This window comes from Bactrocera dorsalis, chromosome 2, assembly GCF_023373825.1.
Source record: "Bactrocera dorsalis isolate Fly_Bdor chromosome 2, ASM2337382v1, whole genome shotgun sequence".
NCBI classification, from domain to species: domain Eukaryota; kingdom Metazoa; phylum Arthropoda; class Insecta; order Diptera; family Tephritidae; genus Bactrocera; species Bactrocera dorsalis.
Genome location: NC_064304.1, coordinates 50192514 through 50264429, shown reverse-complemented (window position 1 = coordinate 50264429; position 71916 = coordinate 50192514). Strand labels below are relative to the sequence as shown.

General features: G+C 37.2%; 5 protein-coding genes across 9 annotated transcripts; 2 read left to right on the top strand and 3 right to left on the bottom strand.

The window, feature by feature from the left end:
• Positions 1-2907: 2907 nt before the first annotated feature.
• LOC105233769 (ubiquitin-conjugating enzyme E2 J2) lies at positions 2908-4879 on the bottom strand. Of its 3 annotated transcripts, none has more exons than XM_011215927.4 (4): positions 4727-4879; positions 3799-4112; positions 3675-3745; positions 2908-3490 (listed from the first exon to the last, which is right to left on the bottom strand). In XM_011215927.4, the coding sequence occupies exons 2-4, from the start codon at positions 4088-4090 to the stop codon at positions 3092-3094; spliced, it is 762 nt and encodes a 253-aa protein (XP_011214229.1). In that variant the 5' UTR covers positions 4091-4112; positions 4727-4879; the 3' UTR covers positions 2908-3091. The 3 variants fall into 3 exon arrangements, with proteins under 3 accessions (XP_011214229.1, XP_011214228.1, XP_019848564.1); XM_011215926.4 differs by having other exon boundaries at positions 4582-4872; XM_019993005.3 differs by lacking the exon at positions 4727-4879 and adding an exon at positions 4385-4553.
• Positions 4880-15285: 10406 nt separating this feature from the next.
• LOC105233770 (pyrroline-5-carboxylate reductase 1, mitochondrial) lies at positions 15286-18423 on the top strand. Of its 2 annotated transcripts, XM_011215928.4 has the most exons (5): positions 17058-17284; positions 17348-17418; positions 17540-17716; positions 17774-18191; positions 18251-18423. In XM_011215928.4, the coding sequence occupies exons 1-5, from the start codon at positions 17206-17208 to the stop codon at positions 18319-18321; spliced, it is 816 nt and encodes a 271-aa protein (XP_011214230.2). In that variant the 5' UTR covers positions 17058-17205; the 3' UTR covers positions 18322-18423. The 2 variants fall into 2 exon arrangements, with proteins under 2 accessions (XP_049304910.1, XP_011214230.2); XM_049448953.1 differs by lacking the exons at positions 17058-17284; positions 17348-17418 and adding an exon at positions 15286-15300.
• Positions 18424-24568: 6145 nt separating this feature from the next.
• LOC105233771 (nucleolar protein 14 homolog) lies at positions 24569-27793 on the bottom strand. Its single transcript, XM_011215929.4, has 4 exons — positions 27019-27793; positions 26448-26945; positions 24878-26390; positions 24569-24816 (listed from the first exon to the last, which is right to left on the bottom strand). The coding sequence occupies exons 1-4, from the start codon at positions 27527-27529 to the stop codon at positions 24711-24713; spliced, it is 2628 nt and encodes an 875-aa protein (XP_011214231.1). The 5' UTR covers positions 27530-27793; the 3' UTR covers positions 24569-24710.
• A 446-nt stretch (positions 27794-28239) lies between these two features.
• On the top strand, positions 28240-34093 carry LOC105233773 (splicing factor 1). 2 transcript variants are annotated; one of them, XM_011215932.4, is made up of 6 exons: positions 28240-28593; positions 28654-29297; positions 30366-30497; positions 31384-31459; positions 32459-32611; positions 32673-34093. In XM_011215932.4, the coding sequence occupies exons 1-6, from the start codon at positions 28406-28408 to the stop codon at positions 33841-33843; spliced, it is 2364 nt and encodes a 787-aa protein (XP_011214234.2). In that variant the 5' UTR covers positions 28240-28405; the 3' UTR covers positions 33844-34093. The 2 variants fall into 2 exon arrangements, with proteins under 2 accessions (XP_011214234.2, XP_029404200.2); XM_029548340.2 differs by having other exon boundaries at positions 28648-29297.
• Positions 34003-35268, bottom strand: LOC105233772 (peroxiredoxin-2). The gene is made up of 4 exons (XM_011215930.4): positions 35067-35268; positions 34920-34983; positions 34682-34823; positions 34003-34621 (listed from the first exon to the last, which is right to left on the bottom strand). Exons 1-4 carry the CDS (start codon positions 35097-35099, stop codon positions 34159-34161), a joined length of 702 nt encoding a protein of 233 aa, XP_011214232.1. The 5' UTR covers positions 35100-35268; the 3' UTR covers positions 34003-34158.
• Between the last annotated feature and the right edge of the window lie 36648 nt (positions 35269-71916).

The following is a 71916-nucleotide window of genomic DNA, read 5'->3' as shown; positions in this document are numbered from 1 at the left end:
AATTGTTCAATGTCGTCGACGTAAATGAGGAAAGACCTCTTAATGTTCCTAGGAGACGATTCCGCTCCAAGCGGGTGGCTTCAGGGGTGATATCTGCGAGGAGTTCATTATGCTCTTTAACTGGGAGCATAAGCGTTTCACTATGTAGGTGTTCAATGGGAGACATGAGGAGGCATCCTGTCGTAATCCGAGGTGCAGTGTTCTGACAAGTATCAAACTTCATCTGCCGTCCACTGCATCAAGGCGACTATATTGATGCGGCGTAGTTAGGGACCGGCTGGCCGATTACCTTGTAAGTTGCCAACAACAATTCTTTGTCCTTTCCCCATGTCCTGGCTAGCAAGATGAGGATTTTGTTACGGCTCTGTACCTTGGCGATAATCATGGTCGTATGAAGAGTGAAAGTGCATAGACTATCAAAAGTTACACCTAAAATCTAAGGGTTATTGTCATTCGGAATCTTGACGCCATCGACTGCTGTACTCCTTCGTCCTGTTTGTAAATATGGTCGCTGTAGATTTGGTGGGGGAGAGTGTTAAGTTCCGTACAGAGAAGAAGCGACAAAGGTCGGAGAGATAACCGTTTACCTTTGAACGCATGCCATGGATTGCATTGCTCGAAGTCAATATCGTACAATCATCAGTACACGAGGTTATGGAAACACCCCCTTGTGGCTGTGTGAGTTTCGAGATGTAGAAGTTAAACAAGAGAGGACACCACCCTGCGGAACACCCTATTTAATTATTCTCAGTTTGGAATTTTCTCCTCAAACCAATACAGATGATTGACGTCCGCTCAGGTTGTTCATGGTGCACCTCTTCAGAGTCGTTGGTGGTCGAGGCGATGAACTATCTGAGCGCTTATGACGCTATGAGCTATCTCGCGATAAGATTTCCCTTTCTTGGTTGTTGTTGTTTAGTTTCTCAGGTTTTAGTTGTGGAATCACTCTTCCGATTTTCTACAAATCGGTTATTTGAGGAGTGTTCATCGAAAGGTTGGGGACATTGATTAGGTAACTTTTTCTCGTCGAGCTTAGATACTTTAGCATCAGCATGTTTATTCCATCTGGGGCAATTGATTTAGATGATTTTTCTTTGTTGATGGCAACCTCCTCATCGGTGAAAGTAAAGATTGCACAGTCTTTTCTTATGCAGCCATCGTTTGGCTTTGTCTACCGAAGTGTGCCCTGTGAATTGCCGGGTAAAATAACACGCGCACTTCTTCGGGTCTGAAGACGCATGGCTATTGAATTGAATTTCAACTCGATCATCATATCTCTTCGGTCTAGACATAGCCTTAACAGTAGTCCAAGGCTTACTCACGACGATGGAGAGATTGAAAGACTTCAGATGCTCTATTCATATTGTCCGCTTTTGTTGATTTACCATTTGCGGAATCTCCAAATTTAGATCCTTTATTTGGGGATTCCCTATGTGATGACGGTAAGGTTTCGCGCTCATTAGGTAAAGCAGTTGCTTTCGCTGGAAAATTTGAGCGGGGTAGCGCGATTCTTGAAGCAAACGGTTTTAGCTGCGAACAATTCCCACGACAGCCGGTTCTACGAACCGGAGTTGACTCGGGTTTCATCCGACCAAGGGCGATAAAAGTGCTCTCAGTAAATTCTGTGAAGACGACCCAGATAGCTTTGCTAAAAATAACAAAGATACAGTTTTCCACAGAAAAAAAGGTTTCTCGATTGAAATAATTATTAGCAGATGAATGATGCGAGAATTAGCATAGGTCGCTCGCTATCTCTGCTCCGCCAGCTCTATAGTATCCGCTGCGACCGATTTTTCCAGCTAATTAAATCGTTTAGGTTTGTGAAAATGAATTTAATGAAATTAAGTTGAAAAATTTACTTTAAAATTATAAAATTATATTTATAGAGACGCCATAAACATATATAGAGTTGGTCTAGACCTTGACCTAACCCTCATATTTATTTATTATGATTTTCTCCATTAACTCAATATATTAAATTTAGTCTCTTCGGTTATGTTTAAATAATATTTACCTTACCTTATTTCAGAATGCAAAAAAAAAAAAACAACTTTAAAATACCAAATTTGAATGCAATTCATTCGCGATTTCGTCGAATAAGGAATATTGATTTCTTTCGCAATTTTCATACTCTTTTAACATGACTTTATGTCAAATGATGGCCTTGATGAAACCTTCGGAGCTTAGCTTAGCTAATAAAATAGCCTGTGGCCTTCTAATTAAATGTAGTATTGGAAAAAATAGATACAATCGAGTCAATACTATCTTCTATATACCTAAAATAAGATTTTCAAACTTTGGTCAAAATTAACCGACGAATAATATTGGATATAATATAGTATAGTAATATTGGATATACTATAGTGTAGCATATAATTATTTTCGTTACTCTAACAATCCTTTTATCAAATAGGACAGTCGCGTTTTTAAGTTTATTCATGGGTGATTAGTAGCCGAATACCTCCGGCAGTCTTTTTGGCGTATTTGCCTCTTTACAAATAGTGTACTTGTTTTTTTCCCTCAATTATTCTCTTCGGTGAATTTTCAAAATTCTCGATGCAGCAATTATATCTGCAACTCTTTAGTTTACCGAGCTGGTGAAAAATATTGGCAGTTTCAGTGCAGTTTATATATTATTGCATATGTATAAAAATGTAAGCCAACAAGGTAGCAGTCGTGTGGAATATGAATGCAAACTTCTAGGCCTAATTTTCACTCAATGCTCATCTTTGGTTATGTCCTACTGATAATATTTCTTTTGGTAGGACACTGTTTTTAACTTATAATTAATTTAAATTTTTTAATGCACTTGTTTGCAAGGTAATGCTATAAAGAGCAATACTTTTGCTGTTAATTTAGTAAAAGCTTCCAAATAAAAAAGAAATGAAGTTTCTTAAATAATTTGAATTTAGAAAATTTGTATTATCGTACAAATGAAATTTATGTATGTATTTTCTATGCGTGGTTTATATTACAATTTTAAACATATACATATATACATTAATAACATAAATATTTACCAATAAAAATTATTTTCAAAGTATATAACTGGTGTTTGCTGCTGAAAACTTTAACACGGCTTTTCTAAACTTTATTCCTGGTTCAGATTCTTGATTACATAATTTACTACCAAAGCAAAAATCGAAAAACTGATTCCAATCACCAAATTTGAATATAGTCCTGGCCAATTAATAATAGATTTTCGTTTGTTCTCGCATTCGTCTGATTTTACATGTTGTGCTCCGTTAGAGCTATTTTCATTATTTGTGGCTGGTATTACATTGTTAACTGATTTTCTATTAAGTTCTCCATTTAAAAGAGCGAGCTTTTGTTTTTCATCTTCTAATAACTTGTTTATTTCTTCGCATACTTCAGGAAACAATTCTCGAAAAATGGGGTCCTTTAAATTGTACTCTAAAGATTTTCTGGCATAGCTCTGTTTTTCATAAGTCGTTGTCTCAATTGAACCTAAAGTTGGTGTTGATTCCAGCTATATAAGAAGAAACGTTAGATTAGTATTTACTTATTTTCTGCGTACAATAGGCTATTTCCAATAATGATACAAATATTGTACATGATAAAATATTTTTTATAACATAACATTCAGCGACAATGTGTAGTATAATTATTTCTTGAGTAATTCGTATATATTAAAATATATAATTCAAACCTACCATAAAACTTAGTAACCCCGTCAATATAGTGCCGACACACCACGTTGGATTCCATGTATCGGGATGGAAATCTTTAAATTAAAAAAATTAAGTGTATTACAAGTAAGCAATACAGAATAAGTACCTGATATGCTAAGGCAGAGGCGGGTGTTAGTCTTAAATCGTCCGTTCGGTGTCAACATATAAATTGAAGGTGGTTTAAATGGAAATTCTCTTGGAAAAAGTAATGTTCCATGGTAGTATCCGCCGTAGTAAGGGGTGTTAGCTGGACCTTTTACAACGTAATGCCATTCTAGGATATTGTTTGGTAACGGTTCGGCAGTTATATAAGGTAAAGGATCGCGCTTTAATCGCATGTAATCCTGTCTCATCCGTGATATTGCAGTTGGCTGCTTCCGTGGTTTAGTAGAGGCCATAATAACTTACAGAAACACTTCCCTACAAGACAACGAGAATTCAAAAAAGCGTTCACAAATCCGAATGAGGTTAAAATATAAATTATTAATCAACTAAAATCATTATGAACGTTTGAACAATAGACGTCGAGCATTTTCAGCTTTGCATCTTAATATTATATTAAGGGCACATATAAAAATCGCAGCAGCATTTTATCTTAGGAGGTACTTTATTGTATGTTTACTGTTTTTAATAGTAGTCGTTAGGATAGGCATATGTATTCAGGGTCAATGCAACATACCGGTTAAACTCACATTTCGTAATCTCCACAACGAAATTTACATTGTGTAATTTAATAAAAATATATGAATATGCTACATTAAATATCTGCATTGCTACAACTGATCTTTTGATATCCTGATATTGATCTCATCCTTTGCGGTACTAAACGCTCATTTCTGCTCTGATTTACAGAAGGATACTTTTTAACAGTGTTTATTTTTTGTTTTACCTATCAAAATAGTTATCAGAAATTATATTCTTCCGTCTCTTCCCTGATAAATGATTGATGGTACTCCCTCGCAAAATAGCAAAAACGATGATGTGTCTCTTACGAACGAAACGTGTAAACGTGTTCTTGTTGGTCTTTACTTAACTATATTTGGAAACTAATTTAAATTAATTTATTTTTTATAGGAACACAACTTTTATGTCCTTTAAACTTAATTTTTTCCACATTCAAAATCTAACAAATATATCACTTGTTTTTGTTTCCATCTAGAGGTTACAATAAACAATAATCGATAACAAAATTATATCTTATGTCAATATATCAGATGTTTGCGTTTCTAATTGCATATTCACACCCGAAATTAAAAACAACTAATCTTAAATGGCAGGATCAAGTATTTCGTTTCCACAATTCAAATGAGTGTTTTTGTTGTTGTAAAAACGACTATCAACCCATGCGCTGATATTTTCTCTTTCTCTCTAATTTTATATTATAGTAGCACCAACTGCTTTAGTTCTTGACATTGTCTCCACTCTCTTGCCCCAATGACCTTATGTTATATTATAATGCAGCCTAGCAGAACGGGGTGGGCGCATCACGCAACTTTTTATACTCTTGCAACCAGTTGCTCCGGAGTATTATAGTTTTGTTCACCAAACGGGTGTACGTATCACATTAAACTAATCGAGATTTATATAGGGTTATATAATATAAGTATTGTTACGAATTTACTGCTTGCTAGTTTACTTTGTTAGGTTCGTATCTCTGGATTGACAAATAAAATCAACACTGTTTAATTTAATTCAACAACTCTTTATTTCACAACTCGTCTACACTATAGCAGTTTACTCTTAGCACTGATTGATTACGTTGGCGTTGCCACGGCTTATATAGCCACGCACTTCTCGCTGATGCCGACGTGTCCTTCTAGAATATTGCGTCTGGAAATTACCAGAACATAATGCTATACGGCGCCAGACGCAAGCAGACAGCCGCGGCGCCAGACTCAGCAATTGTTTAAGTAGACAAGCAGACAGTGCGGCGCCAGATGTCTATTGTTTCGCGGCGCCAGATGTCTACAACAAGACAAATGCTATTCCATATACCTACAGCTATTGTTCATAATAAGGGATGCATATAGCAATACAAATACAACTTAATACTACTTTTGTAACACTGCCCTCCACTAAAGCCTAATCGTCCCGATTAGGCACAAATCCTCTTGAACCAAATGGGGCGAGCCTCTCCAAATGTACTACTTTCATTTTACATCGTGCTTTTCCATTTCTTTGTATGGGGTATACCACGTCATTAGGTCGTTTCATCACCATATAGGGTCCTTCCCAGGCTGTCTGCAGTTTCGGGGACAAGCCTTTCTTTCGAAGTGGATTGTACAACGGGACCACCTTCTTCAAAACCTTTTGAATTGACGCTTGATCGAACCGGTCCTTCATCTTATTGCTCATCAGATGCGTATGCTGTCTTACCATTAGATGCAATTCATTCATTTCTTCCTTTAAGGCAGAACAATAATCTCCATCATTTCTTACAGCTGTAGGATTCGTTCCAAACTTAAGATCAGCAGGGAGTCGCAGATCAGATCCGAAAATAATCTTTGCTGGCGTGTAACCAGTTGTCTCGTGCTTCGCTGAACGATACGCCAGCAGGAACATCTGGATGCACTTGTCCCAATTCCGTTGATCTTTATCAACGATTTTCCGCAGATGTTCTTCGAGCGTTCGGTTGAATCTCTCCACCATTCCATCTGATTGTGGATGTAACGCTGTTGTCCGTGTCTTGTGGATGCCCAATAATGTACAGACTTCTTGGAAAATGGAAGATTCGAAATTCCTGCCTTGATCTGAGTGTAATTCGACGGGCACTCCGAACCTTGTTATCCAATTTTCTACAAACGCTTCGGCTACTGTCTTCGCTTCTTGGTTTGGTAAGGCATATACTTCTGGCCATTTACTGAAATAGTCCATGACAACCAGTAGATATTTGTTTCCGGCCGTACTGGTTGCGTACCATTGCGACTCGTTCAAATGGTGATCCCACGTTGTACTGTTGTAGCCTACCGCGACTTTTGGCTTTAGGACCTTTAGCTGCCATGCACTCTACGCAATTACTTATCCATTCTGCTATGGAATCTCGACAACCGATCCAGTAGAACCGTTGTTTAATTTTCTCTATAGTTTTTGTAATTCCAAGGTGCCCTCCACTAGGTCCATTGTGATATTCTTTCAATACTTTCGGGATCATGGACTTCGGTACTATGATCAGCAGACGAGACTGTTTGCCATCTTCGCTTTCCCAGGTACGATGAAGGTATCCATTAACGAGGTTTATGCTGTTCCATTGGGCCCAATATGCTTTTGCAGTTGGACTCTCCCTACTTATTTGTTCCTTTGGTGGTCGTACCCCATTTTCTTTGGCCATTACCAGCTTTGACGTGATAATGCATCCGCATTTTTGTGGTGAATCCCCTTTCGGTGTTCTGTTTCGAAGTCGTAATTCTGTAATCTTTCAATCCATCGTGCAATTTGGCCTTCCGGATTCTTAAACTGTAATAACCATTTTAGTGCTGCATGATCAGTCCTCAGCAAGAATCGTTGTCCATACAAATACTTGTGGAAATGTTTTACGCCTTCCACCACAGCTAGTAGTTCTTTTCGCGTCACACAGTAGTTTTTCTCTGGTTTCCCGAGCACTCTGCTGTAATACCCAATTACTCTTTCTTGTCCGTCGATGAGCTGAGACAGGACACCTCCAATTCCATAAGCGCTCGCATCTGTATCCAGGATGAATTTCTTTCCAGGTATTGGATAAGCCAACATCGGCGCCGTACAAAATAGTTCTTTAAGCTGCTCAAACGCTTTTTCTTATTTCAACTGCCATACAAATGGGCGATTCTTCTTTGTTAAATCATGTAAACTTCTAGCCACATTCGCAAATCCAGGTACAAAACGGCGGTAATACGTGCATAAGCCGAGGAAGCTGCGGAGTTCATGTATGTTGGTGGGTTGAGGCCAATCTTTAACTGCTTTTATTTTTCCCTCCTCGGTGTGAATCCCCTCAGTTGACACTTTATGTCCGAGATATGTGACCTGCTTCTTCCATAATGAACACTTTTTGGGATTCAAGCGTAATCCGGCTGATGCTATTCGCTGAAAGACTTCCTCTAGATTTTTCAGATGATCATCAAAACTTTTTCCCATGATGATAATGTCATCAAGATACACCAAACATGTCTTCCAGTTGAGTCCTTTTAACACATGTTCCATCAGTCGCTCGAACGTTGCAGGCGCATTACATAACCCAAATGGCATCACAGAGAATTCCCATAGCCCGTCGCCCATACTGAAAGCGGTGTTTTCACGGTCACGTTCATCAATCTCGACTTGCCAATATCCACTTTGTAGATCTAATGTAGAAAACCATTTTGCTCCAGACAAGGTGTCTAAGGTGAGCTCCATGGACTTATTGAAGGTTCGATTATACCGTTTTTGTGCATGTCTTCAATAATTTTGTTAGCATCCTCACGTTTTGCTAGTGGAACCCTACGCGGAGCTTGTCGGATTGGTTCTCCAGTATTTATGCGATGTTTGACAATGCCGGTTCTTCCTGTGTTTCCTACGTTTGCAAATATGGATGCGTATTTTTCTAATAGTTTTTCTGCTTTTAATTTCTCATTTCCATGCAGTTCGTTCAGCAAATTATTTAGGAGTGTAGGACTTATCTGCTGTGGCTCAATAGTAGGTTTCTGTTCTGACCGTTCGCATCGTGCTATTGCACTTATATTCTGGCACTGTCCAATTACTGCTCCTTTCTTCAGCCTTATAGACGTGTTGAATTCATTCACTACTCTGACCGGAATGGTGGCGTCTTCTCTAATTTTCACAAGCGTTCTTCCTACCAATACGGGTGTATCTATTTTTGTTGGTTCCACAATCCACAATTCTTCAGTCCCACCTCCTCCATTCACTTTAGCCATACAATCGCCTCAGATTTTGGTGGAATACTCTGATTATCATCAACAATCACCCTCTTACTTTCAACGTTGGTCACATATCCGGTGTTATAGGCATCTCCATGTTCTGGCAAAACAGCATTTGCTTGTTTAAATCCAAAGTAAACCCCGTGATCAATCATGAAAATCTACTCCCATTATATATTTCATCCGTGATTTCTGCTACGATGAAGGTGTGATTAACTTCCAGGGTACCAATCATCACTTCGCAAAACACTTTTTCCCGCGACAAGGCTGCTTCCTCTCCCCGGTGGCCGTTCGAAGCTTGCAACCGACTAATGGTTCAACCGTCCCTCTTACCACATCCGGTCGGATAATTGAATGTGTGGCACCAGTATCCAAAGTAAGCGTTGACAGTCGTCATTTACGATACCGTTGATAGTAAGATTGTTTGTCATGGCGACATATTGTGTGATATCGAGATGGCGGGGCAAATAGTTGTGGGAACCAGCTCACGCCCCTTTAAACTGTTCCGTTTTAGTTTAACGACTTGTGAGATGTGGATGCTCCGTCCTCGTTATCTGTTGGTTGTTTCCGTTTTGATGAGTTTACTTTTATATTGCAATTTCGGGCAAAGTGACCCGCTTTTCCACAGTTGAAACATCTGCCTGTTGTATTTACTCGCGGTGCAGCAATTGTCTTCAGAGTCTTCAATATTTCTTCCATCAGCGCCGGTTGTTCCATTTCAACTCTTTGTACTTTGTGTGCTGGTTTACTTAGAAGCGAAGCTGTGTCCTGTGTGAGGGCGTGCGAAACTGTTTCAGCAAACGTTCTTTTTGGCAATGCATATGTGGCGCGTTTGGTGTCCACATCACGAATTCCATTTATGAAACTTTGAATTTTCACCCTCTCAATGTAATCCACAGGTGCATCTGCATTTGCCAAATGAGCCAGTCGTTCTATTTCCGTTGCGAACTCTTGCAATGTTCATCGTTCATCTTCTGACCTCTATTTTGCAGTTCGATACTGGTATATTTGTTTTTCCGGGAGCTCACTACATATCGTCTTTCTATCGCACATCATCAATGCCTCATAGTTGTCCCTTCACAGTCTGGAATAGGTCTGAAGGATTTCTGCCGCAGGTCCTTTCAATGATACAAACAAAGGACGCCACTTTTGTCCGCTGCATTCCAGTTTATTGGCCGTTGCTGTCTTTCAAACTGAAGCTTGAAAAATTTGAAATGGAATACTTTCCATCGAATGTGGGTGCCTTCAATCTTTGATTATTTGTTGATGGTGGCAGGGCCCATGCAGTTGCAGTTCTCGCACACGATTACTTAATTGAAGATCTTCTGCTTTCAAATTTTCTTCGTCATTTTTTAAAGTGCTTAATTCGTCTTCAAATTTTGAAAATTTCTCTTGCACTTGTTTTTGTAGTTGTGTAGTATTTTCCGTGATCTGTTGTACCAAACGATGTTTGTTGTGTAAGGCGAGACTCTAACTGTGATGTATTTTCAGCTATTTGCTGTGCCGGACGATTTTCTGTTTGCAACTGCATTCTCTGCCATTTGCTTAATAGCCACTAACAGCATGTTCATGTCCACACTTGATGATGTTCGTTGTTTCTTCTACTTTTCTTCTACCTTTGTAGAAGTTTCCTGGGCCATCAAATTCGAATTCGTCGACATTATCCATCCGCCTCCATTGCTTCACGTAATCGTGCCTGCAGATCCGCCTTTTGTCCGCTTATCGGCAAAATTACGCTCCTCCAGTTTCCTTTTTTAATTGCTAAATTCTCAATTCTCCGAATTTAACCATCTTGAATTTGGATTATTTGACAATCCACTTCTGACACCAATTGTTACGAATTTACTGCTTGCTAGTTTACTTTGTTAGGTTCGTATCTCTGGATTGACAAATAAAATCAAAACACTGTTTAATTTAATTCAACAACTCTTTATTTCACAACTCGTCTACACTATAGCAGTTTACTCTTACAACTGATTGATTACGTTGGCGTTGCCACGGCTTATATAGCCACGCACTTCTCGCTGATGCCGACGTGTCCTTCTAGAATATTGCGTCTGGAAATTACCAGAACTTAATGCTATACGGCGCCAGACGCAAGCAGACAGCCGCGGCGCCAGACTCAGCAATTGTTTAAGTAGACAAGCAGACAGTGCGGCGCCAGATGTCTATTGTTTCGCGGCGCCAGATGTCTATAACAAGACAAATGCTATTCCATATACCTACAGCTATTGTTCATAATAAGGGATGCATATAGCAATGCAAATACAACTTAATACTACTTTTGTAACAGTATATATAAATGATCAGGCTAACGAGAAAAGTTGAAATCCAATTGACTGTGTGTCTGTCTTTCCTAGCAGCTGTCCGTCCGTGCAATCTGTAACTTGAGTAAAAATTGAGATATCGTGATGAAACTTCGTGAGGAGGTTTCTTAGTACAAAAAAAGTTCAAGCTCGGAGTTGGGCGTAATCGGACTACTGCCACGCAGACAAATCGTCATTAACCGAAAACCTATAGTGACATAACTAAGCACCCAATTAAGATATAAAACCCATATTTGGCACAGGGCAGCACCTGAGGAAAAAAAAATTTTGGAAAAGTGGCTCCGCGCAAATACTACAAAACCTACTACCTATATGTGAAAATGGACGAATCACTCCCCATATAATGGTACTGTCCAAAACTACTAAAAACGCGATAAATTAATAACTAAATACGTCAGAGACGTAATAATTTGCCGCCGGGGTGGTATGAGAAAGCTTTATGGGAGTCGGTGTGAAAATTGGATGCTGGGCGTGCCACTACCTACTTTTTGGTGGAATCCTAGATCTCGGGACCCGACTGGCCGATTTCGGCAAAAATAGTAAGTGGCATTTTTTTCATATTCTTATGTCACGTTGTGAAAATGAGCGAAATCGGACAATAACCACGCCTACTTCCTAGATGGAAGCAATACGCAAATCAAAAAGCAATTACATAATAAAGGGGTATTCTCTTGCTCTTGCAAAACCTTTGCACGGTGCAAGAATTGCAGATTTTTCCACCTAATACTACGGCACAACAACAAACACACGCAGAAAAATATTTGCAAGGGCTGTAAAATATGTCAGACCAAAATGAATGTTTATTTGCGTGCAATGTCATGCAAAAATAAATAAATTTAAAATAGATTTTATAATTTCTATTTAAATTATAAAGATTTGTTAAATTTTTTTTGTTAAAGATGAAAGCAGAACGTGCGTCAATTCACAATAGCCATGCACAATAGTCATTTACAATAAATCGACCGAATCAGCCGTTCATATATCACTAGATTCTGTAATGGGTTGTCTCGTGGCCTTGTATATTTCGGTATATGATTTTTGCAATCTTGCAAGAGCAAGAGAATCCCCCTAATATAAAAAGATTAAACTTTGCACGAATAATGGCCCTAGTGTATGCCACCTTATGACCAAAAATTGTTCAAATCCAATAAAAACTGTTCACGCCCCTAGGTACCGAATATTTAGACCCCGGTCCATAGTTGACTTTTGTTAGAAAATATCGGTCAATGTCTGAGATATATAAATGAAATTCAGGAATAGTACTTCTATGACAATGGTATGTCTATTAGGGTGATTTTTTTTTTAGTTTGGTACTCGGAAAAATAGATTCCTAGACACCTCTCAGAAATCCTCTCCAAAAACCTATGAGTTTCATCATTCATAATGATTTTTTTCATTTAGTTATAAAATTCATAAGATGTAAAAAATTTTCCCAAACATAATCAAACTTTAACTGTTAATATCTTTTAAACGGTTTGGGTTTACGAAAAAGTTATAGGAGACCTTTTTTAGAGCATTCAATTTCCTACAAAATCTAAGGAACAAGATATTTTTCCAAGTAGTTGGAAGCGAGATATAAATTTGTCTATCAGATAATAAGAAAAAATAGAAAACTGTATGTAGGAGGACCTTCCCGTTATAATGAAGAACTCATGCTTGGAGAGGCTTTCTTAGAGCTGTCTAGGAACCTATTTTTCCGAGTACCAAACGAAAATTTTTTTTTTAATCACCCTAATGTTTATATGTCAGAAATGGATAGAATCGGATCAATACTTCCTTTAGTCCCCATATTTCTAATATAAAGATAATCAAAATTCAGGGCGACTTTGTACCGCATATATCGGCCAATTATGAGTTATCTCAATAAAAATGAGTTAGTGTGTTTTACTCATAACAGTGTATTTTTATGCCAAAAATAAATAAATTTGAACGAAAACTTGACTTACCCCTCATATAACCAAAATCAGGACTTTTGAACATCCGACTGACTTTACTGTATATGATTAGATTTTTATTATGTGACATGTTAATAGTTTGTGGTTTTGGGAAAAATAGATAAAATCTGGTCGATACTACCCCAACTTCCATATACTACATTATAACAAACCTTACAGACAGACACAGCATGTGAGTTACATATATGTATGTATATAATAAAATTGCTTGGATTTCGATTCTCAGGTTGACGTTTTACATCTAAAGGTATTTCCCTCAATTCCTGAAAGTTGCAAGAGTATAAAATGTTCGGATACACCCGAACTTAGCCCTTCCTTACTTGTTTCTAATACTTACATATGTACATTTAAATGATATCTTTGGTGTGGAAGGCTCAAATCGAATAATTCAAAAAGTTATATAAAGACATTATAAGCATTAATACAAAATTACAAATATAGGGATTTTGGAAAATCTTTTTTTTAAAAAAAAAAAAAACACTTATTGTGACATAACTAAAATTACCCATCTAAACGGGGCTAGATTGTTGAACTAACAGTTTTTGGCCGATTAAATTCTGGTATTGTTGGAGCATGGGCATTGTAAACACGCACTGACCGGCATTCACAGTGGAGCGTTCAACATCCTCACCGGAGTCTGTGAAGTCGTACTTGCCGTCAAACCTCCACCCATTGTAGACGAAGAGCATGGGAAATTTCCTTTGTAGTATATTGTTCTGTTATATAATCAATAGTATTTGGATGGTGTCGAGCGAACCGTTACGAACTAGTAACATCGTCTTGGGCGATCACGACCACCCTGACGCTAATAATTATTTTTTGTCAAATACCCTCATCCCTTGCGTCCCTCAGTACCTTTGCGAAAATTGGACCGTTTTGACAATAGACACACATGGATATTCTCTATGTACTACGCAACTTTGACATATTTATGTGAAGCGACGGAGCGAAGTTGTTATAATCCCCCTTTATCAATCTTGACCACCACTTAAAGTTGGTTGAATTGGTAGCGCCAGCTATCACATAATAGTATAGTTCTTTAAATGGGGGTTGCATTCAACCAACGAGAATTCTCTTATTGAATACCATAAAAGCTGGCTGAACTTATACATATAAAGCTGATTTCGAGATGTTGCATCAAAATATAATTTAATATAGTAGGGGTATTCTCTTGCTCTTGCAAGATTGCAGATTGCAAAAATACTACACCGAAATATACAAGGGCAGGAGAGCACCCATTGCAGAATCTAGTGATATATGAGCGACTGATTCAATCAATTTATTGTAAATGACTATTGTGCATGGCTATTGTGAATTGGCGCACCTTCTGCATGCATTTTTAACAAAAAAACTGTAACAAAACTTTATAATTTAAATAGAAATTATAAAATCTAATTAAAATTTACCTTTCTCAACAGTTTAACGACGTAATATGTCTTTATGTAAAATGGCAACTACAACAGGGTTGCAATTTTATTTTTGCGTGACATTGCACGCTAATATACATGGGTTTTGGTCTGACATATTTCACAGCCCTTGCAAATATTTTTCTGCGTGTGTTTGTTGTTGTGCCGTTGTAAATCTGCAATGCTTGCACCGTGCACCGGGTTTTGCAAGAGCAAGAGAATACCCCTAGTATAGTACGCCCAACTCTTTTTTTACACGGTAGATACGTTCCTCAGAAATCCGTGTAAAAAAAGAGGCGTTTCCTATAGTAAAATGGGGCATACGTTCCATGTCATTTGAAAACGTGTACGATGAAATAAAGAACTATATTTACTTCGAAAAAACCGTTTAAAAAATGTTGAAAACTATAAAATTTCAGATATGCATACAAATTGTATATTCATATTGCATTTTATTGAGCATTAAAACTTAAAATACATAATTCATACAGGTGAATAATTGGTAGAGCAAGCAAAAAACAAAAGAAATCTGTTAATTCAGAATTAAAAACAGAAAAATTAGAATAGAAATAAAGAAAAAATATTTACATTGCTACAAATTATTCGTCGCTACTTGATAACAAGCGCAATTGTTTGCGACGATCTGGACTAAAGTCGGTATCAACGCTGGAGATATCCATTTCAGCAATCTAAACATCATGCGAAAAAAATGTGTAGGTAAGAGTTATCGAATAAGGGGATTTCCCAGTTACTATTCATTTCAGCAATGGTGCTAAGTGTGGTAAAAAACAAACTTACATAGTTACAAGACAGTGATTTAAAAACCGTAGTAGATTAAAAAAATGTTTACAAAAAAAAAAAAAAATTTCTCAACCGTGTAACTTCAAATCCGTGTAAGAAAAGAATTGGGTGTATTAGTAAATTCAAAATGAAGCAAAAAAGATAATAAGATAACTTTGTGTGCCTTAAGAATGGAAATTAAAAGACATACTAAAATTAGTGCAAAATTGGTTTACTTTTAATTAGATAAAAAGGTATTTTACTGAGAAACTGTTAAAAATGAACAACATCCACCTACATATAATAAAGAAAACAATGTTTTTTGTTCATTTCAAAAATAATTTATTTTGGTCCAAGTGGATTTGTTTCAGCTAATATTTAAAAATTAGATCGCGTAAATGGGCACCTTTAGCTTTGACAGCTAAATGCACTCTTTTTTCGACATTTTCCATGACTTTGGCCAATGTTTCGGATGATATGGCGGCTGTTTCACGTCGAATGTTGGCTTTCAGTTGAGCTAAGGTCTTTGGCTTATTAGCGTATACCTTGGATTTCAAATAACCCCACAAATAAAAGTCTGGTGGCGTCAAATCTCGGTGGCCAGTCAACATCACCATTTTTCGATATCAATCGCCCGGGGAAAAATGGTCGCAATAAATTGATTGATTATCCATGTCATTTTCGCGAATAATGGGTATCACAAAATCCGTTATCATGGCTCGATAACGCTCACCATTGACTGTTGTCGTGGCTCCATCATCGTCTTCGAAAAAATACGGTCCGATGATCATATTCGCGCAAACACCGCACCAAACTGTTACTTTTTGGTCGTAAAGAGGCTGTTCTTCAATTAATTGAGGATTTTCGGTGGCATAAAATCGGCAATTTTGCTTGTTTACGCCTCCATTCAACGAGAAATGTGCCTCGTCTGACATGATGAGTTTTCGCCAAAAGTCAAGTTCGTTTTCAGCCATTTCGATGGCCCATTTGCCAAAATTAAGGCGTCGCGGATAATCAGCTGGGTTTAGTTTTTGTGCCATTTGAATTTTATATGGAAACATCTTCAAATCTTTATGAATTATGCGTCGGAGAGTGGTGCGAGAGATGTCTAATTCCTGAGAGCGGCGATAACTCGATGTCAATGGAGTCTCCTCAATACTGGCTCGTACAGCTTCGATATTTTCATCAGAACGTCTTGTGCGTTGTCTGGATGCATGACTGGCATTACTGAGATTACCGGTGTTCACAAATTTTGCGTATAAAGACTTAATTGTGTTCTTAACTGGAGCACTTTTCACTTTATTTTTTTTTGCGAAACGCACGTTGAGTTAACACAATTGAAAAGTTATTTTGAATATAAAGCTGAACAATTTCAGCGCGTTCTTTTGGAGTGTACTGTTCCATGGTATAAATTGTCTTCGAATGACGCTTCTAACGCGGTATGACATTAGCCGATTTGTCAGCGCTGTTAAAAGTTACAGCGTTGCCAGATGGGTCAACTTTAAATGGTACTTACATACTTAGGTACACACATATGTATGTATGTATGTATGAAATTGGTGAAATTTTTATCATTCCTACTTGTTAAAAACTTCTAACTAAAACCTCTTTAAGTATGAATATACTTAAAAGAATATCTAGAATTAATGTAAAAGTATACAGTTATAACCCGATAACCTAGCATAAACATTTCAGTATATGGTAGTATCAAGGTGTCGGTAAATGGCTATGTTGTTTAAACTAGCACGCAGTTCCAAGAGGGATTGTACAAAGACTATCAATGATTCGTGCTTATCGACGCTCTTACTCAAAACACTCGTTTTCCGTCGTTAAGCTTATCAGATAAAACCTTTTTTCGACTGCAATTTATACATAGTATGTATTCAATCATTTCAATTTTACTTTTCTTTGTTTACAATTGCATTGCTTATTTGAATAGAGGCGTAAAACTGATGTCAATAGCTACCATACTTTTATTTACTGGCCGAGCTGTTAAGCTTATCTTATAGCATTCCTTATCAGGTTTATAATTTATTAACAAAGCATTCGAAACTTCGAGCTGATAAGGGCTTAATTACCGTCTAGCTATTGAGTAGTGAAGGTCTAAAGTTCTATATTAAAATAAATTGGTTTTAAATTAATATTTTCCAAAAGAAAACATGAATCAAGTCGGCAGAATCGGTGTATTGGGGGGCGGAAAAATGGCTCTTGCAATGGTGAAAGGTTTTCTCTCAGCTGGTAAACATTAAATAAAAATGCTTCAAGAAAATATGATTTCAACTTAATATTTGTTTCGTGGAGGTCTTACAAAGCCCGAGCGCATAATTGCCAGCGTACATCCAGATGATAAACAAAGTTTCATGCAATTTGAGGTAGTGATATTTACATACGTATTAAAATGTTTGGTCATAATATTCTTCTACATGTAATACAAATATGGTATAATCAATCAATCGTTAATTTATTATAAACATTTATGTTATACTATACTAGCAAATAGGCATTGAGACGGTGGTAAAAAACGAACCGGTTGTAGAGAAATCGGATATAGTACTCATATCAGTTAAACCACAGGTGGTGCCTGTTATATTACCCGAAATCAGACCATTGAGCAACAACAAGTTATTTATCTCAATAGCTATGGGCATCACTTTACAGATGTTAGAAGAGGTGAGTTTTACTAAGGACTGAGTGTTATTTATATCGCAAATTCACTGCAATTTACAGCAATTATCCTCAAGTGCGCGAATCATACGTGCGATGCCTAATACGCCGGCATTGGTGAAAGCGGGATGTTCGGTATATGCACGTGGTACAAAAGCAAGCCAAAAAGATGGCGAGTTAACAGTTTCACTTTTGGAAGCGATTGGCACATGTGAAGAAGTGCCGGAAATTTGGTTTGATCCCATTACAGCTCTGAGTGGAAGTGGACCAGCTTACGTGTTCGTTATGATTGAGGCACTAGCGGATGGTGGCGTTCGGATGGGTTTGCCGCGTGATTTGGCATATCGACTTGCCGCACAAACCGTTTTGGGCTCAGGAAAATTGGTACGCGATACAAAGGAACATCCGGGTGTTTTGAAGGATAATGTAACTAGCCCAGCGGGTTCAACTGCGGCGGCGCTTAAAGTTTTAGAAACTAAAGGTATTCAAATCTTATTTTAATTCATCCTAACACTAACTCGTCGGCGACTTTCAAAATAGGGTTTCGTGGAACAGTTGCCAATGCAGTAGAAGCTGCAACCTTAAGATGTCGGGAAATATCAGGCAACTAATTATACTCTATTAATTTTAGTAAAAACCAAATTCTTTAAATATTCTTAACTAATGTATAGTAAAAAGGTTGTGTTTTAAATAAAACTACTAACAATATAATGTGGATAAAATTAATTTTTAAGCTTTCGCCACTTTTTATGTACATACATATAATTAATCGAGATAGATATAGTTGAAATCCGGTTGACTGTCTATCCGTCCGTCCTTAGCTTGAGTAAAACTGTGTTTTAAAATTTGTTTATAAAGCTAATAAATGTAACTTACGTATAGTACATGTATCTCATATAACACAACAACTGAATTAACTCATTCGCTTTGAAAATGGGTAAAATCAGATGAGTCGGTCAATCTGTTAGTATTTTTTAATGGGGAGATTTCAAGATAAACTTTTATGATCAAACAATGGGATTGTGTCAAAAATAGGCAGTATTTCAACTAGTTCCCTTATAGTTTACATAAAGATTTTCAAACATTAGCTTAACACTATACCTCATACATATATTAATCAATCTATGTGGTATATTAATGAAATATATTTCCGGAGATTGTATGCCGCCATACCAAAACTGGTTAAAATTGGGTCAATATATCCACTAGTCTCCATATACCTTATTTATGAATTTGAAACTTTCAGTTAGCTTTATACCGTATATACCGGTCAATATTTAATACATCTTCGTAAAATAAACGTGTGAACGTAGGACAATGGACATATGTATGTACTATGGTTTTACACCGAAAATGTGTGAAATCGAACTACGAATTACCCCAAATTTTCCATCATCTGATAGATATTTTCTCATATATACACTATATTAACTTTTACTGCTTTAATGGAGTGTATATCATATACATACTTCATATACATACTTGTATATCTATTTTGAGCTAACTAGGTAGATTTAAATATAAATATTTCGGCTTAAGTGAGTTTATGGCGCAAAACATGAGTTCAAATGCATACACGATTTTGTCGAATACTTAATTTCAACAGTTTCATACTTCCACAACTAAAACTAATCGAGGTAGATATACTATATATTTAAGTATAAATTATAAATTTATTATTTACAATATTGCTTTAATGCATAAAATATTATTTTTCGTCTTTACTGGCATAGACACCGTTTAAGCGGTTATAGTCGAGTTAACTTAACAACATCGCGCTAGTCGTTTCTTATTTTCACTATTTAGCGCTGATTCGAGGTACCAAGTGCCGCCAGGTCCTTCTCCACCTGACCTATCCAACGGAATGGAAGTGTACTGAATCGAAAACCTACAAAGCTGAGTGTTCTCTTCCATCCCGGCAATAAACAATCAATATTGATAAAAATAATGATACTCTTTTTTTTAAAAAAAATAATCATTTTTAGCTCAACTTTGACCTTGAATAAATTTGACAGAAGTGATTTTTTTGAAAAATTTCCCAGAAACTTTTTGTAGAACGTTCAATTTCCTACAAAAATAATTCGGTGCCGCAGCAATGTGTCAATTGGTTTCGCAAAGAAAAAATTAATTGCAAAAAGTACGAAAATCCCATATTATTTAAATGGGAAATAATGGGAAATAAATCGTCGTTGCGGCACGGGTTATTATCAACATTAAGAGCTCATATGGGTTTCATAATTTTTTTTAGGGCATTTACTAAAAATTTTGAGGGCGCTACAGACTCAAAAATGAATTTGGGAAATAACGGACACCCTAATATACATACAACAAGCAAGGAAGGGCTAAGTTCGGGTATAGCCGAAAATTGTATACTCTTGCAACTTGACAGAATTAAAGCCAGGGAAATACTTTAAGGTGTAAAAACAATCATATAGAGGAAAGCCAGCCGGATGTTCGAAAATCCTGTTATTAGTTATAAAGGGGCTAAGCCAAGTTTTCGCTCAAATCTAACTATCTTAGGCATAGAGATTCACTGAGTAAAACATGCTAGCTCATTTTTATTGCTCGCATACTGACGGTACAAAGTCACCTTGAAGTTCGAAAATTTTTATATTAAGTACATACTATTTAGGTAGCATCATATCTAAAACTGTGGATCAGCAGCCGATATACGAAACCGTATATCCAAAGGTGGCGCTGCCTTCGGAATGTTGGATAAAGTCTGGAGATCAACACATATATCCATACGTACGAAGCTAAAAATATTCGATTCAAGCGTGAAATCCGTTGTATTATAGGGCTGGGAGACGTGGAATATTGCAGCGAGTGCTTTACAATCGGCCACACTCTGCGAAAGCCTCACGACGACATTAGCAGAGCAGCGCTAGATTGGAATCCGCAAGGTACCCGAAGACACGAGAGACCAGCCAACACCTGGAAACGGGAAGTCGAAGCAGAAGCGCAGAGAAGTGGTTATTCTTGGAGAGAAATTAAATGTATAGCTGTAAATGAAATGAATTATAATTTGTTTATTGAGGCCCTATGTTCCATCTAGGAACTACGGGAAAATAAATATATATATATATATATATATATATATACATATATATAGGAGCTAAGGGAAGTATTGGTTCGATATAACATATAATAAACAAACATACAAAACATATAATTATAAGAGAAGAATTATCTCTTAATTTCAGTTATATATATGTACATATATATCACACATTGACCGTCATTTTCGACCAAAAGTTAACTATAGGTAGCGGGGTCAAAATATTTGATATCTAGAACTTCTACAGACAGTGTGAAAATGGATGAAATCAGATTATAACTCCGCTCACTCTCCGTATAACGGTACTGTTCTAAACAACTAAAAGCGCAATAAATCCATAACTAAGTATGCCAGAGGTGTTAAATTACATATACATATAACTGAAATGGTATGCGAGGGCTTTATGGGATCCGGTGTGAAAATTGGACGATGGGCGTGGCACAACCCACTTTTAAATGAAATCCCATATCTCGAGACACAAAAGATCAATTTCGACTGAATTTAGTACGTAGCAATATTTTCATATTCCTATGCCACAGTGCGAAAATGGGTGAAATCTGAAGCACGCCTCCTTCTGATTGACGATTTTGTAATTGATTTAAGAAATGTTTAACTTTAAACTATAATTTTTTTTATATGTACATATTTCCACATTTAATTTACAGCATAAAATCAATACGGTGTTTGCTCATTTTACTAAATTTTTCTACTATTCTTCTGGTTCCACAGGAATTTTGTAGTTTATGTTGAGGAGTGCTTAGCCGGTCAATCTTTTCTGGAACATCTTTGTTCTGAGCCAATCTTGATTCGGTGCAAAGAAGAAAAGGATCGTTCAGCGCTAGAATTTGTGGCTGGCAAAGTGCAGAGTACATGAAGAAGAATACGAATCGACGGATATATATGTACACATACTTATCGCAAATACTGAGGCTTTCTAAGGCAAAAAGCACTTGTGTCCTCGTAGTCATTTTCATTTTCCATGGTTGTTAAAAAGCACTACTTCTGCTTTGAGCTTCATTTTTTGCAATCCTTTGTTTCCGGGTAACATTTTCCCAAAACGTCTTTCTATTCTTCCATTCGCTTCTTTTTGGCAGTACTTGAACGATTTCTGGAAGGGTGACTGTGAATTGATGAAGGGCATCATGTTTTTGTACCTACCTTGTCTCACAAAGCTGCACAATTTTTCTGCCCAAGAATTGAGCTAAAACCGTGTCATAGTTTCTGAGGTCTACATATTCAGTAGTGGGAGTTTGAAAATTTATTTTCCGAATTTGTCCATTTTTGGTTGAGAAATGGGATAAATGAGCGCACTATTTGTGTTAGAAAAAAATCTTTTTATAGAATTATTAGAATTACCATAGAGCTCTCAAATAACATCATTCGTTTTTGGAATAGGAATACATTTTTTCAGTATTTCACAGAATATATAATGTATTTATAGCAATAAAACAAAGTGTACATATATAACCCTATATCTTCCTTTTGTAACTTGCAAATATTAGAGACCGGGAAATTCCTTTAGATGCTGGAGAAATTGTGAATTAATTACACACAAATTTGGTATCCTCTTGACTTATATTGGAGGTGCAGTTAATACGCTCCTAGGGTTACATCAAGGTACCGGAACTTCCAAAATCTTTATATTAGGTAGAAAAGTAGCCCGATTCAACTTAATTTTGACGCACAAACTTACTTTTATCAAGAAAGAATAATCTATGAATTTCAATTATACATGTACATACATATGTATCTCACACATTTTTTAGGTCAAAAGTCAACTGTAAGTACTGAGGTCCACATATTCGATAGATAGTTATATTAGTAAAAGAGTATAAAGTTTGATTAGGAGTAAGGAAATAATGCCCGTATGTTCATTTTTACTACATTTTGTTTATCTAAACTTAATTTTTGTCATCCTCGTGCTTTTGCGAGGAGGAATTCAATGTGCCAACCAATTGTGGTTGACCAGGCGCAAAGAAATGCGGGAGGTTCTTATGAATGAATTTGTTTTTGTTGTAATATGAAATATTTAGAATGCTATGGGTCAATGATGGAGTGTTTGGGGTTAAGAAGATTTCGGTTTTGTAGTTTTTTCGAATATTCTATTTTCTATATTGAGAGAAATTCATACATACAAGTACATAAGTATATTGAAATATATTTGTACAGGAAGTCAATTTTAAAAACATTTGCATACATATTGCTTAAGGGATCGTCTCAGTGTGAAATTTTCGAGAAATCAATTTTTTTATGTTATGTTGCATTATCGAATAGTATACACTGTAACACGCATTCTCTCAATTTTTGAAATAGAAATTCAGAAATTCAAATTATTAAGGTTAATACAGCGTTTATTGTAGAAAGGGAACAGGGTGGGAACGCAGCGACTACTCAATACTTCTCATAATTGTGGTTTTCAAAACGGTTTCTACTTTCAATAGAAGAGTTTTGAAGATGACTATTTCCAATTTGGAGAGAACATTTTTAACGTCGTTCGCTATCGCTATTTAGCTTTTTTTTTTGCTACGAAAAATTGTCGAAAAAAGGGCCAAATTCGATCATTTATGTTCAAACCGCCACCATTTTGTCAAATCTCAAAAAAAAAAGCTTCCATATCACAATAGCGCGTTATCGACTTTCCTACAGATTAATAATCTTTCTGAAATTTTTGTTTTAGACCAAACAGTCGTGGACATCGTACAGGACTTTATTTTCTTATATGTCATTTCACACTCTTCTTATCCGAGGTGCGATCTGTGTAGCACAATTTTACATTGCAATATGAAGATTTTATCAGATGAATTTTATTTTAATTTAATCTTCTCTTTAATGAGGGAATGACTCATTTTATAAAAGTTCTTGAATTCATTATATTTGTTTAATTTATTTTGTATTATTTGTATTTTCTTTCAGTACATGCCGAAGGACATCCGGACTAACGGTTGCCAGGTGGTGAAAACTTTCTTGGAACACTTTTAGATTGGTGTTCAAAACTTTTTTTGACAGCACGAAAAGGAGGTGCCTTTATGCCACCTCGTGACTAGAAAAGACTAGAGAAGGCACAAACCTTATAAGAGTGTACAGCTGCGGGCGCAAGCCAATGATATTTATGTATATCATTGGCCTTAACATCCACGTCGTTAGTTAAGCTTTCTCCAGACTGGACAAAGAAGCAAAGCAAATGGGTCTGGCAGTGAACGAGGGCAAGACGAAATATCTCCTGTCATCAAACAAACAGTCTTCGCACTCGCTACTAGGCTCTCACGTCACCGTTGACAATCATAGCTTTGAAGTCGTAGATAATTTTGTTTATCTTTAAACCAGTATAAACACCACCAACAATGTCAGCCTGGAAATCCAACGCGGAATAAGGTTTGCCAGCAGGTGCTACATCGAGTAGACAATTGACGAACAAAAACCAAACTCTATAAGTCACTCATTATTCCCGTTCTGCCATATGGAGCAGAGACATGGACGATGACAACATCTGATGAGTCGACGTTACGAGTTTTCGAGAGAAAGATTCTGCGAAAGATGTATGGTCCTTTGCGCATTGCCAACACAGTTTAGCGAATTAAGAGACAGCGGCTACGCTGGCTAGGCCATGTTGTCCGGATGGACGAAAACACTCCAGCTCTGAAAGTATTCGACGCAGTACCCGCCGGAGGAAGCAAAGGAAGAGGACTCCGTTGGAAGGACCACGTAGCGAAAGACCTTGCTGCACTTGGAATCTCTTATTGGCGTCAAACAGTAGTAAGAACGACTGGCGCGCTGTTGTAAGTAAAAGATATGTATGGATATCTATCTCTTAAAAATTCATTATTAAAAAAATTTAATTTTATTCGCTTAACTGTGACTTGATGTAAACCGTAACTCAATTATAAAATTAAATACATTAAATAACAAATAGTCTATAATTATGTACAATTAATTTTTGAATATCTAGAACTTCTTTTTCTTTTTGATACGATCTAGCTCGTTAAGTTCACCTTGTTGAATCGAAGCTTCTTGATAAATACGTTTCACCTTCTCCTTGCGCTCCATGTCACTGAAAATTTTAAACATTTAAAATCCAACTCAAATATATGAATATTAACTTTAATACATACCTTTGAATTTGTTGTTCTATACGCATCTTTTGTAAGAACTCAGTGTCTCTTCGGATTTCTCTAATAGCACCTTTAGTTTCACGGCGTATTTTATGTACCAACTTGACCCTTTCCTCTTTATCCTTCGTTAAGCGTGGACGACGTTTGTCATCGTAAATTACTTCAATTCGCGGCTCAAGAAGTCGTAGTGCTTTAGGTTTCTTTTCAGGCGGTACAATTTTAGTTAATTTTTTTTTAGAAACCCTTTCTAATACCGATTTGGCTGCTTTGAAATTCGTGTGCACGAATTCGGGATATATATCTAAATGTACACGATCAAATAACTCCAAAATGGGTATTGCCAAATAGTTCGAACCAATATTTTCTTCGAGATTAGAAATAATGTCTTTTATTAGTTTCAGTGCTATATTCAAAGCACGAATTTTGAAGTCAATGGAAAATGTAGTCAAAACTAAGTCGTCTGATTTCAATAACTCCTCATTTAATATCTCTTTCTCTTCAATTTCAGCAATAGCCAAAAGTTTGCTCATCGGTCCTGTACTCTGAAATGGTGGCACAATTCGTAACACTTCGACAGGTCGTTTGGGTATACTCAAATATACAATGCCAAGTAAAAAATTCAATGCTGCTGGTAAAAAACGTTTTGACAAACGAGAAAATTCAAAGCAAATTGTTACCAAAAATAAACCACCTGCTACCTCCTGCCTCGTCCTTATACGAGCCTTCGATAAGACATGTTGTATAAAAATATAACAGGGTGTAACTACTGCGTGACGAAAGTCTGATGTGCTGCAGTAATTTGATACAAGCTTTAGAAATATAAGCGTCTCTAGTGGAGGAAACAATTTAATATTCTTTATATAATTATTGTATTTTTCTTTGATAACGTCCAACAACGTATTTGACAGTTTATCTGGTATCATTTGGACTAGATCGTACATGTGAGGATTGAGAATATCCAATATTTTGAATTGTATTTGTATGTCGTCTTGAGTAGCGTCAGTAAATAATTCATTTACATACTGCAAAAGGAAGTCGAACAATTTGCTAATATTATCCCTGTTGTTTATGCCATCTAGCTTTGGATGATTACATTTTATAAGGCGCTCAATAATGATACCCTGTTCCTCCGGTTTACGCTTATGCAGCAATTTATTGAATCCCTCGTAATTATCGGGAATATCCATCGTATATGGTAAATCATCATTTTCATTAATGTATGAATTCGGCATATTGTCATTTTTACTTTCAGCAGTTTTAATGTGTACATTTTTTTTTGAATGCACGCTTTTTTCAAGATCTTCTGTTTCAGATTCGGAGTCAGTTACTTTCAAGTCACTTAAATTATCGTCGTCATTTTCATCTTTATTGGAGTCATTTTCATATTCTGATTCCTCTTCTGAATTTTCATCATCTTTGTCCTCTTCATTCTCTTCCTCATTTTCGTCAAGTTCGACCGATTCTTCCTCCAATCCTTTGGAAACATTTTCCATCAATTTCGTTCCCAACTCACCTATAAAAGGTGTAACAAATAAACAAGTTGAAATTTTAAATCGAATAACTTACGAACCATCTAGATTATATGCTAACGTTTCATCTTCCTCTTCGACCGAATAACCGAAATAACCATCATCTAGCGCATCGGCTGAACGATGTTCAGTCTGTTTTGTATTAACATCGACGATTTCTCCGTCTCCATGCATTCGTTTTAGCCGCTCTTTTTCCAATTCTTCTAATCTCTTTCTTTCTTGTTTAGCTAAATCTTCTTCGGATAAAAGTTTATCAGAAACTACTCCCCTAGGTTCAAAAATCATTTCCTTCAAAGCCTTATCATAATCATCTGGTTTAGACTTTTCCAGCATCTCTTTTTTAGATAATTTATCCACTAATCCGAGTAACTCTTTGTAATTAGAATCTAATTTTTCTGTTAAGCTATATATTTCGTCTTTTTCTTTAGCTATTTCTATTTTCCTTCGTTTTTGTTCAGCTATCATATCTTCTATCGCCGACTGCCGATCTTTTGACAATTCGGAGTCTCCGCCAAAATGTGCAGCTCCAGTGAACTCAGCTATAAATAATTTAGAATTATGTTACTTAATTTCATATATTATTTTATATAAAGATATATAGATTAAACAAACCATTTAATTTATCATCCTCCAAATCTTCATCGTCAGAACGTTCGTCACGGAAATGTTCGATCTCTTCCAATGTTTGACCTCGATGTGTCAAAATATCATCGTCATTTAAGTTAAACCTAGACGCTTTATTTTGTTTCAGCTGCTCTACTCTTGCTGCCACAAAACGTGCATTTATAACATCTTCACTCAGTTGATCACTGTTTTGAAATCTGCCTATTCTTCGGTCACGAAATTTGTTGGTTTTGTGCTTATTTTGATATTCAACCGCAAGTGTTTCTTTACGCTTCTTAACGGCTTTCGCTCGTGATACACCAGGTAAACCTTTATCATGCTTGCAAGTGCGTCCCAGAATTTGAAACTTTTCTTTGTTTACATGTACCTCGAATGGATTTAGTCGATTTGATGTTGCCGGTTTAGCTGATGCAAAAGGGTTTGTTTGCTTTGCTCCATTGGCTTTTTTCGAGTATACTTGATCCGCTAGTGCTTTTTTGTTTTTCCTTACTTTTGCCATAACTTTATTAATGAAATGTGACGAATATATTGGGGTAATTAACTATTTTAGAGGAATGAATTTCAAGGAAATATAATTTTTATTTAAACACTCGCACGTGGAATCACTACAGAGTTGTATCCTATATTAGTGGTGACTGCCGTAATGAGCAAAACTGATGATACTTGAATTGTATGTTAGTATGTTGTATGCCAATAATAAATTAGCTAAAATTTAAGACTATACTTTTTTAATTGTTTTCTAAAGTATTCCTTTTTGATATTGAAATAACTGACAGCGAAATAATCACAGAATAAAAGTACTTGATTTTGTTCCTTTTACTGAATAAAGACGCCTGTCACACATTCTTTATTTATTGTGATAATTGGATCGTGATCCATACTGAGAATTGATAGATCGCGCTTCAAAATACCATGTAAATTTTTACCACTCCAGTATTTATTTACAAAAAGATATTTTTATAGGTTTGTCAAAATTTAGCTTTGGAGGAAAAAGATGCAGGAATCGTTGTGATAAATTCACCAGGTTTTTGAAAGTGCTAAAATTATGTTACAAAATGTACTTAGTCCATCAATATTGCTTGTACACCAAAGGATCAATAAATATCGCGGTCCTAGACAAGGGGTAGTTCAGGTGTTATGCACATTTTTATAATTTGACCAATCTGGCAATACTTAACACATTAAATTATATATCAACTCTGAGTTCGAAATCTAATATTCGTATATTAATTTCGAAGGTGTGCGGAAAATCGGTCAAATTTTCATAGCGTTAAAATTCTTACGAGTTTGGTTTGTGACAAAAGCATAATAACAAATTTGAAAATATTGATAATTTCTGTTTCAAATTGTAATCTTGCTTAGTTGGAGTGTGATTATGAGTGAAACACCTCCGCATTCGAATGTCGGAGAAATGCATCCTCCTCAGACCGATAATGGCTATGGCGAACGTGATTACCGTGCAAAGCATGAAAATTCAGAGCGTTCCCGTTCCAGTTCAAAAGACCATTATAGCCGCGATGTAAGAGATAAGGATAAAGGACGAGAACGAGATAAAAAGAAGAGGTAAGTTTTTATGTAATTTTGTATGTTATTGTATTGATATATATTTTTTAAAAGGGATAGATCTCGGGATCGTTATCGCGAACGGGAAAGTAAAGATCGCGATCGGGATCGCCACTACGAAAGGGAAAGTAAAGACCGTGATCGGGATCGCCACCATGAGAATCGTGAAAAAGATCGCCATAAGAGAGAGAGGGATCGAGATCGCAATAGAGACCGGGATCATGAACGTGATAGAGAAAGAGACCGTGATCGTAAGAGGGAAAACTATGAACATGACAGGGATCGAAATTCTCGTTCTCGTCGAAGTCATTCTAGAAGCCACTCGCGTCGGAGTCGATCACGAAGTAACGATTACGATAGTCGAAGGAAACGCCGTTCACATAGTCGTTCTGATAGACGTGATCGACTTCGTGATAGTAATCGAGGGGGCCGGTCGAGAAGCCGTAGTTATGAAAGTCGTAGGCATGATCGTAGCAGCAGGGAACGTGAACATAGTCAAGGAAATGCTGTGGATTCTGATTTTCGTAGCGGCAGAGATCATCGCATGGATACAATAAAAGAGGAGTCCCGTGAAAAGGGATTTGATTTAACCCAGACTATTCAAGAATTGATGAATAGTACAACTTCAACCAAAAATTTTGCTGCTCTATTTCAATGTTCCAATAGTAATGATTCCTGCAGCAATGGACCTTCTGAAAATTCACGTAAGTGGCCTATCTTAATTGTTACAGTTAGTATATCATTGTTTAACGAAGTGCTTTAACATATATTTCTTGTAAAAATTATAACAGTTATATGCTAGTAGTCTAATCTGAACAATTTGTTTGTGTATTGAAACTCTGCTTTGAACAGTAATATATATATATATATATATACTCTATTATATTTTCGTGCAGATACTTGTATCTTGTCGAATAAAAAAGGTTTGCATACAAGAATTTGATTTTGATCGATCGTTTGTATGGAAGCTATGTCGTAGTTATAATTATTAAATTAACTTATGTATTTCGTAAAGTTACATTGTCAAAAAAAGTTTTCCATACACGGACATGAGTTTGATCCTATGCCTTGACTTCCATAGCTTATAACGGTAAGATGATGCTGTTATCGTGCTTATTTTTTTGTCGTTACTACTTACAATAACCAAAATGGATTTGACACACATTTGGTTAATTATTAAAACATTCGTTATTAATTAGCAAATATGAAAAAATAAATTGTTTTAACTGTAGCAGCTAAATAAAATTAAACTCGATCGACCCGAACTCGATTTTTTTTTTTTTTGTACTAAGAAACCCACATACCAAGTTTCATCGAGATATCTCAATTTTTTACTCAAGTTACAGCTTGCACGGATGGACGGACGGACAGATAGTCAACCGGATTTAAATTTTTCTCATCATAACTCTGTAGCAACTAGTTGCAAGTGTATAAAAATGGGTTTAAATTTGCATAGTACTCTGGAAAAAAGAAGAATGATTTTTGATCTACACAAAAGGCAAAAATACAACTCAGATTACCAAATTATGGTATATAACGGCATAAATTTTATTAAAAGTGATCCTAAATTGCTGAAAAAATAAAAAATAAGCAAAACTCCTACACGAAAAACAACGGAAACTATTTATGCTATGCCAATATAAAAATTCAATTTGTTTTCTGTGTATATTATTAAAACGCCGTTTTATTGCATGTATTGTAATTTTCCGAATAATTATTTTGTTTGGGATTAAAATCCTAATATGTTTTTATTTTTTTTTTTATTATTTTAGAAGACGATAGTGATCGCAAACGGCGTAAAAGATCAAGATGGGGAGGTACTGAAAATGACAAGACATTTATACCTGGTATGCCAACAATCTTGCCCCCAACGCTGGACTCTGCACAACAAGAGGCATATTTAGGTAACGTTAAAATAAAAGCATTTTAATAACGTAGAATTAAGCAAATTTAGACACTATATGAATAGTTCTAGCTTTAAGTATGAAGTTACACTAAAAATAATCATAGAGAAAAACAGGAAAATTTCATCGATCTCCATATAAACGTACCCTGATTGCGCCTAGCCAGATAAGCGTCGAGATAGCAGTCAACGGCAGCCGAGAATCAATTTTCAAATTATCTATTCTTTTATACAGCCCTTTATTAACATATTGTTTACTTTAAAGGAAACTACAAAAGAATTCATATCCGTAAACGGCCATCATGTTTGGGTTTAGTTGGAATATATACCTTAAGTAAATACTTTTCTTAAGCAGATGTTGTTATGCTAATCAGTTTTTTGACAAATTTTAAGGTTTAACAGCCAACTCCCGTCCGTATGCACAGGATGCACGGATCATATCAGACTTACCATTACGAGAAGCGAAAAATTGCTATCTTAACTTAAAACACGTGGAAATTTGAAGTAGTATCTTTATAGTAAATTGAAACTTATAATTTGTGCTCTAATAACATTGTTGAATTCACGAATAATTATAAAATTTTATTAGTTTTACCAAGAAATATGTAAGTATTCCTAAAGGAAGAAACTACGCTTGTGTCATGAGAGGCATTAGGCAATTTTTGCGGTAGCTGACTAATGGCCAAATATAATCAAAACCATATGAAACATCGCAACAATCTGCAATCCGCATATACACAGTTTTATACAAAAATCTAATAATTAATTTATCCTTACTTTGTCTTTATATACAGTTACTGAAATATTCAAGTAAATCATTTTAACGTCTACTAATATTGAGGCATGCCTCAATTCTTTCTCTTTTTTCTAATCCGATTTAATTGCAGTTCAACTAGAAATCGAAGAAATCAGCCGCAAATTGCGCACCGGAGACCTGGGAATACCGCAAAATCCAGAAGAAAGGTTTGAATTACTTTGTACACAATCACTCACAGTTGCTTTCTAATACATGTGCAGCCTAGCAGGAAGCATCAACTTCGCGCTATGACCTCTATGGGGATGACCTCTATGATTGAAAAATAATCAGGTTTAAGTAATGCTTTAATAATATAAAGCATTACCGAATGTTTGATAACATAGATAATATTCGTGTCAATTTGAACCAGGGATTCGGGCATATTTTTTCAATCTCTCGAACGAAATTGTTCCATAAAAGATGGATTTATGTAAATATTTCATAATTAAAATGTTTTTGAGAAATATATAAAAACTAGGAGAATATTTTGAATGTTATTTGGATGTTAAATTACTCGTAAACAGTTTTTCTTCCTCAAATTCAAGTTATATTTACTACGATATACATACATTTATTTGCATATGTAGCTAAAATTGGTAGGTAAATCTATCCCTTACACTCGTCAGAAATTAGTTTATTTTTGTAAGTTTTGTGATTTAATTGTGGATGGGAATTATAGCTAAGACATTGATAATAGTTTTATTTTCATTTCAATTTACTTAAATCGATTCCTACTAATAAAGACTAATTTTCTTTTTCATGGCTATGAGGAGAATAAGACAGTAAAGCCAAAAGATTAAATTTCATCGAGGCTCATGAACGATTATTTAATCACGATTTCTGAATTAAATCGGGGTAAAATATGGCGCTGTGCATCGGTCAAAGTTAATAATTAATATACGCTATTAATTAAAATTTTTCTCTTTTACCCCCAGCAAGAGTGAAACGTATCCAGACGGTTCTTTATTCCAATAATGCAAAATTAATTTTCAGAATATGTATAGGAATTTAGATTAAGTTATATATATAAATATGATAATACAGCCTATAATTATTATTTTTCAACTACATGAACAACTTCATACGTATTAATTGTGCGCCTTCAGAAGTAGAATACTAAAAATTGCAATTAAAAAGGAACCAATTTTTATTTGTATCTTTCACAGGTCACCATCACCTGAGCCAATTTATAGTTCCGATGGCAAACGGTTGAATACACGAGAGTTTCGTTTCCGCAAACGGTTGGAAGAACGTCGTCATCAATTGATACAGAAAATGCAAAGCGTTAATCCGGAGTTCAAACCTCCAGCTGATTACAAGTAATATACGAAATAAATATATTTATATTGAGTATTTTGTAGTATGACATTTTTTCCGTAGGCCTCCTGTAACACGCGTTAGCGACAAAGTCTTGATACCACAAGAACAACACCCAGACATAAATTTTGTTGGTTTGCTGATTGGTCCACGCGGAAATACTTTGAAAGCCATGGAGAAGGAAACGGGAGCTAAGATCATAATCCGAGGCAAAGGTTCCGTAAAAGAAGGGAAAGTCGGTCGAAAGGATGGCCAACCCTTACCAGGTGAAGATGAGCCATTGCATGCATTTATTACTGCACCTAATCCAGAGGCAGTGAAAAAAGCTGTGGATAAGATTAAGGATGTTATTCGTCAAGGTATTGAGGTTCCGGAGGGTCACAATGATTTGCGTCGTATGCAACTCCGAGAATTGGCACAATTGAATGGTACTTTGCGCGAAACTGATTGTCCACGTTGCACAAATTGTGGTTCAAGCGAGCATAAGTCATGGTTGTGCCCGGACAAACCCAATGTGACAAACAGTATCGTTTGCACTTCCTGTGGTGGAGCAGGTCACATATCAAAGGATTGTCGTAGCAAAAGACCCGGGGCCGCTGGAGAAGCAACTACTGAGGACTCTCAAGCGAAAATTGATGAAGAGTACATGAGTTTAATGGCCGAACTGGGCGAGGGACCACCACCAAGTGCACAGAAAGCAAGTGTTGATCCTTTAGCGCAGGTGCACTTAAATCGTGGTTATAGTCTATTTGATAAGAAGCCAGCGCAAACATTAGCGATTCAAGCGCCACCACCCACTATTGCCCAACCGGCCCCATCGACTGCACCGATAATTCCCACTGGGCCACCGCCTCCCCCTATTCCTCCAGCTTGGGGTGGTTCAGCTGGTCCAATGCCTCCGTTAATTCCGCCGCCATGGATTAGTGCACCACCACCGCCACCTGGTAACGAATCGTTACCACCACCACCAATACCAGGCGCATCATTACCACCACCTCCACCTGGAACCGGTCCAATGCCCCCACTGCTTCCTCCGCCTCCCGGCACCCAAGCACCTTTGCCTCCATGGACGCCACCAACTCCGGGAGGTATGATGCCACCAGGGTTCGGTGGGTGGGGTGCTAGTTTCATGCCAGCGCCACCATGTGTACCACCACCACCCCCTTGTGCGCCACCACCGCCTGGAATGCCTGCTCTAAATCAACCACCACCACCACCGCCACCATCTAATTAAATTTGATTTATCCATACAGAGACAGCATTGATAAAACTAATTAAAAAACGTCAATTGCTTTAACAGATTTCGCTTTGAAAATTAAATATTTGGAAAACTGTTCCGCAATCCCTAAATATATATTCACATAAATATATAAAGTTTTAAAACGCAAAGTGGTAGTTTTTACTAAGTTTATTTTATTCACCAAATAAAGCTATGCTCAACTTAGCTGTGCAGGACTTCATACATCTTTACTTTTTTTTTGTTTCGCCTGACTACAACAATTATAAATTGCAGTAGTGAATTTTAATCGATGAAAAGAAAAAATTATGCTTATCCGTGCTTTTTGAAATATTCCTTCGAATCAGCTACGTCTGGCTTGATTGTATCTGGGTTCTTATCTGGGTGCCAATTTGCTGGACAAACCTCGCCGTGTTCATCCACAAATTGGAATGCCTTTATGAGGCGTAGTACTTCGTCCACTGAACGACCAACCGGTAAATCATTTATAGAGTATTGACGAACGATACCATTGGGATCAATAATAAAGGTGCCACGCAAAGAAATACCTTCATTATCTAATAGAACGTCATAATCACTAGAAATCTTTTTTGTTAAATCAGAAAGAAGAGGGTAACTTAGGCCGCCAAGCCCACCATCTTTACGATCGGAGTTGCACCAAACCAAATGACTGAAATGTGAGTCCACAGATACCCCAACTACTTCAGCATTTAATTTCTTAAATTCTTCGATGCGTTCGCTAAATGCAATAATTTCAGTAGGGCAAACGAAAGTACTAAAAGAGAAAATAATTAATTTTTGCATAAGAGGAACAAAAATTCAACAAAGAGCTTACAAGTCCAAGGGGTAAAAAAATAAAACTAGGTATTTTCCTCTGAAGTCTGCAAGCTTTATTTCTTGAAAGTCATTGCCCACAACGGCCAAACCTTTAAAGTCCGGTGCGGGGCGTTGCACTTTGACGGCCAGAAGTGAAGCAGCTGTAATATATGTAAATACAAATAAGGTTACAGATATAGTTTGTTCAGTTATAAATATATTTTATACAAATTTATTTTAATTTTTGAAGATCTTACTTTGATGTAAAAGCCGGCTAGCAGCTATTTGTTGTCGACCCGCCTTTTGGCATAAAGTTGGAAGCTAAACACGCCAGAAAAACATAAGATAATTGCAATTACGTAATAACGATCTAGTATATTTTTGCCTCACATTATTGGACTTACTTTTCGGAAAAGCGTCCTTGCCAGGAACGACATTTTGTTGCTATCTGCTAAGTTATATTTATCGCAATTTTTTGGTAGAATTTGTTAATACACAACTATTGTTGAACTTATTAATATTTGTTCGAGATTGCGCCGGCGCCTCTAAAATGAAAGCTCAATCAGAACAAACAGCTGGCAAAGGAGGTCTCCCCAATGGCAAGGGTGTTGCAATTTAAAGTATTTTTCTTTGATTCTTATGGCCCATTCACATACAACTTTTTTTGTTTTGATTGACAATCATATTTTAACAAAGCATCAAAGAAAGCAAAGGGTATGCCAGAATAAACACTTTGCTTTCAATGCTTTTCTCGGCACGATTACGATTCTTTTGGCGCCGCGATTTGAGGGTATAAACGAAAAGAGGAGGTCCTCAGGATTAAAAAATGTATACACTTATAATATAATATTGCCAAAGGAATACCTCGAAAATTTTGTTCAGAGCAAATGCCTAAAGGAAAGCGTTGCAAAACCCATGCAACTTCCTTCCAATTGTTTGCAAACATACTTGAAAATTTAACTTCACTTTGCTTTGCTTCGCCTCATTGTGAACGAAATCATACGAATTGCTAATACTGAGCTTTTCTCTCAGAGCGAATGTCTGAAGCAGAGCGAAGCAAAAAATGCATCCAAAAAGATACACATCTGCCGCAGGCTGTTGCTGAGATAAGTATGTCATAAAATTTATAACTTTAAGTAACTTTTTGATAAATTTGCAATTATATTTTGTTTAGGTTAAAATATTATAGTCTTGCTCAAAATCTTATTTGTATTAAAACATACAAATTTTATAATTTCAATTTTATCAAACATTTTTATAAATAGTAATTGTAAAGATTTTTCAAATATAATATCAGACATTGTGATAAAAAGTAATAACTATCTAATAAACTTTTAAAATTACGATAACTTACTAAATAAATATGTATGTCAGGAATATTGAATTTCACCTAATATGGGTAAGACTCCGTAAAAAACGATTTGCAAGAAATTTTCCTTCCTTCTTCAAAGATTTGGTTGAGTTACTTTGAACTCTAAAACTCTTATGACTGGGAACCCAAATTATGGAGTCGACCTGCCTTCTTACAATTGTTGACTACGTTGGAACGAAGCTTTGGCGACGATAAGGCCGCCTGGTTTTTGGTGATCCAAGCAAAGTTATTTTTTTTTTCAATAGGCTTTTTTGACAGATCGCGCGTGAGTCGTTTCAAGTTGTCATTTTTTTGTTTAGTATTTTTTGGCATTTTATCATGAAAAGACTTAAACCTAAACAACGTTTACAAATCGTTTAACTTTATTACGAAAATTCACGTTCTGCAAAGAATGTGTTTCGCGAAAAGGCAGGGTCTGCTGCAAATGGATTGCAAGGACGAGAGGTCCGCTGCTTGGCTACGGGAGATCGCTCCCTCCACGGAGGAACTTCTAGAGAGGGGACCCAATGGATGGCAGCGCGGATGACGGCGGTGATGGGGACGAGCTTTTCATTGAACCGATCTTACAGTGACCGTCAACGTGGAAAGTTCCCAGGTGAATTTGGCTGTCATCGCGAGCAGGTTCACAGCGGATAATCTGCTGATCTAAGAACCTTGGGTCTACAAAGGAGGGGTGGCTCAAGACGGACAAGGTAATCTGGGCCCTCTCTCCAGAGTCCTAGAACTAGCATAGTAGTCAGGAACAATATTGGTTTATCTTGTATTTCAGAGTTTCTAATACAGGCTGGGCTAGCCTTGGAAACCCAAAAGCCGTTGACAGACTGGCGAGCCCCTGATCCTAGGATGTGATCCCAACGCCTATCACACGGAATGGGGCAGTACATATACATATAAAATTCGCATTAAAGTGGATGTCAAGCAACCCCTTAAAAACGAATTTGAACGGGGAGGGACCAGTTCATCATAGACGCGACCACCAATAGGCGCAATGGTCAAGCAGACTCTCAGATCTCAGGAAAAACGCACGCTCTTCAATAAGACTAATATAATACAATATTAATGCAACTTAACCTAACATAACAAGGAGATTTCAACCCTAATCTAAACAGTCAAGTTCTAGGAAGTTCTGTGAAAACGTTTCGGAAACAATTCGGGAAGATCAATTTCTTCCCGTATATGAACACAAGCCATCTCGCTTAGATTGGGTAGTCGCAAGGCAACTGTTTACTGCGGACTCAATCAAGTAGGCTATGGCTTCGTTTGAGAAATTCAAGTCTCCGGGGGTGGACAGTGTTCTTCTAGCACCCTTATAACAGGTAGAACAGTTTCTACTGGCACACTTTGTTCGGCTGATGAGGGATAGCCTCGCACTGGCGTATATCCGTGAAATATGAAGGACCGCGAAGATGATCTTTATATCAATCCCACGACAGCCGCACCGGAATTCACTCGGATTTCATCCCACCAAGGGCTGTTTTTTCGGCGATCCAACCCCGTTTGGATCCGTAAGTGTTAATTTGTGTTTTTCGTCACAACGACTCACTGGGAGTGGACCGCGAGTTACGTGGCCTCATGTTACCTACGCAATACTGCGACACTAGCCTCTACGGCTGTGCAATCTGCACATAGTTCGCGCGCTGCGCTGCCACTCACCCTGAGTCGCTAACAGAGGACCTCCACGCCCACAGGAGCTCAAACAGGCAACATAGCTCCCACTCTGATGTGCATTATTTCATTGTTTTTGACCACTGGTTTTTATAAAATATTTCGAAAATTAGATTCTTCAAGGTTTGGAATCTTTACAATGCAAATAAATATAGTTTTATTGTGCAAAATAAAATAATCAGAGTATTCTAACATTTTTTCAATATAAAATCAATAATTTCGTGTATTGCATTTATGGACTACTAGCTGACCCCGCAGCCGTTGTCCTGCGTGAAAATATATGTTTTGAAATGAAAAGAAAGTCAAATTTATCATTTCATTTTTTTTTTTCAATGCAACACAGCTTGAAAAACAACATTTTTTGGTTTCTGTTCCGGTGTACAGAAAAGATGGTTTTCCAACTCGTAAGCACGCTACGGCCATGTGAAAAACATAGCATTTCCAAAATTATGCCTCACACTATGCGACTATCTTTAGGTCCTGTTGACTGTCATCTCAAATTCAATTTTCACTGGAAATGGAATACGTTTGAACTGAAATGGCAAATCGTTAGAACTCAAAGGAATTCGTAGGATCAAGCATTCTGTCCCTTTGTACTCGATAGGTGCGTCACAATCAGTCGGGTTCCATTACACAGTTTCGGCGCATGAAGATTGGGAAACATAATAACGACAGATCCTACTTTGAGACGCAAATGATGCGGTGGCACACCTGTCCAAAGAATTTAGGAATACCACTGGATAGTTCACGGCGTCGTCTTCATAGTCAAGACGATCGATCGATTTGTATGAGCGCAAGTCTCCCGGAACTTGACTTTGAATCTTCCAGTTGAAGTCAACAACATCGGTATTGTTGGCAGCTAACATTGTGTGTGCACTCAAGTAATCGCAGTTACGATAATTTGGCCAATGCCCGAACATTTGTGATGAGTTCATCCTTCGTGAATTGATAAAGGGAAGATGGAATTGATATCGAACCACCGAAGGTATCAGCCGAAATTGAACCATTTCCAATTTTTAGCGATGACGATGTAAAATGTCTTTGACAATGTCGAGGTTTATATCGAAAAGTATGCGAACTTCATTTTCATTCCAGTGATTAGCGTGTTCCAGCATTTGTAATTGCTGGCTTACTTCTCCAAAACTTGCACATATTCCCATATACCATTCACAGTAAGCAATGACTCAAATAAAGTTGAACCGCGTACATTAATCAATAGCAACCGAAAGTAGAAACAATCGTCGTTTTTCGGGTGGATTGTGTAAATTCGTCCTAATGCATTAGACACCTGGATGTCAATCTACTGGTTGGCCTTGCTTTCTGCGTAATTAGTTCTTCGACGATGCATTCCATGTATGATATCAAGGTATTTCCGAATAGAGCAATCTTCTCACAAACACATCACTGACGAAAGTTAAGAAAAAACTCGCCAATGTTAATTTTGTTGCTGGCGATGTTTCCACTGGCTGTACTGTATTCTCTGTGATGAAATACACCAATACCAATAACCGCCATGTTGCTTCCTTTGGTGACGATTTGGTTATCGATTTCACCGAACTGCAATACTCAACATTGATATGAGTTTTGAATGTGAGTTAGACAATAATGGTGAATATAGTACGATCCATGTGTTGTCAACTTCGATATTCACTCTTCTAAGTTGAATGCTGAATGTTCTGTTATCTGGTGAGCGACGCCGATAGAGTTGATATCCATCATTTCCAGTTTGTGTTTCCGAAAGAAAAGTACGTGGATACTGTTTCGTGTGAAGCGGGGTTGTGGTGTCCGCAAGGTCCATGAACCTTATTGGTTTTCATCACTTCGTATAATACTGGATCTTTCTCTGCAGAAATTTCCGCAGAAATGATTTCTTTAATTTGATCTGGTGTAACCACCATCCACCATCCAAAGAAGAATGTGTGCGTGCCGAAAACCTCTCTTTTGCCACTCAACAGAGTACATCTTCCATCTAACAGCACCATATATGCGTTGCTTCAAGATAATGTCCATCGAAGCTGTTGAAAAGTCTTGCTATGACATCGTGACGATCGCTTTCTGATTGATCGCGACCCATAATACCGCACGTATATCATCGCATCCTGGGAGTACTCGTTCATATGGCTTGGGCTGCTAACGTATGTTGATGCCAAAAAGAACGCCGACCGATATAAGCGCGACCTCTTCATGGCATCGTGACAAATTTCAAGCTGTAATTGATAACTTTGTGTGTCATTGTAATTGAAAAACAAAACAAAAAAATTGAATAAAAACATTACATACAGGTTCTTTATTTCTAAACCTTTCCCGATCCACGACGAACAACCTCTTAAAATTTCATCAATATTGGTTCAGCCATTCTCTTAGCGTTACTAACGAACAAACATTCATTCGTTTGCATGAGAAAAAGAAAAGGGCTGTTTTCAGGGGTTTTCCTGCAATTATTCGAATTTTTTTCTCTGCAGAAACCATTCCTGAACCTCAATGAACATTATAAAAAAATAATCATCAAATTTGGTTCAGTCGTATGAAAGTTATGAGCGTACATACATTTTAGCGATTCATTTTTATTTACATACATACATATGTATATAGATTTATTTTCTTCATATTTTTTTTTTCGGATAATTTTCCAGAATTTTCTTAAGTATTCTCCTTGTTTGGGCGGAGACCTGTCCGAATTGGTGGTAATCACCGAAATCGGTCCAGGCGTTCTCCAGTTATAAGCGTAGTAACTAACGTCACTTTCTTTATATACATATATGTATATAGATTTTCCCTGGTTCCGTTAGTACAGTTGTGTTATTGTCTTCTTTCACGATTTCTTTTTGGTATCTTGAAGTCAATTTCGATCCAAATATTTCTTGTCCTGCCAAGTACATTTTTTTCTTTCGCGTCTTGTTATGATTCTCTATGTCCACCAGTTTTTTTTTTAAGTCAAGTTTAAGCTTTGAAAATGTTCGAGGCTAGTAGTTATATTTCTACCAAAAAATACGTCTAAAGATCTTTCCCAGTTACCGAATGTATAGCATAATTATACACAAAAATTGCCCTGTTTAGAAGTTCTTCAAACGATTTATATGAAAAATTGATTTTTGTAAGCGTTAATAGGTACCACGACGCTAGGTGCTAGGTATTCGGCTGAGCTTTCAGAACTGTGTTGTAAGGAAACAACTAATTTCCCTGAATTTATTTGACTGATTCTTGATAGCGCATCAGCCACTCTTCCCTGGTTTGTAAATTAGTTCGTGATTGTATTCTTCTAAGTAAGATTTCCGACTTTTAACTCTACCGTTCCTATTCCAATTACTGAGAGAGGTTCATGATCAGTATAAATTTTAACTTTCGCCTTACCGTAAAGATAGTCCTTGAATTTTTTTAAAGCTCAAATTATAGCCAACAACTCCTTTTCGTTCCTAAAGCGAAGTGGAATTCTTTATTATAGTCGGGGTATTGGAGTACTACTTCTTTGGATACTAGTGCATTTTTAATTTATCAAATGCTTCCACTGCTTCTTGATTAAGATCAATTAACTGTTTTGCGGATGTTCTTTTGGACACTCGTCCATCCTCCCCTTTTAAAAGTGAGACAAGTGGTTTTGCCAATTTAGCGAAGTCTTTAATAAAACGCCTATAATAGCTGGCTAGGACAAGAAATGCTCGTAATTCCTTTAGTGTCTTTGGTTGAAGATAATTGGCTAATGCCAAAACTCTTGTCGGATTTGATTCAATGCCTTTGTCGGAGATTACAAAGCCTAAGAACTCTACCTTAGTTTTGTAAAACTCACATTTGTCTAATTGACATTTAATATTGGTATCCTGCAACATTTTCAAAATTTTTTCCAAATTTTTCGTATGGGACTCAGTGTTTTTTCTAAAGATAATAATGTCGTCGATATATACCGAACATATTTTACCAATGTGCTCACGTAGTATATCATCCAATGCACGTTGGAATATTGAAGGTGCATTTCGCATTTTCCGTTATTAACTGAGAAGGCTGTTTTTGCTACATCAGAACTTCTGAGTGGGATTTGGTGAAAACCACTTTTAAGGTCCAGGATCGAAAATATTTTATTATTCCCCAGTTGTGCTAAAACTTCGTTGATATCCGGCAGTAGATACCTATTTGCGATAGTCACCAAATTCAGTTTTCTGCAATCGATGACCATATCGAACTTTTTCTTCCCTGAGGCATCTGGTTTCTTGGGAACAATCCGCACCGGTGAATTATAAGGCGAGCGAGATGGGCGGATTACTCCGTAATCCATCATTCTTTGACCTGTTTGCTGACTTCATCCCTGAGAGACATATGATATTAATAAAACTTAGAATAAACGGGTTCATTTGCATTCTTTCTAATTTCTGCCTTAACATTTGTTGTGTAGGTTAATTTTTCATTCACACTGGCAAAAGGTGTTGGATATTTTTTCACTAAGTGTTTTAAGTTATTTATTTGTACGTCTGTTAAATGATCTGTACTAGGAATGATGCTGTTTACAGTTTGATTATTTTTTCCTTAATTGAGATATTAATATGTATATATTTTTAATAGTTTAACTTTCTTATGTAGACTTATTTCTGCCTGGAATTCTTTAAGACTGTCATTCCCCAAAATGGCGTCGAAGGATGTTAATGTAAGAAGTAAAAAAAATTTTATGGTAAGGTCAAATTGGTTAAACAAGTTAGCTATCTTATAGTGCGTTATTTTGGCGCTACCTCCTATTGTTACTGCATCAAATGAGTTTTCGTTCGATTCTGTGTCAATAAGTATAAGTGCCTGTCCACTCCCCAGATTACATTCAAAATATGGAAGCGAGGAGTCGGTTACTCTAAAAAATGCAAAGTTTCTTGATCCAAATTATTATTGTAACCCTGTTCTCTTTAACGAACATATTCGTCTAAACTTTGTTCGTAGTCATTCTGAGTCTCGAAATATTTAGAGGTATTTGTGTGGTATTCTGTCTGATATTCTCTTCCAGTTTGCATATTAAAATTTCTCTGTCTTTTATCTGTATCTTGTGTTGGAAAAGGGGTTGTATACTTTTCTTGTTGATATTGATGGTACGTTGTTTGTCGTGAAATAATTGAAATTATTATGTTTAGTCATATTGGTCATACATATGTACATATACATATGTATTGTGGTTGCGTTTTTCGGTTTTCCGGTCCATGGTTTTTAAAATGAAACATACTTTGAGCTGTTATCGGTTTTTTTATTCTTTGGTCAATGTTTCGAAAATATGCGTTACTTTGGATCCTACTAAGTATTGGCATGTTTAGTACGATAAGATTGATTCTCTAGCTTTAAACAAAGATGTAAAGCGGATGGCATTTGCAGGTTTTTGATATCCAATAATCAAGCCAAATCTCCGCGTAAACCTCAGACAAACGTTTCTAAGGCTTTGTTCCGGTATGACTTTATCATTACCAACCCGTCCGTTCTCTATCCAAACCCATAGCATTAATTATGTTTAAAATAAGTGATAGATGTTGGTAAACATCTTGCTAGAACTTTTCTACTGATTGCTGATATTCTAGCATTCCTAAACCACGTTTATCAGCAAAATGGAGCTTTAAGCATCGGGATATTGCATCCTAGGGTGATTTCAGTAAATTATTGGCGTTAGCCATAAATATATGTATAACTTAAAAAATTTTCAAAAAATTTTTAAATTTACTGTTGATAAAATTTAAATTTTTTAAGAAATGTTAGAATTTACTCCCGATTATATTAAAGTGGTTGAAAAATATATTAAATTCAACTTTCAATAAATTTTAAATTGTTTAAAAGATATTAAAATTTTACCTTACTCACATTTTATTAATTAATTTATTTATTATGTAATTATTCTATGAATATTCGTGAATATTACTATATTATTATTATTCATTAAATTGAATTTCACTTCACTCACACTTTGGTGTCTTATAATAACTTATAACTAACTTACTACTATTGATGAGGTCGCAATTCCCATTGAAGGGTCTTACAGGATGTGCGATCCCCGGATGTGTCCTTTTTGTTACACTGAACAAAAGCAAACGACTGTTCGTCTTTATAGATATTTTAAGACTAAACTAAAATTGTTGTTTCTTTTCATTGGGCGTGTTTTTTTACGCGGCGGGTCCAAACCTAGCGCACAACCCTATGTAGTGGATGTTTCGCCTTCTTACTTTAGCTCACCTTCAAACTGATGTTCTTAGACTACCCAGAGGATACTTGGTCAAAGACCGGAAGTCGTGAGCTACTTCAGCCATATGTAAAAGAATCGTTTCTGGCCACTCTCAAGTGAATGGCGATCAGAGAACTTTCCTCACTTGCGGGAACTACACGTGTGGGTGGCGGGTGAAGGCCTCAAATGTCATTGCCGCGCACACAAAACGCCATTAAAGGAAAACCAATAAAGTCCCATAACTAAACACTAATTTAAGTTACAGAACTGTAATTTGGCACAGAAGATCGCAGTGGTAAGGGGCACCTATGGGATAAAAATGTTGAAAAAGTGGGCGTGGCCTCGCCCTCTAAGAGGTATAATGTAATGTACATATCTCTTGCAACCAGTTGCTACTGAGCATTATAATTTTGTTCACCTAACGGTTGAACGCATCACCTAAAACTAAACGAGATACATATGGGGTTATATACAGTGATGAACTAAAGTATTGGCACAGCAAGATACCTTAACTTTAGCACTGTTTTTTACCACTTATAAAATAAGTTTTGAACACCAAAAAAAGTCCTTAGTTAGGACGCGTAATTATCAATTATACTTGCTTTAATTCATTTATTTCTCTTATATTTATTTAAAGTAATTATAAAAGGAGAAAAGTGCTAATTGTAGCGAAACAAAAGTATTGGCACACCCTATAAAATCAGACAATTTCGGGTAATTTTTATTAATTATGGCAACTCTTTTTTAAAGTACCGTTATTTATACATAAGCAAATGTGTTTTTGTAAAGAATCAAACTTCAAAACTGAGTGTGCCTTTATTTAATAGTTAAATTTGCTTAAATTTTATTAAAATGGGGAGTAAAAAATGTGAAACCAATGAATCTCAGCAGAAAATAATATTATATTTGCATAATCAGGGTAAATCGTACGCCGAGATTGGCGAAATGATGGACAGAAGCCGATATATCATACGGAGTATTATTCAACGTTTTAGAGATACTACATATTTACAAAGCGAAAAACGAACAGGCAGACCTGAGGCTTTAAGTGATCGCGAACGGAGTCAAATAGTCAGGAAGCTAAAAAAAACCCCAGAATATCATCCACACAAATAGTTGCGGAAGTTAAAGAAGAGATGGGAAAAGATATTCATCCAATAACGGACCGGAGGGCACTGCATGAAGCTAATTACAGTTCTCGCGTAGCTAGACGTAAACTTCTCATTTCGGAAGCGAACCAAACGAAGCGTTTAGCTTATGCGAAGAAGTACATAAGCAAGTCAAGGGACTTTTGGGACAGTGTACTCTTCTCAGATGAGAGTAAGTTCAATATATTTCAATCTGGTGGTCGGCAAACTGTGTGGAGAAAGCCTAATACCGAACTGCAAAAAGAACCTTGCTGCTACTGTAAAACATGGCGGTGGAGGGTAATTGTGTGGGGTTGTATGTCCGCTGCAGGTGTCGGTGAGCTGGAATTCATAGACGGCATTATGGACAAGAAATATTATATTATTATTATATGTACATACATATATAAAAATGAATCGCAAAATGTGTTGGTAAGCGCATAACTCAACAACGCTTGGACCAATTCTTTTTTAAAACGTTCTTTGAGGTTCAAGGAAGGTTTTTACGGTAAGAAAAATTTGAATAATTGACGGAAAACCCTTAAACCAGCCCTTTTCTTTTTCCCATACAAACGAATGAATGTTTGATTATTAGTAACGTTGAGAGAATGACTGAACCAATCTTGATGAAATTTTCAGAGAATGTTCTGTGGGGATCGGGGAAGGTATAGAAATAAAAAACCTGTATGCTTTTCGTGAGGAAAAGTCGGAGAATTGGACAATTCCAAAAAGTTAATTTTTTCCATACAAATTTTTTTTTTAAATTTTTTTGTTTTGTTTTTCAATTATTTGAATCGTTCAAATTTGTCGTTTGTTTCAAAAATTTTTGAAAACTATTCAGTGAAAATGTTATGTGTGTTGCACACAAAGTGATCAATTACAGATTGAAATTTGCTACGGTCGGCGTTCTTTTTGGCATCAACTTACATTAGCAGCCCAAGGCACATGACCGAGTACTCCCAGGATGCGCTGCCATACGTGCGGTATTATGGATCGCGGTCAATTAGCAAGCGATCGTCACGATGTCACAGCACGACTTTTCAACAGCTTCGATGGGCATTATCTTGAAGCAACGCATATATGGTGCTGTTAGATGATAGATGTACAACAGATCAAATTGATGAAATCATTCAATAATGAGGCAATTCCTGATGCAGAGAAAGATCCAGTATTATACGAAGTGGTGGAAACCAATATGGTTCATGGACCTTGCATCCACTACAATCCCTTTTCGGTTTGTATATCTGACAATAAATGCACGAAACACTGTCCATGTGCTTTTCTCTCGGAAACACAAACTGAAAATATCCACTCTATCGGCATCGCTCACCAAATAACAATGACAGAACATTCAGCATTCAATTTAGAAGAGTGAATATCGAAGCTGACAACACATAGATCGTACTATATTCCCCATTGTTGTTTAATTCACATTCAAAACTCATATCAATGTTGAGTATTGCAGTTTGGTAAAATCTATATAATGCGTTTGTAAGTACGTCACCAAAGGAAGCAATACGATACGGTCGATACGTGAACCGCAATAAAGCGCTTTGTAGAATATTTACTTTTGCAATTCATGAACGTTTTCCGACTGTTGTGCGTCTCGCAGTTAATTTGGAGAATGGCCAAACAGTGTATTTCAACCCAGAGAATACAGTATGGCCAGTAGAAACACCGCCAGCATAAAAATTAAAATTTACGAGTTTTTCTCAACTTCCGTCAGCGATGCGTTTGCGAGAACATTGCTCATTCGGAAATACTTTGATATTGTACATGGAATGCATTGTCGAATAGTTACGCAGAAAGCAAGGCCAACCAGTAGATTGACATCCAGGTGTCTTATCAACTAATGCATTAGGACGAACGACGATTGTTTCTACCTTCGGTTTCCATTGATTAATGTACGCGGTTCAACTTCATTTGAGTCATTGCGTACTGTGAATGGTACGGTGTCTGCGAGTTTTCGAGAAGTAAAACAGCACTTACAATTGCTGGAAAATGTCAATCACTGGAATGCAAATGAAATTCCCACACTTTTCGCGATAATCATTTCGACATATGTATCAGCCTTCAAATCCGCACCTATTATGGGATACGAACAAAAATAACATTTCCGAAGGCATTTTACATCGTCTTCGCCAAAACTTGAAAATGGGTCAATTCCGGTTGATACTTCCGGTGGTTTGATATCAATTCCATTCGCCGCTTATCAATTTATGAAAGATGAACTCATCACGAATGTTCGGCCATTGTCAAAATATCGTAACTACGATTCCTTAAGTGCACGCCCAATGTTAACTGCCAAAAATACCGATGTTGTTGACTTAAACTGGAAGATTAAAAGTCAAATTCCGGGAGACTTGCGCTCATACAAATAGATCGATCGTATGAAGACGACGCACATTGGGATATCTGTGGCCGAAATTCAAAAATTTCATGTTGTCTGATTTGAATGAAAATTTCACAGTTTGTTACCAACTATTTATACATTATTTTCCCAAAGTATTAGGATTCTATCTGCATTAGTTTTTTGTCCAGAAATACCCAAAGTTGGTGAATGTAGAGAACATCAAAATTAGCAAAAAATTTACTCAAAAGTCAAATCATTGATACAATAAAACAACTATTGAAATTCAACTTTGTTATTATTTTTCATTTATAATATATATCAAAGAAAAAATTTGCATCAAAATCCATTGAAAAAAATAATGCATAAAAAATTTTGTGGAACAACATAATTTGGACGTCAAAATTTCAATGTTCTTCAAATTCAAAGTGGTGCATCTTTTTAGCGCTGTCTACCGCTGTCGACATACATATACCGAATTAAAGCCTGAAGTCTCAGCTAAACGATAAAAAAAAATCAGCTGCCCCAAATTGCCCCCCTTGAAAAAAACAATGTCAGATTGTCACGAAGATGTAAAAAATTTGCTAAAAGAGACTTAATAAAAGAGAATTTAGTTGTATGGGAGGTGGGCGTAAAAGTGGGCGGATATTATTGAAATTTAACACCAACATATATAATGTCATAAAAATGCTATGTACCAAAAATCAGTGCTGTAGGTCAAAAATTAATTTTCACCTTATATGGGAGGTGGGCGTAAAATAAAATTAAAAAAAAAAAATTTTTCATTTTTTTCTTGATTGTAATCCAAAACAATGATGTACCAAATGTCATTGTCCTGCGACAACTCCTTATATTTTTAGCCGCATTATGCACTAGCAGAAACCAATGTGCGCCGTGAATTATCCAGTGGAAGAGGCTTGGTAGTATGCCACCGCATATTTGCGTCTCAAAGTTGGATCTGTCGTTATTATGTTCCGCAATCTGCGCTGTCGAATATAAGAGGGCAAAATGCTTGATTCTAATAATTCCTTTGAGTTTTAACGATTTGCCATTTCAGTTCAAACGTATTCCGTTTCCAGTGAAAACTGCATTTGAGATGACAATCAACAGGAAACAAGGATAGTCGCATGGTATGTAACATAAATTTGGAAATGCTCTGTTTTTCACACGGTTAGATATACGTGGCGTACTCACGAGTTGGAAAACCATCTTTTCTGTATACCGGAACAAAAACCAAAAAAATAGGTTTGTCAAGCTGCGTTACATTGAAAAATGCAACATGAAATTTAACTTTCTTTTAATTTCAAAACACATAATTTCACGCAGGACAACGGCTGCGGGGCCAGCTAGTATTATATATAAATGATCGGGGTGACGAGAAAAGTTGAAATCCGGTTGACTGTCTGTCTGTCTGCCTGACCGTCTGTCCGTCTGTCCATCCGTGCAAGCTGTGACTTGAGTAAAATCTGAGATATCTTGATGAAACTTGGTATTCAGGTTCCTTAGTACAAAAAAGCGAGCTCGTAGATGGGCGTAATCGGATCAATGCCATATAACGGTACTGTTCAAAACTACTAAAAGCGCGATAAATCGATAACTAAATGCACCAGAAACATAAAAATTTGTTGCCGGGATGGTATTGACAAGGCTTTATAGGGACCGTGGTAAAAACTGGACCATGGGCGTGGCACCGCCTACTTTTTTGTGAAATCGCATATCTCGGGACCCGAATTACCGATTTCGATAAAATTAGAAGTATGATATTTTTTCTATATTCCTATATCACGCCGTGAAAATGAGCAAAATCGGACAATAACCACGCCTACTTCCCATATAGTACCATTTTAAATTCCACTTGATTCTTTTACTTTCCGGTACAGGAATCAAGAAGCAATTAAGATATTGGGATTATTATTTGCACGATATATGCGCTTAGTGTATGCCACTTTATGGCAAAAAATTGTTCTAACCTAACCAAAACTGTTCAAGGCTCTAAGTACCGAATATGTGGAATCCAGTACCTACAGTTCACTTTTGTTGGAAAACAATCGGTCAATGTGTGAGATATGCTATAGAAATTCAGATAGAAACCTTTTCCTACAGTAGTAATTCTGTGTATTCAAAATGGGTGGAATCGGGTCTATACTTCCCAGAGCTCCCATATATGTACTTAATATAAAGATTTTCGAACTTCCTGGTGACTTTGTATCGCATATATCGGCCAATATGTTAGTTAGCTCATTGAAAATGTATTTGACTCATAATATCGTCACCTGAAATGCAAAATAACGTAACAACATTTTCGGAAATGTAAAGTGGCATGAATGAAACACGCAATAAAATGGAACATGAGTGAAAAAAAAATTTAATATTGGTTAAAACTGGTTTATATCTGAGTGCAGAACCTGAAAATGTTGAACATATGTAATATTATCTTTGTAATTTGAAGTGGTGAAGCGTAATCAATAAGACACTCAATTTCGAATTTTTTGATGATACGTTATTTTGCATTTCAGGTGACGATATGTAGTTCATCATTGTGCATAAAGTGAGTACAATTGGTTGAAAACTTCATTACCATGATTTTGGAACATCCGGCAGATGAGTACGTACAATGATTTTAGTTTATAACAAATTTTATGTCGGCCAGTGTATAAGTTATATATGGTGTGTGTATGTATATATAAACTTGCATAGATCCCGATCCTCTGGTTGACGTTTTACATCGTAGGGTATTTCCCTGGTCTTTATTCCAGCAAGTTGCAAGGTATAAATGTTCGGTTGCACCCCAACATATAAATGCAATCAGCCCGTCCTTTTCTCCACCCCCAAAACACCTCATATAATGATTTTTGTTTTTCCACCTGACCTTTTCAGGTTGGTCACAAGAACAAGCTTTCTTACAAATTGTTAGAAATGTATTAGAATGACCTTTGTTTAAACCTCGTATCCACAACATAATTAATTACGATATTCTGGTTGACGTTTTCCAAATCAACTCAATGGCCTCTAATCTGAGTTGGATTCGATTTTTGATCTTCGTTGGTAATGTAAAATTGGTATTATGACCAGACAATCCTGTCGAAATTTTCTATCGTATGGAATTTTTTATCGAACAGAATTTTGATTGAAGGACTTAAGTTGCACCTACCAAGCAACAACTTGAAAAGTTGGTTTCACTGGTGGAGGAAAATCCCCAATTCGCTAAAGGTATTTGCTTCAAAGGTCGCAAAATAATGGGAAAAGCTTACGTTGAAACTTGATTACTTAGGACTAAACACAATGGATTAAGGTGAATATAAGCCGTTTTTAATTTCTGTGAAAATACATTCAAGTTTAGTATTTTTTCGCTTTTTCCCCATTCGATGACGATGGAGCAGACGTTACAGTGCCCGACCATAAAGAAGTTCGAATAGCAATTACCCGTCTGAAGAACAACAAAGCTGCGGAAGGCGATGGATTACCCCACCGACCTATTCAAACACGGCGACGAAGAACTGATAAGGAGCATGCATCAGCTTCTTTGCAAAATATAGTCGGACGAAAACATGCCCAACGATTGGAATTTAAGTGTGCTATGCCCAATCCATAAAAAAGGAGACCCCACAATCTGCGCCACCTACCGTGGGATTAGCCTCCTCAACATCGCGTACAAGGTTCTATCGAGCGTATTATGTGAAAGATTAAAGCCCAGCGTCAACAAACTGATTGGACTTTATTAGTGTGGTTTTAAGCCTGGCAAATCAATAACTGACCATGCGCCAAATCTTAGAAAAGACCCGTGAAAGGAGAATCGACACTCACCACCTATTCGTCGATTTTAAAGCTGCTTTCGACAGCACGAAAAGGAGCTGCCTTTATGCCGCGATGTCTGACTTTGGTATCCCCGCAAAACTAATAAGGCTGTGTAAACTGACGTTGAGCAACACGAAAAGCTCCGTCAGGATCGGGAAGGACCTTTCCGAGCCGTTCAATACCAAACGAGGTTTCAGACAGGGCGACTCCCTATCGTGCGACTTTTTCAATCTGCTGCTGGAGAAAATTATTAGAGCTGCAGAACTGAATCGAGCAGGTACAATCTTTCATAAGAGTGTACAACTGCTGGCGTATGCCGATGATATTGATATCATCGGCCTCAACACCCGCGCCGTTAGTTCTGCTTTCTACAGACTGGACAAGGAAGCAAAAGAAATGGGTCTGGGAGTGAACGAGGGCAAGACGAAATATCTCCTGTCATCAAACAAACAGTCGTCGCACTCGCGACTTGGCACTCACGTCACTGTTGACAGTCATAACTTTGAAGTTGTAGATAATTTCGTCTATCTTGGAACCAGCGTAAACACCACCAACAATGTCAGCCTGGAAATGCAACGCAGGATTACTCTTGCCAACAGGTGCTACTTCGGACTGAGTAGGCAATTGAAAAGTAAAGTCCTCTCTCGACGAACAAAAACCAAACTCTATAAGTCGCTGATAATTCACGTCCTGCTATATGGTGCAGAGGCTTGGACGATGACAACAACCGACGAGTCGACGTTGCGAGTTTTCGAGAGAAAAGTTCTGCGAAAGATTTATGGTCCTTTGCGCGTTGGCCACGGTGAATATCGCATTCGATGGAAGATGAGCTGTACGAGATATACGACGACATTGACATAGTTCAGCGAATTAAAAGACAGCGGCTACGCTGGCTAGGTCATGTTGTCCGAATGAACGAAAACACTCCAGCTCTGAAAGTATTCGGCGCAGTACCCGCCGGGGGAAGCGGAGGAAGAGGAAGACCTCCACTCCGTTGGAAGGACCAAGTGGAGAAGGACCTGGCCTCGCTTGGTATATCCAATTGGCGCCACGTAGCGAAGAGAAGAAACGACTGGCGCGCTGTTGTTGACTCGGCTATATTCACGTAAGCGGTGTCTACGCCAGTAAAGAAGAAGAAAGATACGAGACATACAAGAACTCAGAGAATAATAAATGCAACAAAATAAATACAGTAGAATCGCGCAGAAGTTAACTAGCGAAAAAGTTAAACCTTCGGCTAAGTTGACCGATTGATTGAGCGTCCACGTACCACTCTAAAAAGCTAACATTTGGCAAGAAAAACAATTGCTATGTATTCCCAGAATTTCTGTGTAAAAATTAGTGTCGGTGTCGCGAGGTATATAAGTATGTATGTACATTGTTTGTTCTGGACGTTTGAACTTGGGAGTTGTTTATAGTTAGTTTGTTAAAAGATGTCAACAAAACAGAAAAATCATTGCAAATCAGATAAAATTTACGAAAAGACGGCACCTGGCCGAAAAATAGCTAAGGAATATGCTAAATCGCAAAAGTTTTGATGAATTCAGATGACTTCGGGAGGTACAAATGTTATTGTCCAAGGTGGGTGGTGTTGACGATAGCAGTGAAGACTTCGAAAATTGGAACGACGTTTAAAATACGGAAGATGGCGCTGATATCGAAGTATCTGATAAAGAAGTTAAAGAACCAGTTATCAAGGAATATATGGAACAACAGAAAGTGAGTTTTTCGGAAGCAGTTGAATGCATCAATACCTTGATAAAGTGGTAAGAAAACAATAATGCTGCAAATCAGATACACATCCTATTAATATGCTCACGAAAATTGTAAGGAGCAATTACACAAAAGAAACAAACAAGTCTCGACCGCTTCTTTAAACCAGTCCTTACAAATTAATTTGCACATATGTATGTATGTATGTATAATGTTAAAAATACAAACTAAATCCAAGTTTCTGTTTTTTATATCACTAAAATTTTGTTTATTTTCGAGTTTTTTTTTTAATTAATTAAATTATATTAATAAAATAAAAGTTAATATTTCGGAATAAGGAAACATTCTTGGGACATTTTGGTTAAATTTTTCGCGATTCTATCGTACTTAAAACCGAACAGCATAAAAATGACACAAACAAATGTTGTTGCAGCACAGTTCGTAGCATCATGTGGCGAACACATAGAGAGCGACACGACATGACTGCACCCTGAACTGCAAATGGTGATGTACAAGAAACAACACAGCTGCCCATTTTGTTTGTAAACAATTTCGTTGTTACGTTTCTTCAATGAAATTTTAATATCTTGTTAAAAAAATATGTCAATAAGTCAATTTATTTGCTTTAAATTATCAATTGTTATTACAAATGATATCACAGAGTTATTTTGTGCTGCGTTTTGTAAAATAACGTCAGGTTTGTTGGAGCTTTGAATAATTTTGCGTCTTGCATATTAATGGCATCACTATTCCTTTCTATTGTCGTCGACAAAATCGATAACTGAGAGGTTGCTGTCGTGTATTCGTGCATCTGTCTAAATAACTGTGTCCATAAGAACGTGTGTATTTTAATATTAGACAGATATCGCATGAAGTCTGTCGCCTCCTTTGTGTTTACAGGATCAAACAAAAACAACCTTGGCGAGGATCAAAGGCAACTTAAAGGCATTTTTCCGCATAAGGGAAAGCTAGCAACTATTTTCACCTTTCAACAAAACACACTCATATGTATATCAACTACTTTAGGTAAGAGGATACAATATTATTAGAAAGAGTTTATTTTGAAAATAAATTCGATATTTTACATATTGATCGATAGATGCGGTATAAAGTCAACCGGAATTTTGAAAGTAGTTATGTTTACTAGGTATATGGGGATTAACGACATTATTCACCCGGTTTAAGCTATATATGACCAGAGCGGATGTCGAAATGCAAATAACCTTCCGATGTTTTTTGGTTGTAATTTTTTTTTAAATGAAAAAAATTGATTCTGCTTGCGGATTATTTTTATTTGGTCTTTTAAATTTTTTTACATCAAGTCGAGAATATGATATCATGGAAATGGCCGCCGCCACAGTTGATGGTCATTTGAGCCCTTTTTATGACATTTTCCATCAATTTGGCCAGAACTTCCGGCGATGGGTCCTCACATTCTTGACGAATATTGTCTTTAAGAGCTGCAAGAGTTTGAGGCTTGTTGACATAAACCCTCGATCTCAAAAAGCACCACAAAAAGAAGTCTGGAGCGATAAAATCAGGCGATTTTGCTGGCCAGTGCAAATCGTCAAAACGGGAGATTAGTCCGGGAAATACATCCTTCAGCATATCGGTTGTGGCACGTGCAGTGTGTGCCGTTGCACCGTCCTGTTGGAACCACATGTTTTCCAATCCCAATTCATCAAGTTGCGGCAAAAAGAACTCATTGATCATTGCTCTGTAGCGCCCACCACTCCGCGACGTCTTCGAAGAAAAAAGGTCCGATGACTCCTCCGGCGAAAACAGCATACCATACAGTGACTTTGAGCGGGTGTAATGGCTCTTCGGATTTTCAGTGCCCTGCTAAGATAGAAATGGGCCTCATTACTCATAATTAGTATTTTTGATGAAAAATCATCTTCCTCTTGGTGGTGATTAAGGATAGCTTGAGCGTATGTTAGACGCAATTGGCAGTCAGCAGCTAACAGCTAATGCACCGTCTGAACTTTGTACGAAAATATCTTCAAATCTTGTACCAAAATTCGCTGTAAACACCGTCGACTGATACCCATTTGCGTGGCACGTCGTATGGTCGATGTCGACGGGGCTTCCATGACATCCTCGGCAACAGCAGCAATATTCTCTGCAGAACGGCTACTCTGGGGTTACAAACATTTTGTAAGAAGAGGTGAATTTCGGTGGCACCAGGCCTTTTTGGAGGGCCAAGAAGAGGTCTCTGATGAAGAGCGTGCTGGGAGTCCTGCGACTTCGATAAACGCCGACAATGTGACTCGTATGCGCAAAGTTTTGAACCCAGACCGCAGACTAAGTATTCGTTTAATTGCCTAGATGTTAAATTTATCAACATCACTTGAACTTGCGCAAAGTTCGCGCGAAAATGGTCTTACTGACGATCAGAAATTGCGGCAGGTGGAAGTGTGCCAAGAAGATTTGAACATGTGTGAAAATGATCCCCAATTTTTGAATAACGTGACGAGTCATAGATATTTGAGTATGATACCGAGACAAAAAGCCAATCTTCCGACAACAGAGGGGATCCAAGCAGCATGCACCTCGGCTCTCAAGGTTATTCCGGAGAATGCCTTCCTTGAAAATTGCGCTGGCAGCGCTGCATTGACGCAGAAGGAGCCTATTTTGAAACTTTTTAAAGAATTGTAGCGTTTGGTTCAAGAAAGTTTTTTAAATCGACTCAGTTCTGTTACTTTACTGGCGAACCCTGTAGATTTGAACGCATATTTTTGGGGTTTTTGGTCATATTATAAGTGCTGGTTTTAACATTTTTCATTTAGATAAATATCCGCTCTGTTTATGGCACAAGAATAAGCTGTCATCACAAAAACATTCTCCCCGGTGTTCAGAGCATTTGTGCAAAGTTGTAATCCGATGACTTTGAGAATAATTGTCATTCGACTTCGCCCATTTTTATAGCGTTTAATACGATGGCTAACCTTGAACACAGAACTTATGTAGATTAAATTGGTCAAGAGTACCTGAGATATAGAATTTCACTTAAAGGTAAGCGGTGCCACTCCCCTTATCTACCTACTTTTATAAAACATTTTCCTACTATCTTAGTTGTAAAATTTATTGGCTGTGGAGTATTTATTCAGCGAGTTAACGATTTTAGAGTAGTTTTCAACATTACCGTTGTATGGGGTTATTGGTTATTATCTAGTTTTACCATTTTCACACTACTATATTCAATATGAAGATATGATAAAGGGACTTCTTATCAGCAAGTTTTGATGATTTACCTTCAGCTGTTTGGGAAATATGTAAATACATTAAACCATCTAGGCGACGAAGCAACTAACCCCCTTAAACAATGTTTAGCCAACAAGCATAGATAAATTGATACGAAACTCTTTGATTCGAGAGAGAGCTGTCAAAACTCGCATTTTTTAAAACATTTGCCGATGATGTCACTGCTGAAAAATATTATATTGGGCAATTTATGAATAATTTTTGGGTATTTTGCAATTTGCTACCACTACCACTGAGGTATGAAAATAGCACCATAAACCATATCATTTTTGGGCGGGGCGAAGTTCGCCGGGTCAGCTAGTGTATATATAAATAATTTTGCAAACAACCGACATCTAATACTAAAGAATTTCAGCAACGCACTAATTTTAGTAGTTCGTTTTAGCGATATTCTCCTGGCATCCCCCTTTTTCTCTAACTGCTGATTGACGGAACCCTGATTGTGTTTTGTTGACAGCTCAGAAAAAAGATCAGGGTCCGCTGCCAGCTGATAAGCGAGAGAGTAAGAAAAGAGTTTCTAATCAATTTATCTTTGCCACAAGTGTCTCTCGCTACTGCGTTCCCCTGTACCAAATAACAGTTTATTGTTGAGTTATGACACTCTGCGTCCGATTATTTATAATCGAATGATAGGTTAGGTTAGATGGCTGATCAGAGATCGTGGACGTGGACTAAAAATTGTAATCCTTTGTGAAGCTATTGAAAATAGAAATCCCGTGTTCGGACTAACAGATCGGCAAAACGCTTAGTGGCCAATACAAATTTGCAAAGGCGCTTAACTTCTACAACCGCCAGTTCGGTAGGATGTCTGAAAGAATGTTCCCCAAGTGTCTAAGTCTTGACCTTCCAAACGCGGGACAGTCAAGAAGCAAGTGCTGGCTAGTTTCTACCACATCTTCTTCCAAGCAACTACTGTATACGGCGTCCGGTAAGATTCCCAGTCTTACAGCATATATGCCAATAGGGTAGTGGCCCGTCAAGAGCCCCACCACTAATGAGAGGCTAGCCCTTCTGAGGGCAAAGAGATCGCTAGATTGGGCCAAAAGGTTTTTGCGACTGCGCAAGTACCAATGCTGCCCCAGCGTTGATCAAGCATCTGCGAGACCCAGCTATCGAGTAGTAGAATACAGGAGGATGCAGGAGCACCGACCCGTTCCCATTCTACCGATAACGATGCTAGGGTGCCTTTCCTTGCTAGCTCATCAAATTTGCAATTACCTGCGATTCCGCTGTGGCCCGGCACCCATACAAGTCTTATAATAAATACTATCGCTGTCAGAGACAGCGACGCCAGACACTCTTCGACCAACCTTGAATGCACTGGGGCTAGTATCGCTGCTCTGCTATCTGAGTGAATGGTCACTTCTCTGAAGGTGGACACTCTCCGGAGCAGCAAATCTGCTGCTGCCTTGATGGCTGCAACCTCAGCCTGAAAGACAGTCGGAAAGTCTAAAGTTGGAGCTGATATGATACCTCCATGCATACCTAAAAGTTGTAGGATCAAGTTTGTAATTATTTTTTCTTGTATGAATTTTAATATCTGAGCTCACTTATCGATGCCGCTTAGCCCCATGTTGTTAAAATCTTGTTTATTAGTTTTTGAACATTTATGACATGAGTCATAACTCATCATCATCTGTGTAACCCCCTTGCACATATACTAAACTACAGTACAGTGAACACTACGAAATTGTGGTCACATTCTATTCCGGGAGAGGTAGAGAGGCATTTCAAAACCTGAAAAGTAAAATTCCACGCATACGTGAGTAGGAATATTTGTTGGCCCCAAATAAAAAAGAAAGAGCACCGGTAGATTTTGAAAATTTATGTCACATTTTATGTCACACAACATAAGGCCTAAAAATTACAAAGAATTTGTACAAAAACTTTTTCATGTCAAAAACTTGGGTGCAACAAAGACTTCAAGCGACATCTGTCAAATATTAAAAGTCACACATTCTTATTGATAATTTAAAGCAAATAAATTTATCTATTTTTATTTTTCGCATAAAAAATTGCACATTGACAATATATTAGGTTGTCAAAAAAGTCTTGCGGTATTTTTGCTAGTTGGCGCTGAAAGCGCGTAGTTCTAGTTTTATTCGTCGGGTCATGCTATACCTTTTCGGAAAGCTCAAGCGCTAACGCTTGTTTGATTTATTGTCGTTTCTTTTAAGTCATTCGTGAGTTATAGCGTCGCAAACATGGAGCAAAATAAAGAGAAAATACGGCATATTTTACAGTACTACTACGATAAAAGCAAAAATGCATCTCAAGCCGCCAATAAAATTTGCGCAGTTTATGGACTCGATACAGTTTCCATTTCCACCACACAACGATGGGTTTCAACGTTTTCGTTCTGGTGTAGAGGTGGTCAGAGAATGCTCGGAAGGCCTGTCGTCGAAAATTGCTGAATTGGGCATGGTCGAAAGAGACCGGAAGAGCTGGGCATGAGTCATCAAAAATTCATTTCAATTTCAATAAAAAAAAAAAAAATCAATAAAAATACCGCAATACTTTTTTGACAACCCAATATTAAAATTTCATTGAAGTGATAGATATTTATATATGCACATATGTAGGTAAGTACTTATATGGTAACAACGAAATAGTGTACATACAAAATGGACAGCTCTTTTGTTTTGTGTACATCGCCATTTGCAGTTCATTGTCGTGCAGTCATGTCGTCTCACTTGCTATGTGTTCACCACATTAGATTTTTCTCAGATAATCTTAGCGCTGTATCTGCTCATCAGAGAGATTCCATCAAGATATAGCGCAGTGTGGAAAAAGATGCAAAAAGAACGACAGGTGGTCTCCAGTAATGCTAGCTGATTACTGCTGGGAAATCAATCGTGAAAAAACAGATGAAATCTAAAACAGAACAAAACGATGTACCAAACTTTTGCAACATGTTGATGTAGAGTATAATAGTTTTGCTCACCTAACGGTTGTCTGTTTCACCTAAAAGTATTCGAGTTAGATATAGGATTATATACACATTGTGTCAAAAAGCTCCTAGAAATTGTAATTAAATTCTCCGGGTAAGTTATATTTCAAACAAAATATATTCTACTATATTGGTAGGACTGTCCTTAATTATTATGACAAATATGAGCGCGATCTGTCAACCAGGATGTTTACAGCAGCTGTATACCTCGGCAGGGCGTTGGGATTTTTACAATGGATAATAATATCGAACAAAGAATTTTGTATATCTCACCAAATTTTGTGTGTGGAATCGTTGCGAATGTTGGAAAATTCTTTCGGTGATTCAGTTTTATCAAAAACACAAGCATATGAGTGGTACAAAGTTTTCAAAGACGAGTGAGAGACCGTTGAAGACATGGCTCGTTTTGGACGACCTTTGACCTTTTCAACTGATGAAAATATTTAAAAAGTTCAGGATATGGTTCAAAATCTGGCAAGTGTTAGAGAGATGGCAAGAGAACTCGATATCTCTCGCAAATCTCTTCGAATGAGTTTGGCATGCAAAAAAGTCAACAATCATCAGAATGGAACCTGTTTTCAATCGATCGAAGAGATAAAACAAAATTCGTTGAAGGAGCTGAAGACCATCTCTGAAAGTGCTTATGAAAGGTGTTTCGAGGACTAAACAAATCCTTAGCATAAGTGTATGACATCTGCTGGAGATTACTTTGAAGTCGACAAAATATTGATGAATAATTAAATATTTTACTTTTACAATTTCCTTTTTCCAAATTTAGGTGACTGTCTTTCCGTCCAACTGTAACTTTGGTGAAAATTTAGATATCTTAATGCTACTTGGCACACATGTTTCTCGAATTCGTAGAAAGGTTGGTATGCAGATGGGCGTAATCAGACCACTGTCACACTGACGAAACCTCATTAAGCGAAAACACTTAAAGTGCTATAAATTTGACACAAGGGTCGCAGTAACAAGGGCTACCTTCGCGGTAAATATCTTGAAAAAGTCGGCGTGGCCCCCCACAAATGCCTCTACTTACCGAATAATTTGATCCAGTACCATATAAGGTACCTTGATGATTCTTTTTTCTAACAAACCTTATGTCGAATATGTCAGCAATGTATATATGTATGTGAATTTATATGCATATGTACGAGTATATGTTATATATATCTTTTTATATAACAAGTAAGGAAGGGATAAGTTCGGGTGTCACCGAACATTTTATACTCTCGCATGATAAAGTGATAATCGAGATTTAATTATCCGTCATTTACATATTTTTTTATTTTGCTATAAAATTAATTACAAATAAATTCTGGGAGATTTACCGATATTTTCGGTGAAAAATTAGGTTAGGTTAGGTTAGGCACTGAGTTCTTCGTGTTCGATATCAGGGACCTCGAAAAGTTATAGTTCGATCACGACAATTTTTCCACAAGGGATACCTCAGCTCAAATACCGTATTTGTGTAAAGTTTCATTCCGCTATCATCATTGGTTCCTAATGTATGTAAATATTATACAGAGAAGGCATCAGATGGAATTCAAAATAGCGTTATATTGGAAAATGGCGTGGTTGTGAACCGATTTCACCCATATTTCGTACATGTCATCCCGGTGTTAAGAAAATATTATAAACCCAATTTCATTGAAATCGGTAGAGTAGTTCCTGAGATATTGTTTTTGGTCCATAAGTGGGCGACGCCACGCCCATTTTCAATTTAAAAAAAAAAAACTGGGTGCAGCTTCCTTCTGTCATTTCTTCCGTAAAATTTTGTGTTTCTGACCTTTGTTGTTAGTCGGTTAACGAACTTTTAGTGGTTTTCAACATAACCTTTGTATGGGCGGTGGGCGTGGTTATTATCCGATTTCTTCCATTTTTGAACTGTGTATGGAAATTACGTCCAAATATGCCCCTCCCTAATGCGATCCTATGTGCCAAATTTCACTTTATCTTTATTTATAGCTTAGTTATGACACTTTATAGGTTTTCGGTTTCCGGGGCGTGGCAGTGGGCCGATTTTGCCCATCTTCGAACTTATCCGTCTTATGGAGTCAAGAAATACGTGTACAAAGTTTCGTCATGATATCTCAATTTTTGCTCAAGTTACAGCTTGCACGGACGGACGGACAGACGGAGGGACGGACGGACAGACGGACAGACATCCGGATTTCAACTCTACTCGTCACCCTGATCACTTTGGTATATATAACCTTATATCTGACTTTTTTAGTTTTAGGACTTACAAACAACCGTTATGTGAACAAAACTATAATACTCTCCTTAGCAACTTTGTTGCGAGAGTATAAAAAGTACGTGTCACGTTGTTTGTCCGCGATGGACTCCAAAACTACTGAACCGATTTTAGTATGATTTAGCACATTGTGTCCGGTTCAAACCATCTTAGAAGATAGGATAGTTAAAATAATTCATAAATGAAGAATACAGTGAAAGCTCTATTAAATGGACGCTCTGTTAAGCAGACATCTCCATTAACCAAGCACATTGTTAATGTTTATTGCGGACAGCTCTATTAATTGGGCAGAAAGGCTGGTAACCAGACAGCAAGAAAGTAGCCTTAAATTCGTTATTTTTATACTCTCGCAACAAAGTTGCTAAAGAGAGTATTATAGTTTTGTTCACATAACGGTTGTTTGTAAGTCCTAAAACTAAAAGAGTCAGATATAGGGTTATATATACCAAAGTGATCAGGGTAACGAGTAGAGTTGAAATCCGGATGTCTGTCTGTCCGTCCGTCCGTCTGTCCGTCCGTCCGTCCGTCCGTGCAAGCTGTAACTTGAGTAAAAATTGAGATATCGTGATGAAACTTGGTATACGTATTTCTTGGCTCCATAAGAAGGTCAAGTTCGAAGATGGGCAAAATCGGCCCACTGCCACGCCCACAAAATGGCGGAATCCGAAAACCTATAAAGTGTCATAACTAAGCCATAAATAAAGATATTAAAGTGAAATTTGGCACAAAGTATCGCATTAGGGAGGGGCATATTTTGACGGAATTTTTTTGGAAAAGTGGGCGTGGCCCCGCCCCCTACTAAGTTTTTTGTACATATCTCGGAAACTACTATAGCTATGTCAACCAAACTCTACAGAATCGTTTCCTTCAGGCATTTCCATATACAGTTCAAAAATGGAAGAAATCGGATAATAACCACGCCCACCTCCCATACAAAGGTTATGTTGAAAATCACTAAAAGTGCGTTAACCGACTAACCAAAAACGTCAGAAACACAAAATTTTACGGAAGAAATGGCAGAAGAAAGTTGCACCCAGGCTTTTTGTAAAAATTAAAAATGGGCGTGGCGTCGCCCACTTATGGACCAAAAACCATAACTCAGGAACTACTCGACCGATTTCAATGAAATTCGGTATATAATATTTTTTTAACACCCTGATGACATGCACTAAATATGGGCGAAATCGGTTCTCAACCACGCCTTCTTCCCATATAACGCTATTTTGAATTCCATCTGATGCCTTCTCTGTATAATATATACATTAGGAACCAATGATGATAGCGGAATAAAACTTTACACAAATACGATATTTGAGCTGAGGTATCCCTTGTGGAAAAATTGTCGTGATCGGACTATAGCTTTTCAAGGTCCCTGATATCGAACACGAAGAACACAGTGCCTAACCTAACCTAACCTAACCTAATTTTTCACCAAAAATATCGGCAAATCTCTCAGAATTTAATTCTAATTAATTTTACAGCAAAATAAAAAAATATGTAAATGACGGATAATGAAATCTCGATTATCACTTTATCAAGCGAGAGTATAAAATGTTCGGTGACACCCGAACTTAGCCCTTCCTTACTTGTTTCCAAAGAAATTTATTTGTATGAACATATTCAAAATTAAACCTCAAGTACAATCCCTTGGATTCTTATATCGAAAAACGTTTTCGCCTTTATTCGTAAATAAAATTTGTATCAAACAGTATATATGAACAATAGTATAAAATGTATACCACACCAACACGTGTCCGTATCCACTAGTATAATATATATACTATATAATACTATATGTGTATATTATTGCTTGGATTCCGATACTCTGGTTGACCTTGTGCCTTCTTACTCCCGTCGACCATGTTGTTTCATTGCGTTTTCGGTCCTCAACCATTGTCCTCTGACGTTTGATGAAATCCCAAATGGTCTCTCAGACTGAAGTTCAAAAAATGTTTGGACTATATGTTTGATATATATTGATTATTATTTTATTTAGTACCATTATAGAGGCAACAGTGTATGAGTGTGTATGTTTGTTATTTCTTTACGACGCAGCTTTGTTAGCAGCTGGATAGTCAACTTCAGTTTTTACTCGACGAGTGCAGACACCAGTCAAGGCAATTACTAAGTGGTGCATCAAATTAAATGACACCATATCAATATACGTCGACTTTATCTTAAAAGAAAACGACATATAGTGCGATTTATATAAATAATACTCCTATGTCACATCATAACAGTGCTAAGTACCTAGGTATCATCTTAGATGCTGAGCTACGCCAAAAAAGGGAGTGAGCTTGATATGAAATTTGCTAAACTAGAAATTTGCCACCTAGTGGACTTCCGACCTAGTAGGACAACAGTAGAAGCATTTAGTTTTTAAGTATTTCTCCTAATTAATTAGAATGTAATTGTTTGTTAGTATTTTATCTTTATATAACTACAAGGTACAGAGTCCGTTGTGATTTACGTGAGTACCTGCCTGCGAAGGCCTAACCTCACGGTGCTTTCTATTGTTAGAAGCACATAGATCAATACAATGCGTTGATCAGCGCCCCAAAGCATAAATGCATTCTGCACTTATACCTTGGTTCCAATTAGTTCGGGTGGAGAGGGACACCCTAGTCGCCTTGGTCGGGTACCAGGCCGACCTAAAACCTCTGCCGTACTGTGGGTCCGGCACTCGGCCGCAATGCGACTCCATATTGGACAAAATGTCCTGCCTGCATTTAGTTTCAAACCACAGCCACCACGAATCTCTACAAAGGGCCAAGTCCCAATGAGCAGATTGGAGTAAACTCCAAGGGCAAACTGCTCCCCGTGGTACCAGGTTATAGTCACTGGTGAGACTTTGTAGCTTTCGCTACTGCTAGTTGAGCCCCTAAGAACTCAAATGACTGGTGACATTTGTCTCGTAAAAGAGATGTCATGCATATCAGGAATAAAAAATACAGTATACAATAATAATTTTTTACGATGAGTATTATAGCACTATATTTGACGTGGACTATGCTGACATTTCAAGGCAAGCCCAAAATGACAGACACAGTGCATGTGGATTTTAGTCGCCTCTTACGACGGGCATACCTTACCACGGGTATATTCTTCCCCCTGCAAGCAGGGGCCCCCACCCGCAGGGGGGAACTACTTGGTACAATAGTAAAATAATAATACAAAACAAAATTCTTACCGACTAAACAGCTGAAGCGATTTTAATCAAATTTGGTATGGAGTTAGCCGACCCCCTGGAATAACGCATAAGCTATGTTTCATTCTGGAAAAATATCTTATTTTCAAAGGAAAATCGATGAAAATGAATTTCCGGATAATGTGAAGAGAACTTTGTACACAACTTTTTAAATTAAAACACGACCAATACTGAAGAGTACAGTAGACATGTTTAGATTTTAACATAAACCTACGCGCATTCAGTCGCCTGATGTGAAGTCGGTGCCGAGATACCCCAGTCAAATAATTAATAATTTGTGCCTGGCTATTATAATTAAAAGAACTAAATATTAAACCATAAAATTATGTTCAAATAATTTTCTTAATTAAAATATGTATATGTGTAAAAAATTACAATAAAATACAAATAGATATCTTTTTTATTTATAAATCAAATAATATTAATTTTTTTAATAAGGTATTGTAGTACCACAATTACCGATTGGACACAATGAGGCATTGACTCCACCAGTTCTTTTAGTACGCATATACGTACGAAGTTGCTGAGAGCCGTCACATTGCTTGGAAGATGCATACATTTACCCCACAGACCCTCGTTCTGATTCAAATCTGGACTTAAGTCAGGCCACTACAAGCATAATAATTTGGAATTGGAAAGTTCATTCATCATTATTCTATTGGTTGCTAGCTGCTGCATGTACCGTTTGCTCCAGTCATCAATGGTACCTATACGGTCACCATGTTTAGTAACAACATAGTTATATAAATTTTTCAGAAAATTGGTTTTTGTGTTCCTTTGCGTCTTTACTGACAAAACAATTCGAATAACTTTCATGCCAGATTGACTCATTCTTTTAATTAATCCACGCTCCTCACCTGATAATTCAGTTCCGGAACCAAGTATCGTTTGGGTAGCCAAAGAACATCTGTTTGAAGGCGAGCTAAAGTGAGAAGGCGTACCATCCCCACTCAGGGTTGTGTGTTGGCTTTGAGGCCCGCTACATAAAAAACGCCTCAAATATAAACAAGTCAACAACCTCGGATGAGAGACCAACCTTTTGATGACGACCACGGCAAACGCATTAAGGATCACGATTTGAGGGCATGCACCTAGATTGTCCAGTCCCTTAATTGGGAAGATGCCGCTGCCCACCACCGTCCGAGAAGTGTGAGGGACGGGACAAGGAATGAGGCGAGTAGGTCCTTGTGGCATTTACTACAATGACCATATAAAGTAGCGTAAATTCGGTGTGGGATTCGTGGTTGGAGAGCGACTCCGTCGCCGAGTACTATCATTCACTCCGGTGAATGAACGTCTAGCTACAATCCGCATCAAAGCTAGGTTCTTCAACATATCGCTGATTTGCGCCCACGCCCCGACTGAAGAGAAGGACGATGTGACCAAAGATGCTTTCTATGAGCGCTTGGAGCGCACCTATGACAGCTGTCCCCGCCACGATGTCAAAATCGTGCTTTTCGACTTTAACGCCAGGGTGGGCAAAGAAGGTATCTTTGGCACTACGGTCGGTAAATTCAGTCTCCACGACGAAACATCCCCAAATGTGTTGAGACTGATCGACTTCGCCGGGGCCCGAAATATGGTTATCTGTAGTACTAGATTCGAGCACAAGAAAATACATCAAGCTACCTGGCTGTCTCCGGATCGAAAAGCAACCAACCAGATCGATCATGTTGTGATAGACGGAAGTCACGTCTCCAGTGTTCTAGACGTACGTACGCCCCGAGGTCCTAACATCGACTTGGAATACTATCTTGTTGGAGCCTGGATTAGCACCCTCATCTGTGCAGCTGGTGCGACGAGGACTGCCATGTTGCCACTGTAGGAAATTCCACAAGGGCCTACTGGCCTCAGTCCTTGTCCCGTCCATCGCATTTCTTAGACGGCGGTGATGTCAGCCTTCATCCTAACGAAGATATCAACCAGCTGGGCAGCGGCATCTTCCCAATTAAGGGACCGGACATTCCAGGGGCATGCCCTTAATTTGTAGTCCTTATTTTGTTTGCATGGTCATCATCAAAAGGGGGGTCTCTCATTCGAGGCTGGTTGTTAGTTTTCATTGGGTGTTTATTTTATGTATCGAATGTTTCGCCTTCTCACTTTAGCTCGCCTTCAAACGGATGCTCTTAGGCTATCCAGAGGATACTTGGTCAAAGACCGGAAGTCGTGAGCTGCTTGAGCCATATGTAAAAGAATCGTTTCTGGCCACTCCCAAGTGAATGGCGATCAGAGAACTTTCCTCACTTGCGTGAACTTCTACACATGACTCCATCCTCCACCCATTTGAAGACAAAAAAAAAAACAAGGCGGCGAAGAACTGATAAAGAGTAGCGTTTTTAGATTATAGTCGGCAAAAGCGTGCCCAATGATGGGAATTTAAGTGTGCTCTGCCCAATCTGCTCAACATCGCGTATAAGGTTCTATCGAGCACATTGTATGAAAGACTAAACCCCACAGCTGACGTTGAGCAACATCAAAAGCTCCGTCAGGATCGGGAGGGCCCTCTCCGAGCCGTTCAATACCAAACGAGGTTTCAGACAAACCGAGAAAATAATTAGAGCTGCATAACTAAACCTAAAAAGTACAGGCATTTTACGAACATCTAATATTTAATTATAAATATTATAATCGATATATTTAGACTAGTATTTATACTAGGTACATTTCTACCCTTCAAGTGTCCAGATTTTTATTTTTTTATTAAAAGCCATTAATTTTTATATCAAAATAAAGTTTAGTTTCTGCTGAATACCGCTATTGTATTTATTTTTATTAATTAAATAAATATTTTCATAAAATTTGTAAAATGAAAAGAATCACTAGATTTTTTATGCTTCATGGCCGTCAAAAGAAAATAATTATAATTATTAAATTTTTACAATATTTTTATTGAAAATATTTGTTTAGCAATATTCTTGTGACCTTGCATATTATAAAAAAAAAACATTATTTTAGATCATAAAACACAGTAATTAAATATCCTATCTAGTTATTTCTTCTTCCAAGCGGGCGTTGACCTCATAACAGGCAAACATTTTTAGTTCAGCCCAGCCTTAAGAGCAAGGTGTTTCAGAGTCTCAAGCAAAAAGGCGGGTAATTTGAAAATTAACTATTCATATTATAAACAAAAAGTTATTCAATTAAAAATTACACGTTTTATGTGTTCGTCGACATGTAATTTCGTTGAATATTACAATGGAAATTATAGTATTTAGGTTTGTTGGAATTAATAGCCCAATTTGACGCTTTTATGTCTCAACATATTCAAAGTCATGCTAATAAAGGAAACGGACATACGTTATATTTATTAAAAGCAACTTGTGAGGAATTTAGTAATCTAATTGCATCAAGCATACTGGATCAACTGATTTGCGAAATTAAGAGATGTCAATACTATTCAGTTTCATTGGATTTTAGTCCAGATATATCGCATATAGACCAACTGACTGTGATAGTACGCTATGTTCTGCCATCTGGCCCAGTGGAAAGATTTGTTAAGTTCTTGGACATGGAAGGTCATACTGCTGAACAACTCGCTCAAAGTTTACTAGAATTCTGGAGTGAGAGTGGCGTTAATATCAAAGATTGTCGTGGGCAAAGCTACGATAATGCCAGTAACATGAGAAAATAAATAAGTATGCAGAATACATTCCCTGTCTTGCACATTCATTAAATTTGGTTGCTACAGTCTGTCAAGTAAGAGCGTGGTCGTTAAATTATAAAAAAAAAAATATTTTATGAAACATTCATATTAGAGCGAAATCTTTCATTAACTGTCGGTAAAGTCGACCACGCTCTTACTTGACAGACTGTAAGTGCGCTGCAGACTGCTGTACAGAAGCATTACTTTTCTTCGATTTTATTGAAAACCTCTTCACACTTTTTCCGCTTCTACCTATCGATGGGGTCATCTGACGAACGCATTTAAAGTTTCTACTTCAAAAAGCCCAAACTGATGCTACCAATGCACTTTTATGTGATTTTGTCACTATTAAGCAAGTATTGGAAGACATTTTCAATAACGTGGAACAAAAAGCGGAGTGCCGTAACGTATGAAAGCATATCATAAAATTACTAGTGTTTTTGAAGTATTTCGACAGCTAAAATCTCTTACAACCGAAGAGATTTTGGAAAAATCCTCTAGTATAGTCAGTGCTTACGAAGATGATTTGGAGCACAGCCTAGGCGGCGAATTAGTGCAGTTCGCAGAGCTGCTGAAAACAGATGTGGCTAAAGCTATTGACAGCAAGAAACAGGAGCCTCTACAACAGCAATATTACAAACTTTTATTAATTATATCATATTTATTTATTTTTCCCAAACTTAAAAGGTAGATAGATGTCTCTAGGGTCAAGCACTGGTCGATTAAATCGTTTTATATCGATCTTGGACACTTGTGTCAACATTAACCCAACAAAATATTTGTAGAGATCTGGTTGCATCCCAACTTATTCTCATCTGAAAATGTCACTTTTTGAGCCGAATTCTCGACATTTGCGGGAAATTTTGCTTTTCTTTTTTAGTTCCAAGAAAAGTGCAGCTAAAGCTCATCGAATGCTTTTGGATACGTACGGTGAGGCTGTCCTAAGTGAAAGAACATGTCTCGAATGGTTTCAACGTTTTAAGAATGGTGATTATGAAGTCGACGACCGGCATGGTGGTGGAAGGGAGAAGATTTTCAAAGATGTTGAATTGGAAGCATTACTCGACCAAGATGCGTTTCAAGTCCAAAAGAAATTGGACTGGGCATGCCTCCACGTCGACGGCAAAACCGTACATTCACGGCGCCAAGGTCATGCTCCGTATTTGGTGGGACCAGCTGGGGATGATATATTATGAACTGCTAAAGCCAAGTGAATTCATCACAGGAATCGATACCGAACGCAATTGATGCGTTTGAGCCGAGCACTAAAAGAAAAACGCCCACAGTACGAGGAAGGACACGATAAAGTCATTCTCCAGCATGAGAATGCTCGGCCTCACGTCGCAAAGGTGGTCAAAAAATATTTGGAGACGCTGAAATGGGAGATCTTACCCCACCCGCCGTATTCTCCAGACGTTGCTCCATCTGACTACCACTTGTTCCGATCGGTGCCACACAGTCTAGTGAAGAAGTCAAAAATTGGATTGATACTTGGATCGACACGAAAGATGCTGAGTTCTTTCGTCACGGAGTATGCATGCTGCCAGAAAGATGGTCAAAAGTAGTAGCTAGCGACGGCCAAAATTTTGAATAACATTTTTGTAACCGTTTTTATATATATTATATAATAAAGCCTTAAATTTACAAAAAAACGGCGGAAGCAAAGTGTATACCAATATTACGAGTATCCGCCGGGGGAAGCAGAGGAAGAGGAAGATCTCCTCTCCGGTGGAAAAACCAGGTGGAGAAGTGTTTAAATTTGGTGTTCACAAAACTTCAAGTATGTGGCTGATCTGTGAAATAGCATGTTAGTAACAGATGGTTAAGTCCGTGTATTTATGGTAACAAGGGTGTTGCTAACATTTCCTGTGTCGGTAGCTAGTGGATAGCGCAGTTTCTCTAAATTGAAAATTATTAAAAACCACTTGAGCCTTACAATGTGTCAAGAACGACTGGAAATAAAAAATAAGAAATCATTAATCCGATTCAACATATTTTTAACAAAAAGGCATACTATTACATATTAGAAAAGGATCCTCTCCGACTTTCTATAATATATCGCACAAATTGGCTGACATTTTCGATAAAAAGTTCGGAACTTTGATAAACATATTCGGTAACTGAGGATTTAAAGAGTCTAGGCCCGATTTGGACAATTTTTGGTTTGGTGCTTGATTTGCATTATGAAAAGTGAATGAATCAGATGGAAGTTAAAATTGAGTTATTTCGCACTGAAATATAGAAATACAAAGGTAACATAAATGTGTACCAAATGTGGTCGAAATTGGTCAAGTAGGTTTTAAGATACTGATAATTACCGAAATGTGGTCGGTGCCACCCCCATCTATTATGTTTCATCGCGGCTGGTCTGATGACACCCATCTACTAACTCGTCCTCACTTTTTTGCCAAGGAACACGTGTAGTTATCGCTTGAACAGATGGGCGGACAGACAGTCACTCGGAATTCAACCCGTATCTTCATCCCGTTTATATATGTTTGTATGCATATAACCCCATATCTACTCGATTATTTTTGTGTGAGACAACCAACCGTTAGGTGAACAGAACTCATACACTCTGTCGCAACATGCTGCAAGAGATGTTTTCATGAAATGACCTGAATTATTGTCAGAAATTACGAATATTGTTTGTTATACGTAAGACAAAATATGCTTAGGAGGTGTAAAGAATTTGGCATTTGCCTAGGGCGGTAAATTGTCTCGGTCTTGTACTGCATCTTTTTCTGATAACAATTTAGCCCAGTGCTAAAAACAAATTAAGTCGGTTCAGTACTCCTAATTATCCCCATATACTTTCCGGAAGGCTTTACACAGTATATGGTATATTAATCCAAATAAAAAATATTTCAGTAAAATTAAGTGTATCATCTGTGTTATAGAATTGTCGAAACCCCTTTGAAATAAGAATAAAAAGCGGACGATATCTATATTTAAAATATTTAGTAACGTTAATATTATTCTTTAATCGAATATTTTGTACTTTCGCAACTTGCAAAGATCAGTGGGTGTTGCAAAACTTTATATCTGGTCATTGCTCTGCTCGTCATCTTTTCGCATTGCTCTTTTGCCAAAAAAAAAATAAAATACAAAGACATCGAGTTGAACTCGTACAAGAGAGCATGTGAATACCTCTAAGGCTAAATTTAATATACAGAGTTTATGTGGAAAAAAGTTCGGTATTCACTATATTAGGAATATGAAGTTTGGAACAATTTAATTCATATTCAGTGCATTTTGACTAACCTTTTCGGTTCAAAGCCAAGTGGAAAGTCATTATATTGGGGCTAAAAGAACTAATGACCCGAATTAACCCATTTTCTACACATCATCACCAAATTAAAGGGATGTAACTTAATTTGAGGCGTAGTAGGCAAAATGCAAGAGAAATCGAGTTCCATACATAATGGCATCGAATGTACTTTCACAGGAATTAGGAATTTCATTGAAATCCCCAACTCTTTTTGTTTTATTGAAAAGCTCTTGTTGAAAATTTTCTGATAAAGTTAAGGCCACTAAGCTCAAATTACGGTAGTAAATTTTAATAATTTCGATTCACTCTTGAGTCGTATATCTTTCCATGATGAAATGGCAAACCTTACTGAAAAAAATGTTAAAAGACCGGGAAAAAATGTGGCGTCATTTGCTGTCCCTATCGGTCTACTTTTGTAGTGTTCCTATTGAAATATCCGGTATGACGACTTGTTAATAAGATATTAC

Coding starts and splice junctions, on each gene's coding strand:
- LOC105233773 (XM_029548340.2), top strand. CDS start 28,406: ATGAGTGAAACACCTCCGCATTCGAATGTCGGAGAAATGCATCCTCCT. Junction 28,594..28,647: donor GAACGAGATAAAAAGAAGAG/GTAAGTTTTTAT, acceptor ATTTTTTAAAAG/GGATAGATCTCGGGATCGTT. Junction 32,612..32,672: donor AAACCTCCAGCTGATTACAA/GTAATATACGAA, acceptor TTTTTTCCGTAG/GCCTCCTGTAACACGCGTTA.
- LOC105233772 (XM_011215930.4), bottom strand. CDS start 35,099: ATGTCGTTCCTGGCAAGGACGCTTTTCCGAAAA. Junction 34,984..35,066: donor CAAGGACGCTTTTCCGAAAA/GTAAGTCCAATA, acceptor TGGCGTGTTTAG/CTTCCAACTTTATGCCAAAA. Junction 34,622..34,681: donor TTTTTTTACCCCTTGGACTT/GTAAGCTCTTTG, acceptor TTTCTCTTTTAG/TACTTTCGTTTGCCCTACTG.
- LOC105233770 (XM_011215928.4), top strand. CDS start 17,206: ATGAATCAAGTCGGCAGAATCGGTGTATTGGGGGGCGGAAAAATGGCT. Junction 17,285..17,347: donor GAAAGGTTTTCTCTCAGCTG/GTAAACATTAAA, acceptor TGTTTCGTGGAG/GTCTTACAAAGCCCGAGCGC. Junction 17,717..17,773: donor CTTTACAGATGTTAGAAGAG/GTGAGTTTTACT, acceptor TGCAATTTACAG/CAATTATCCTCAAGTGCGCG.
- LOC105233771 (XM_011215929.4), bottom strand. CDS start 27,529: ATGGCAAAAGTAAGGAAAAACAAAAAAGCACTAGCGGATCAAGTATAC. Junction 26,946..27,018: donor GGAGGATGATAAATTAAATG/GTTTGTTTAATC, acceptor AATTATTTATAG/CTGAGTTCACTGGAGCTGCA. Junction 24,817..24,877: donor ATAGAACAACAAATTCAAAG/GTATGTATTAAA, acceptor TAAAATTTTCAG/TGACATGGAGCGCAAGGAGA.
- LOC105233769 (XM_011215927.4), bottom strand. CDS start 4,090: ATGGCCTCTACTAAACCACGGAAGCAGCCAACTGCAATATCACGGATG. Junction 3,746..3,798: donor CCTCTGCCTTAGCATATCAG/GTACTTATTCTG, acceptor TTTAATTTAAAG/ATTTCCATCCCGATACATGG. Junction 3,491..3,674: donor CGGGGTTACTAAGTTTTATG/GTAGGTTTGAAT, acceptor CTTCTTATATAG/CTGGAATCAACACCAACTTT.